Source organism: Salvia miltiorrhiza, chromosome 1, assembly GCF_028751815.1.
Source record: "Salvia miltiorrhiza cultivar Shanhuang (shh) chromosome 1, IMPLAD_Smil_shh, whole genome shotgun sequence".
Taxonomy (NCBI): domain Eukaryota; kingdom Viridiplantae; phylum Streptophyta; class Magnoliopsida; order Lamiales; family Lamiaceae; genus Salvia; species Salvia miltiorrhiza.
In genome coordinates, this window is record NC_080387.1 from 62,625,369 (window position 1) to 62,695,943 (window position 70,575).

Genomic DNA, 70,575 nt, shown 5'->3' on the forward strand with positions numbered 1-70,575 from the left:
TCCCTCTCCCTGGTCTTTGTTCTTCTCTGTAAACTCGGAGCCCTAAACTCGGCGCTGCCGCCTAGTTTCTATAAATTCAGAGTCGGAGCCCTAAGCTCTCCTCTTAATCCGGCGCTGTTTGTGGGATTTGTTTGCGATTTGAGATTTCTTGAAGATTTTTGTGGTTTGCGATTTTTGTGGTCTGGTTTATAGTTTGGGGATGCCGGCGACGATGGTCGCCTATGGAGATGGGTCACCGGAGATGAAGGAGAAATCGCCGGTTGTTGGTGGTGTAGGGCTGGGGCGGCGCATCGATGTTTGGAGAAAGGAGTGACACATTGGTGTTTTGGTGGTGGTTTCCGGAGGCAGATGAAAGGTGGTGGTGGTCGGAATGTGGTGTGCGGTGGTCGGAACAGGAAGGGTCGGCGACGCACAATGCTTCCTTGTGGAGATGCCGGCAGATGGTGGTGGCCGGTGAGCAGGAAGAAGAAATCTTAATTAACTCAATAATTTTGGTGGGCCACACTCAATTTCTTAATCTCCGTGCCGAAAAGAATGTGGCCAACTTTAATGGGACGGAGGGAGTATCATATAATATATGCATCTTATATTTATATATAATATATTAAAATATTATATAACTCTTTGAAGTTGTTTACTATATGCAAACAAATAATTGATCAATTTATACTGCTAGAAAGATAAAAATATATTCGGTCATTCAAATAAATGTGTTGAAATTTTAAAAGGTTACAACTTGTTTTAAATTTATTTTTTTCATATCACGTACCAAGCTAAATTCTTTTTCATATTTTTTTTTAAATGTGTATTACATATAGAATAAAATTACACTAAAATACGGGGAAAAAAACATATGCAAAGAAAAGAAAAAAATAGATAAAAAAAAATAATTCAAAGTGGCCAAAGGAGAAAAGAGATGAATTTTAACTTTCTAGCTCAATTTATTTACAAATTATTCTCTTTTTATATATTGTGGATTTCGTTGTTGGATTAATTAATCATAATTCGAATTTTTTTTATCAATTCAAAAAATAGATCCACTGTCATTACTTTTTATTATGTGGCAATTGTATAATTTAATGCTTAAAATAAAATATAATGTTATGATAGTAACATCATGTTTGATTGATACATTTTGATTTTTTTTCTATAATAAAAATAATTAACATAAAATAATACGAAGACAAAATATGAAAAACCAAAATGTCAAAAAATAAGAAAAATGGCAGATAAAAATAAAAACATTTAAGCACGTCTCTTGAAAAGAAAATATTGTGAGAGAAATAATAAATTATTTAGGGTTAATTACCTATAAATAAATACACCTAAATTTTAGTTTTTAATCAAATCTATTTTTTTGGTCAAAAAATATATAAACTTTTACTTTTTTTTTAATTTGACTTGAGCTCAAGTTCGCTGGCTAATAACTTGATTCTCTAGAGTCCAATGGAAAATCCGAAGGTACCGTTAGAATGTTGATGTTATCTTTCTAATGCTACTTATATTAATTGTTGGGTTTTAATTATTGAAAGTGGTCGAAAAATGACATAAAAGTTGATGTCATGAAACTTTGTATTTTTTCTTTTTTCCGACCACTTTCAGTGATCAAAACCCAACAATATAAAGTCCTCAATGGGACACTACCAAGCGGTGCGAACTCCTGTCTACGAACAGTGAGGTTCAGGGTTCAAACTCCACCGCTCCCCCTCCCCTAAAAAGCAAAAAATAAGAAAACCAACAATATAAATATCATTAAAAAGATAATGTGAAGAATTTTCCAACGGTACCTTCAAATTTGTCATTAAACTCCAAATGATCAATTGGCTAGCGAACTTTTGGGCTTGAGTCAAATTTCAAATAATTAAAAATTCATGTATTTTTTGACAAAAAATTAAATCAAATTACAAACCGAAATTTGAATATAATTCATGTATTTATAGGCAATTAATTCAATTATTTAATATATGGATAAACTTTAAACAATTGAAATGTTTTGCTTTGAGTGCTGTTGTTTATTCTGATATATTTTATGCATCAAGAAATGAAAGTTTATTGATTTAAAAAAAAAAATGGTTGCGGGTTTGTATGATTAAATGATTTCATGGTCGGCAGTTTTATAGCTATCAATTTGAACTTATAAATTTTCCTCTTTCCCAATTATATCTTTCAAATTAAATTTATTTACCAACATTTCCGTTTTAATATATATAAAGACTAGCATTTACATCCCGTGTAATGCATGAAAAATATTTTTATATTTCTATATTAATACTCCCTCCGTCCCAATAATGAAGACACACTTCATTTGGGCACGGAGATTAAGGTGAGGTAGATTAGGGAATAAAGTAGTATGTCCCACTTTATTAGTGTATTTGTTTAAAGAGTTGATTAAGGGTTTTATTTACTTTTATTTTAAGTTTATTCTGTAAATATAAATTTTTTAAGTTAATAAATTTTGAATTATTTAATTAATTCAATTGCAATCCAAATTTAAAGTGAAACTTCATTAATTCCCTGCACTTTCATTTCCACCGCCCATGTCCGCCTCACTTCAAGTTTACTGAAAATGGAATATGGAAAATGGAAAATCCCCTAATATCCACCGCCCATGGTTGCAATTTCATTAATTCCCTGCACTTTCACTTTAATGAAATCGAAAATCCCCCAATTTCTGTGTACCGACATGATCTGAATTTAAGAGAGGGAGTTAATGAAAATCCCTAAATTTCTAATGTTCCAAACGCTCAAGTTTTGAACTTTAGGAGAGCCTCTAAACAGAAGTGTTAAAGATTCATGACTGGGACGATTTTTGGAAATCTAGGGTTGGATAGGAGGGCGGCATTTCCAGAGGATGAGAGAGAAACGAGAGGGAAAGAGAGAGGGGTCGGACAAAGAGAAGGGCGTGGGAGGGTGGCTTCCATTCTGATATAGTAGGCGACGGCGCGACATGCGTTGAATCGCCGGCGAAGGAGGGCAAAGGCAGAATGGAGGAGGCGGTCGGCTGTGATGGAGAAGACGGTTGTTGTTGCGCCGAATAGTGTGGTGCGATGAGGGAGATGAGAGAGGGGTGATCGACGTCATTCGTCGCCGGAGGAGGAGCTGCGATGGCAGAACTCGAAAGAAGGAGAGATCTGTGCTGGTGTGTGAGTCGTGAGATTGAGAGAGAGAGAGAGAGAGAGAGATGAGCGTGAACTAATGAAGAAGAAAGAAAGGAAATAGGTATTTATACCATAATTAAGGTGTGAACTAATTATAAATTGTTAAGCCCTAATTATTTCCTTATTTAGAAGTGTGTCTTTATTATTGGGACAGCCCAATAAGGAAAGTGTGTCTTCATTATTGGGACGGAGGGAGTATAAATCAATACAAACTCAGTTATCATATGTATAAATATAATTATTTTAATAGAATATATTTAAGTTGAATATTGAAAAAATAAAAATTAAAGAAAATTCACAACATTAAAAATAGATATTATAAAAAGATAAAATAATAAATTACAAAATAAAAAATAAAAAAATAGATTTATTAAAAAAAAGATGAGAGTGGAGAGAATTTTTCAAAAATTTAATCCTTAAATATATATAACTTTCACATTTTAAATTAAATATTTATATGAAATATATCAAATTAAAGCTCTTATGATCTTTAATTTGATATACATATTAAATAATTTATAATTAGTCGAATTTTAAAATTTTAGTAAGAAACAAAACAAAAAAAATAAGAAGATAAAGCAAAAATAAAAAATATAGTTTACAAATAAAATCTTCAATTTTATTACAACTACAAAATTATCACTTAATTTTAAAATTGATTTGAAATTGATTTTAAATTTGGAGCTGCGTATTTAATATAGTATAGATTTTTACTATAAGATTCTACTTGTGAGCTTTAACATGGTCACGTCGAGCTACGCTCGGCTCAACTCATAATACAGAAGCCTAACCTAACAACGTATCACAATTGCACAACCATAACGCATTCACTATCACAAATTACAAACGCATATAACGTGTTATGTCAAAATTTATCAACATTAAATATGCTTATGCATTTGCCTACACCTATGTTGAGCATGGTATTTAATTAAAGACCATAGAACTTTAGGTTATATAACTTTCTGGTAAATTATTGCTCATCGCTAAATTGATAAAGAAAAATCCTAGTGAATATTGTTTGAGGTAAAAGAAGGCTATAAATAGGTATCAGATTCTATTTCCTTTTACACACAAATACCAGAGAGGCTCAAAAGCTTCATGCAACAAACTAATGCTCATGCCTAATGCGTGGCTTGAGAATACTGGGAAGAGCAGGTAAGGTGGGAAGCCTACCCGAAATGCTTGACCTTAAAGCACGAACTAACCGCGGTTGGTTGACATTTGGCGTCCTCGACCTTTCACCTCCATCTGTTCGCGCAGCAGCATCTTCAACTTGTGTTTTCTCGGAAAGTTTCATTGCCTTGAGAACGTAGTTATCATCATGTAGCTCAAAAGGAGTGCTGCAATTTGATAGAATCAATTCACAATGTTAGACAGATATTGCTGTAAGTCCATATTGCTTTCGTCTTCATACCATACTCCATCTTAATTAGAGACTTAAGAGTATAAAATGAAGAGCATAATTCATCAGATGATGCGACCTTGTAAAGCAATAGGCGGTTAATGAACAGATGGGACAACCCATGATTTCTCCAACTTCGTTTAACACCAATAGCAGCACATATTAGAAAAAATCTCTTACCTATTATACTCAAAATGCACCAACTGAAAATCTTCTGATATTTCCACCTCCACAGTAGCATGAGGACGAGTCTACATATCAGACATTCGTCAATGAGACTCATGTAATGAATTCCACAAAACACATCTTACCGAAGGTTCAAATCATATACAGATATTTCCAATTTCAAAACAAGCCAACAGAAGAGACCATGCAGAATAATATTTTAATTTGCAGCAGGAAGCAAATAAAGGAAAAAACAGTCCTCTACTTGCACCAAAATAAAAGGCAATCTGAGTCTACCTGCACCAAAATAAAAGGCAACATCACTCGACGATCAGGAACATTTCCTGAGCCATACAGTTTCTCATTGCGATGTATGAGGTTTTCAAGACCAACGTACTGCAGCAAAATACAGGAACATAAGATTTGCAACCGTGGATGATGTATAATGCACATCAGGGAGCAATTTCCTGCCAAACTCAGAAAAGCAGAGAGTATTCTCAAAGATCTCATACTTGTTCCTCCAGCTCCATCAGATATACCCCTTTCTTTTCAACTCTGCTTCTGTGCCCAGCACGTTCAGTCTACAATCCATTATATATTAAGCAAAAGTAATTAGTTGATACACTTGTTAATATTTGACGCACCGACAGGTAGCTTTCGTATGAAGAATAAAACATATCTAACCTTCAGTTCTTCAATATCACTCAAGCTAGTGTGAGGTAGACCCTTCCATTGTATTTCCTTTTTATCTTTAGAAATGATATCCATTGCCATGAGCACGTTTAAAGCATCATATACCCTTCTTCGTATATTTTTCTCGTCATATTGTTGCTGAAATACATTCTTACAGTCAGTAGTTATAGGTTAGATGTAGGGCTTCACAAATATAAGTAGAACATATTAAATGTAGAGCAACTAAAAACCTGGTCTGGAGATCCAAGATTGTTATTGGGACCTGCAAATTCAGCAACAAGTTCATCTGCCACCTGCAAGGGCCAAAACATGTCATAGTTAGATGGTAGTGATCAATGGTCTCAAATTGCAGAAATATATAATTCCATCAATAGGTTTCAAACATATTAACATACAAAGAAATGAAAAAGTAAAAAGCAGTAACTCGAAACGTTTAGTGTATCTCTAATAAATAAACAGATATGCATATAAGTTCTCGAGAATAACCATTCCCAAAATATAGTTCAAGCTTGTATTGCTGGCTTTCGTGGTTGCACCTTAAAGAAACAATTTCCATATTAAAAATTATAGGAGAAACATAAAGAACTAAAGATATGCAGAATTCAGAGAAACGTCAGCCATCTAACCTCATTATACGTAGTTCTGCCTTTACTTTCCAGTTTCTCGCACACTGTCCAGAAGAATAAAAGGTTAGCATTATGTAACTTGTATTAAAAGCTCATTGAGCCAGACAAACTGTGCCAAGTTGCCCATTCACTTTAGAAAGTTAAAGTAACTTCCTGCAGAGTCCAAACCCAGCCCTAATACTAAGAATGTTGCAAGCATAACTTGGTGATGATGCCATAAATTGCTTATTGAGATATACACAAAAAAGTGTCTGCAAACTGTTTTTTAAGGCTTTAATCATAAATGATAGTATATCAGTTTCAACTCCACCTTAGCATGCGAACACTTCAATTTAACAAAGTCTAAAGTGCCACATCTGACACAAATACAACCTGTTAACCAACAAACGAAGGAGCATTTCCTTCGTGTTGCAATTTTTGAAAGACATATTATTAATCATCTCTTGTTCTCATGTCAATGTTTTTTTTTTCAGCTGTAGGAAACCTGTCATTAGTGGCAAACACATTATAAATGCCTATTTGGAGAAGTTGAAAAAGGAAAGAAAATATGTAAAATCCAACTATCTGAAACCTACATAAAAAGAAAGCTTTACTAAAGAAAGTTATCAATCCAATGATTCACAAGATCGTGTTTGTCAGAGCTGTATAGAAGATTATTTTTTGTATTATCTAAATCATTATGACACCCAAAACTTCATACCGAGTCTTACTAGCAAATATGTAATCCAGTGCAATAAACATTTATGTGGTATGACATATCAATGGTTATCAAGCCTGCCCGACAAGAAACCTTTGGTTGCAAAAGCATATGATGATTCTTAGTCATTTAATGGCATTTTAACTAGCTCTGCCTAATTCATTTATAAAGGCATCTCAAAGAGAGGATGTACCGCAAATTGAATGCAATTAGCAGAAGCAACTATCACGAGATAATATGCCTCAGATGAATGTTATGTAACCACAGTAGCCAGGACTTGGAATTTTTACTTGCATAACTGAAATAGAAACTAAGAGCACAAGGGAAGAAGAGAAAGAACCAAACACCTTTCATGCTAAATTGACGGAGGCCTCTACCACTCTTATCACCTGCGACTGCACTCTGACCTCTCTTCTTCTTTCTATTGCTGCAAACATGATAACATTAGATACAAAAGGAGACAAGGCAAGGCATGCATCCTTCAGGAGTTTTGACAGACTCATGTAGGAACAGAAATCAACATACAATTAAAAAATGACTTTAGAGATACCATCTAAAACCCAAATAGAGAACGATGTTTTCATTATCCTGTGCAAGGTGCATCCTACTTACAATAACACATATATCCATAGCTCCCTTTTCCCACAATTTTCGTTTCACTAATTTATGGAGCGTCCTACTCACCATAACACATATATCCATAGCTCCCTTTTCCCGCAATTTTCATTTCACTAGTCTATGGAGTCGCAACCTAAACGAAACAAATTGTATCTACCAAGCAGAAATGAAATCAGGATGACAAAGTATCCGATCATATTAACTTGTTTTCATAATGTAGACCTTCTATTCAGCTACCTTATACTACTTTGCTAGCCAGCAATCTATCATAATCTTTTAGTCATATAATTTTATTCCTACTTATGCCATGTTAATGCGCTCTCCCCTATGAGAACCTGATCTTTAACACTAAAAGCCATTCACAGCATAAAGAAACAAGCAACTGCAGCTAATACAAAAATGAAAATAAAATTAGGCTCACCCAGCATCATCGCCTTGGACATCAAGATTGTTTAACCGACTGAATTTGCTATCAGTGGCCGGAGTTGCCGCGGCAGCCTCAATCACGCTAGCTGGCCCGCTGCCGCTAGTCGACATAGATTGGCCGGAAACAGTTGAGCCCCATGATCGGGTGGCTCCTCCACCTCCAACACCACGACGGCCTCCTTGATGATTATTAGCACTGCTATGATTCACCATTCTCACGAAAAACACAGAGAAATACCTACTCCTGACGGCTGGTGACAAATACGGGAATTCCAACAGAATGAACGCGAGGGTGGGAATTTCAGTGATCCTATTTACAATTCAATTCAAATACAACCAAAACATCGTAAAAGGCTACCAAATATCACGAAATTTGTTAGAGAAATCCAGGAAACAATCCGGCCTACAGACACAACTAGCACATGAACTCCTCACAATAATAAATACGTAAATATAGCGCGGGTCAAAAACCAAACAAAAAGGTAAATCCTTTATATATCATGTTCAGATTCTTTCGCGGTAAATTCCCCAAAAAATTACAGTTCAGAAAGATTTGGAATTTCCTAATTTCATATTTAATGACCTAAATAAATTATAGAAAAAAAAAAGTTTAATACACATCATGGGTACTCACAAAAGTATGAGATCCAGTGTCCCACAATCTTATGTGTGTCATTCTGTCTCATGCTTATATAAATTATTTTAAATATATTTTTTATAAAAGTAAAATTTATTATAATACTATGAATTATATTGAAATTTTATTTCAAAAAATTAATTTTTAAAAAAAGTATGTATCATGACTTTGAATTTATCAACCTATTATTAGCTAATAAAAGTGAAATTAAATGATAAAAAATAATTATATATCCTAAATTGATGGAATAAACCCTAATTAATAATCACAAAATTAAACTAAAGCATATAAAGTTGAAATTGAAGAAAATATACATAAAAAATTAAATAAAATTGAAAGTGGTACACAAAGTCCACTATCTATAAAAAGTAAATTTCGAGTGGAACAGGTTTTATTGAGGCCAAAGATTTTTAATTTTGCAAGTGTATATTATCTCTCCGTTATGGCAGGGCTGAATCTGCCGCAAGTTTCCAATAATTTCTCTACTCAACGTCATAGCCATCTCTCCGTTATGATTTGCATACTATTGTAAAAGGGAGGGAGTTTGCCTATTAAGCTACATTAATTGCAAAATATCCATGTCATATAAAAAAAATAGTTACACAAAATAAACTTAATTACTATTATCCATCCCAAATCAAATGTGAAATGTGATACTAGTATATTTTTTTAAATAAGTGTCCAATGAAACTTTCAAAGTCAAATCTAATGTGACGATATATATATATATTTAAACATCACCCGTTTCCTAAAGTTAGAATATATTGAATTGAAAGTTTGCCACAACCTCATTAAGAAAATCAAGAAAACTCTACTACTAGTACCATCCATTGACATCAATTCTCATACTTTATGACATTCTAGCTTTTATTATCATTATTACTATAATTGTTTTAGTTAGACATTCAAAAATATAATATCATACGAAATAGTCAAACACTCTATTCATTATGCGTGATATCTAGATTAGTATATTATATAATGGAAAGGAGCTGTGTTCCGAAATAATCCTACATATATAATAGCAAAATAAATCTTCCTACATATATAATAGCAAAATAAATCTTATCCTACGTGACATCGTATAATCACTCTATTCTAATTTTCCTCAATTCTTATTCATTCTTATCTATTTATATATTTTTAATCAATTTTTACATTATATCAAAATAAATCTTATCCCACGTGGCATCGTATAATCACTTCATTCTAATTTTCCTCGATTCTCATTCATTCTTATTTATTTATACATTTCTAATCAATTTTTACATTTAAAAATTATTAAATAATCATATAAATTAATAGATAAATTCTATACTATTAAATAATCGTATAAAATTATTAGATAAAATCTGTACTATTAAATAATTGTATAAAACTATTAGATAAATCCAACATATCCATTTAATTATAAATCCTACATATCCAATTGATTATCGAAACCTAGCCAAATTAAAACACATTAGCACTTCGAGGGTCCATTCGTCTGTTTTCAAACGCCTGAAATCCCTCCCAACCTCATACCAACTTTTCTTATATATATAAACTCAATGACACAATCCACCTTTTTTTCACCCGAAAAATAATACTGTAGCAAAATAAATCTTATCCTACGTGGCATCGTATAATCACTTCATTCTAATTTTCCTCAATTCTCATTCATTCTTATCTATTTATATATTTCTAATCATTTTTTACATTATAGCAAAATAAATATTATCCTACGTGGCATCGTATAATCACTTCATTCCAATTTTTCTCAATTCTCATTCATTCTTATTTATTTATACATTTCTAATCAATTTTTACATTTAAAAACTATTAAATAATTATATAAATTTATAGATAAATTCTATACTATTAAATAATCGTATAAAACTATTAGATATAATCTGTGCTATTAAATAATTGTATAAAACTATTAGATAAATCCAACATATCCATTTAATTATAAATCCTACGTACATATCCATTTGATTATCGGAACCCAGCCAAATCAAAACACATTAGCACTTCGATGGTCCATTCATCTGTTTTCAAACGCCTGAAATCCCTCCCAACCTCATACCAACTTTTCTTATATATATAAACTCAATGACCAACAAGAACTCATCATGCTTCACAATCCACTTTTTTTTCACCCGGAAAATTTAACTCAATAAAATGATGGCATCCAGAATAGAAATCCTTATACCCACTTAATTTAGATTGTTCCAAGTGTGACTAAAACTTAAATAAAGTATACCAATAAATTAATCCACGAAAAGCAATCAATTTAAATGCCAATTCATTTTTTAGAAAAGATATTCTTCAACTAAATGTTATAAATAAATAAAATACATGCCTATGCCCAATCTATCTATATATATATAATAGCAAAATAAATTATATCCTACGTGGCGCTGTATAATCACTCTATTTTAATTTTCTTCAATTTTCATTCATTCTTATTTTTTTTCTAAATTACTATTAATCAATTTTCATATCTAAAAAAGATTTATATTTGTATTTTATTTTATTATATAATATTAGTTTAAGTTTATCACATCATACTCACAAATTAATATGTATGTATATATAATACGTTTATATATAGATGTATTTACTTAAATAATTAACTATATATATATATATATGATTGAATATGATTTCAAATTCGACGATGTTATTTAAAGTTTGAGATGAGATTATTCTCATAACTTAATTATACTTTCACAAATTCTAGAGAAAATGATACTCACAAGTAAGTTATAATCTTCAAGCTCCATACAAGATGATATATGCTCAAAATTCAGATGTGATATTTCAAATTCCAAAGAATATGATTTTCAAAATTTTGACGTTCAAATGTCATATGTGGTCTTTAGAGCTTCATATGATTATCTGGTCTTATTAGGTCCATATGAGATGATACTCAGATGACATATGTTTAGTTAAATTAATTCTTATCCGTCAAATTTAAAGAATTTGAACAAACTTAATACTCCCTTCGTCCCCCAAACATCTTCCTAAGAGAGGATGACACGAGTTTTAATAAAAGTTAGTTATGTAGTCCCTCCGTCCCACTACAATAGGCTCACTTCTTTTGGGCACGGAGATTAAAAAAACTCACTTTTTAGTAGGAAAGTGGTAGTAAAGTGATGTGATCCACACCAATTAAGTATAACTTTTTTACCCAAAAAGGAAAATGAGCCTATTGGAGCGGGACATCCCAAAAAGTGAAACTATAAGAGTGATAGTTAGTGAAAGTGGAGAACGAGTCTCACAAAAAGTGAAATTGTAAGAATAATAATTAGTGAAATTGTTTCCAAAAATCTGTTAGGAAGATGTTTTGGGGACGAACCAAAATAGGAAGAAAAAAAAAAGGAAAATGTTTGAGGGACGGAGAGAGTAAATATTATCGATGTACGATTAATAGCAGATGCGACACATATCAATCGTACATCATATCATACTTTAAATTTACATTTTTTTTTCTTCTAAAATCTTCAATCCCACACCAACTTTTTATAAACTTCATCAAATGAATATTTATATAAAAATGTATTTCTATTATCACAATCTACATTTAATTGGCGAAAGTGATTAAAATTGATATTATTTCAAATATTGTATTACTAATTTAATTTGATCATATTAAATTAATTAAAGAAATGATTTATATATAAACTATTTACTATGCTATAGTAATAAAAATAACATAAAATAATTATAAATGATGACATAAAATGATTCGAGTCGAATTTCGACGGGTTTGACACTAGTTTATTTTTAAGAGTATTCGTGGTTGCAGCTTGACATCAAAATTAAATCAAGTTATGAAAATCAAACCAAATTATATTAGTAAATTAAAAATTAATCGAACAAAATCAAATTGTGTAATAGGGTTCAGTGTGTTGTTTATAATTTGTTTCATCGTCATATATATTAAACATTGAAGTCCATGCGCCTGAATCATTATTTTTATAGATTAGTAAAACAAAAAATATATAAATATATAGCTACAACATTCTCTATACTTTAGATGCTATAAAAATGAATGATTATTATTAATAATAAATAATATAAAAACGATTTGATCCTATTGTACGATGTGAATTGCATTGCAAAAAATACCCGTTTTATTTATATCTTGCAAGATATATATATATATATATATATATATATATATATATATATATATATATATAAAAGACTCTAAATATATCATGAAATTATCCAAAACTTTCAACTGCAAACCACATCGTATTAAATGGTAACAAAAAACTTTGAGCGCTTTTGAATGCAAGATTGTTTGTTTCTCCCTCATGGGACTCTCCTATGATATATCTCCAATTCAATTTCCTCTATAAATAGATGTGATCAAATACTATAATTCTCATCAACTCCTAAATAGACAAAGAAACCTTCTATATTTACGATAGAAAATGAAGTCCGCAGCTTTAGTTATCTTCTGCGCCTTAAGCTTTCTCCTCTTCTCCTTCGTTGCAGGGAACGATTCGACTCAAAACGAGATCAAAGGCGAGTTTAATTCAACGAGCTACTGATATTTTATAAACTTTTTTTTTATATTAATGTATTTATTCTAGAAGACACGTGCATGTTAGGGTCACCTGAAACACCTCCAGCCAAAATTCTTCACCTATTATTATTATTATTAGTATTAGTATTATTATTATTATAGCACCTTTCGTAGTTTGAAAAATTCAAGTTTAGCTCCTCAAAATTAATTTGGATGTCCGCCCCTCAATATAGGTGATGAAGCAAATCATGCAGGCGATGAAGCAAATCATGTAGCCGATCAGAAGTATTATGGCGGCTACGGATGGGGTGGGCCCGGCGGAGGAGGCGGATGGGGTGGATGGGGCGGTTATGGCGGCGGTGGCTGGGGCGGAGGTGGTCGTGGTGGTGGATGGGGAGGAGGCGGTCGTGGAGGTGGATGGGGAGGAGGCGGTCGTGGCGGTGGCTGGGGAGGAGGCGGTCGTGGCGGTGGCTGCCGTTGGGGCTGCTGTGGCCGCGGCGGCTACGGCTGCGGGAGGTGCTGCTATACTGCTCAAGAAGCATTAGCCTACATGCAAAATGAAGCCAACCCATAAACTTTTTTTTAAATAATTAATGATAATATCACCGTAATATCCAAGACGTGTACTGTAACTTAAATCAAATAAGCACACGAATAATAAATCTATATATACTGTAACAAATTTGGTTTTGCGGATTCTCCTTTTCTTTTTTCTTGGACTTTTTGTACGAGTGGCAATAATACATATTGTAATAAAAATATTACTTTTTCGATTATTGTTCATGTTTCCTTTTCTTTCTTTCTTTTTTTTTTTATGTTTTTTTCTTGCTCTTGCAAATTTATTGTGCTGCGCATTCACAATTTTATCTTTTTGTTCCAAGTATTTAATGTTACTATATATCACAATATTTGATACTCTTTGTTTGCAAAAACTAGGGTTATATATATATCTTGGATTCTTGGGACATTAAAAATGGATTATAGTTTGCAAATTTCATATCGAGGTACACTCTCATGAATTAAAATACAATTTGCAGTTGTTTTAACTTAATGAGTCACACTTGCATGCGGGCATCCGCATGGGATGCGGCCGGGTCGACCCGCGCCCCAGCCCTGACCCGGATCCGTGCCTTTGACCCGCGCCCATTTGATCTGTCTCCCCAAATTATTACATTTGCTTATAGTAAATGTTACTTTTAATAAGCATAATATATACATGTATTCACACAAATATATACTTCTGTAAATATAAGAATTTATCTTCATTTAATATAAAATATTATATTTTTTAAACCCTAAATCCTATAAACTAAACCATAAACCCTGTAAACAAAACCCTAAAACCTGAACACTAAACCCTAATATGAGTATTTACTTTTAATAAGCATAAGATATACATTTTGTTGCACAAATATATACTTATGGTAACATAAATATTTACCTTCATTCAATATAAAGCATTATACATATCAATAATTACTTTTTCTTACGATAATAATAATTTGATCAAATAATAATATTATTATTTATGTTTATTAAAAGTAATCATTTATATATATAATAAAAAGTAATAATTGATATGGAGAAATGTAATGTTTCAAAAATATTATATTTATTGTAATTATTGTTGTCTAAAAAGTAATTATTGTTATAAAGATTACTTTTCTTCACATCAATAATTACTTTTATTTACAAAGATTATTACTTAAGTAACTAACTAAAAGTAAACATTCGTATGAATAAAAATAAACATTGTTGTGAAGAAATGTAATGTTTCAAACCTAAACACTGAATGTATACTTTTTATTTTATCTAAGATACACATTTACATGCTTAAATGTATACTTATGTGAACATAAGTATTAACCATCATTCAATATTGTTTAAACCTAAACATTGAATACTAAACCCTAGTCATATTCAATAATAAACCCTAGTCATTCAATAATAAATCCAAATGACAATATTTACTTTAATTTTATCTAAGATATACATTTTCATGCTTAAATGTATACTTATATGAATATAAGTATTAATCATCATTCAATATTTTGTAAACACTGAATACTAAACCCTAAATAGGGATTACTAAACCCTAAATAGGGAATACTAAACCCTAAACACTGAATACTAAACCCTAACCATTCAATAACAAACCCAAATGACAATATTTACTTTTATTTTATCTAAGATATATATTTTAATGCATAAATGTATACTTATGTGAATATTAGTATTAACTATCATTCAATATTTTTTAAACCTAAACACGGAATACTAAACCCTAAATAGGGAATACTAAACTCTAAACCTTGAATACTAAACCCTAGTCATATTCAATAATAAACCCTAGCCATTCAATAATAAATTCAAATGGCAATATTTACTTTAATTTTATCTAAGATATACATTTCCATGCTTAAATGTATACTTATGTGAATATAAGTATTAACCATCATTTAATATTTTGTAAACTCTAAACACTGAATACTACACCCTAAATAGGGAATACTAAACCCTAAAAGTACTATTACTTTTGCTTACACAAATAATTATTTGATCAAATAACTAAAAGTACAAATTCTCATAAATAAAAGTAACAATTATCGTGAACAAATGTAATTATTTAGAAACATTACATTTAGTTATTTTATCAAATAATTATTATTATAATAAAAAATAATTATTGACATGAAGAAATGTAACGTTTTTGAAGAAATGTAATATTTTAAAATATTACATTTTTCACAAAAATATATAAAAAAATACAAAAGAAAAACAAACGAAAAATAAAGAAAATACCGAAAGGATAAAAAAACCAAAATATATTAAAAAATGCAAAAGAAAAACAGTAAAATTTAAAAAATAATGCAATAGAAAAAAAATATTGTAAAAAAAAGAATATATATATATAAAGATAAAAAATAAAGAAAACAGAAAAATGAAAAAAAATGTAAAAAAAGAAAAAGAAAATTACAATAGAAAAACAGTAAAATTAAAAAAATTACAATTGAAAAACAGTAAAATTAAAAAAAAATACAATCGAAAAACAGTTAAAAAAAGAAAATATATAAATAATGAAAAAATAAAATAAAAATAATAAGAAAAAGAAAACAGGAATAATGAAAAAAAAACGTATAAAAAAAAACAAAACCACAAAAATAAAATCCAAAAAGTGTTAAAAAAGGAAAAAAAAAAATTGAAAAAATAGGGGGCATGGGTTTCGAACTTGAGACCTCAAATGAAGTGAGGTATGGAGTATAACCACTGCATCACCTTGTTATTATGCTTATTTCCTCTTACACATTTAGATAAAATTAAAGTAAATATTGCCATTTGAATTTATTATTGAATGGCTCACTACTACAAATACATACACATACATAACACTTCATACATAACGGTTTTTTAGAAAACCGTTATGTGAGCGCATTTTTTGAAAAGATAACGGTTTTGACAAAAAACCGTTATCTATGTACTGTTGTCCATGGAAATAGATAACGGTTTTAGTGAATCCGTTATGTATGAGCGTTATCTATTAGTTGCATACATAACGGTATTATCGAACCGTTAAGACAACTGTTATCTATTAGCTTTTTTTATAACGGTTGTTTTAACCGTTATATGAGCAACTAGTTCTTGAGGACTTAGTGCTAGAATACATAGTATGATAGATTTCGTTTTAGCTATAAGATAGTTGGTACTTTTATTTTGAATCGAATATGCAATAATGATGTATACTTGATACTTGGTTCATTGGATGGTAATGTATGAATATTTTGGATGATATATAAAATTGTTATTGTTGATTTTATCATTTTGTTGTTTTAAAGTTATTTATTTATTTTTGAGATAAATAATCTAAAATTGAGAAAAAATATTAAATATACTACTTATAGTTGGAATACATAACACTATAAAAAATACAAAAAAACTGTTATGTATTTCTATCAAAGATAACGGTTAAAACCGTTATAAAAAGTACAAAAAACTGTTAACTATGATTAAAAAAATAAAAAAAATTCTAATACATAACGGTAAAATCTTAATACATAACGGTGAAAAACCGTTATGTATAACTATTATAGATAACGGTATGTACCGTTACGTATGAGCATCGTACCGTTATCTATACTATTATACATAACGGTAAAAAAACCGTTATGTATGACTGTATCATAGATATCACCACTATACTTATCGGTTTTTTGGGGTCATAGATAACGGATTTTATCCGTTATCTATGAGCGTTTTTGAGGGTTTATTATTGAATATGACTAGGGTTTAGTATTCAAGGTTTAGAGTTTAGTATTCCCTATTTAGGGTTTAGTATTCCGTGTTTAGGTTTAAAAAATATTGAATGATAGTTAATACTAATATTCACATAAGTATACATTTATGCATTAAAATATATATCTTAGATAAAATAAAAGTAAATATTGTCATTTGGGTTTGTTATTGAATGATTAGGGTTTAGTATTCAGTGTTTAGGGTTTAGTATTCCCTATTTAGGGTTTGGTATTCAGTGTTTACAAAATATTGAATGATGATTAATACTTATATTCACATAAGTATACATTTAAGCATGAAAATGTATATCTTAGATAAAATTAAAGTAAATATTGTCATTTGGATTTATTATTGAATGACTAGGGTTATTATTGAATATGACTAGGGTTTAGTATTCAAAGTTTAGAGTTTAGTATTCCTTAGGGTTTAGTATTCAATGTTTAGGTTTAAACAATATTAAATGATGGTTAATACTTATGTTCACATAAGTATACATTTAAGCATGTAAATGTATATCTTAGATAAAATAAAAAGTATACATTCAGTGTTTAGGTTTGAAACATTACATTTCTTCACAACAATGTTTATTTTTATTCATACGAATGTTTACTTTTAGTTAGTTACTTAAGTAATAATCTTTGTAAATAAAAGTAATTATTGATGTGAAGAAAAGTAATCTTTATAACAATAATTACTTTTTAGACAACAATAATTACAATAAATATAATATTTTTGAAACATTACATTTCTCCATATCAATTATTACTTTTTATTATATATATAAATGATTACTTTTAATAAACATAAATAATAATATTATTATTTGATCAAATTATTATTATCGTAAGAAAAGTAATTATTGATATGTATAATGCTTTATATTGAATGAAGGTAAATATTTATATTACCATAAGTATATATTTGTGCAACAAAATGTATATCTTATGCTTATTAAAAGTAAATACTCATATTAGGGTTTAGTGTTCAGGTTTTAGGGTTTTGTTTACAGGGTTTATGGTTTAGTTTATAGGATTTAGGGTTTAAAAAATATAATATTTTATATTAAATGAAGATAAATTCTTATATTTACAGAAGTATATATTTGTGTGAATACATGTATATATTATGCTTATTAAAAGTAACATTTACTATAAGCAAATGTAATAATTTGGGGAGACAGATCAAATGGGCGCGGGTCAAAGGCACGGATCCGGGTCAGGGCTGGGGTGCGGGTCGACCCGGCCGCATCCCATGCGGATGCCCGCATGCAAGTGTGACTCTATAATGATTATGCCATTGTGGCTAACAAGATGGGAGCCCAATAACTCAATAACAATTTAACATATTGTGTCATATGCTATCAAATTACTCATTTTCCCTCATGGTTTTCGAAAATAATACTCCAATTAACTAGAGTTTTTACTGAAATTATAACTTCCATCCATGCGATGCACGATGAAATCGAAATTAAGTGACATTTTAAATAAATAAATAACAATATTAAACATAATACAAATAAATGTAAAATATGATTTAAAAATAAAATATCAATTACTCAATAAAATTTCAAATGTAAAAACGTAATTTTCAACTATGTATAAAGTATAATGATAATTATAGGTATTAAATAATTTTAAATTATTTGATAATGAAAATTAATATACACATTATTATTATAGAGTTTTTCACATAATAATAATAGATAAATAAATATTTTTATACACCAATATAGATAAAGAAAAAGTTATAAAATTTCAACAAAGAAAAAGAAAATAAAATATTTTAAAATTTTATAACCTATTTGTTTTAAATTATATAGGCTTATTTTCATTAATTTTAATTTACTTCAATTTTAATTTATCATTAAATAAAAATTTATTTATATATTTTTATTTTTAGTGATTTTTCTTATGTAAATTTCAATCAGTGTACATATATGGGACGGAATGCCGAATGAGTATTAGTTTTCATATTTTCACTATTTTCAATACACGAGGAAACGTTATACTTAAAGTTTATTTGGGTGGTCCCTCAAAAAAAAAAGTTTATTAGAGTAAAATATAAAGAAATCCTAGGTGACCAAGTTCTCTATGAACCTTCTCTCATATATCCTCAGTAGTTCAAGTTAAGGGGTGAAGGCAAAATGCGTGCCGTCATCCACCCTTCCTTCCTTATCCACTACCACTACCCCTCTGCCGCCTCCGCCTTGCTCCGTTCTCTCCGCTATCGGCTGCCTCTCGCCGCTCCATTATTTCTCAAAGTTAAAGCTCTGTCTACTTCCGCCTCTTACGCTGAACTGGACAATGCCCGGACCGGTCGATCCGCATCGCTCGCTTCGCCTCCGGCCTCTTCCGACTTCACGCAGAAAATCGACGTTAATCCGCCCAAGGGAACTCGAGATTTCCCTCCTGAAGAAATGCGTCTCCGCAGTTGGCTGTTTCAGAATTTCAGGGAGGTAATTTGCTCAAATTTTGAAAACTGAGTTGTTTGGCTTACCCTATGTTTGGAGAAATTAATACTTTAGTTTCGAATAACATATTGATTATGTGATTTCTCCGTTCTGTGATAGTTGAGGCTTTGTAGTCATTGTATCAATAAATGTAGTCTCAAAGGTGCAATGTTCGTTGGTTGTTTTAGGTATCGCAATTATTCGGTTTTGAAGAGGTTGATTTTCCCGTTCTCGAGTCCGAGGCACTGTTTGTGAGGAAAGCTGGGGAGGAAATCAAGGACCAGGTTCGTCTCGTTTTTGGTTTGATGATTTATTCACACATATACCATTTGCTTTTCCGTATTAGCTCGGTGAAGTCAATCGACTCAATTGGAATTTCATTTTAATGTCGAATTAAAAGGAATTAAAGGGTGATAAGATCATGTAAGAGTCATGTGCTGATGGCTCTTACCTGGAGTGGTTTAAAGTTCTTCTGAGATTATTTGTTAGAATCACATCTCCAAAATGCAATATAGAGAATTCTTTCACCAGGTTACTTACAGTGTTTTCTTATTGTATGGATGAAGCTTTACTGCTTTGAGGATAGGGGAAACCGAAGAGTAGCATTAAGGCCAGAACTCACTCCTTCTCTGGCAAGGCTAGTGCTACAGAAAGGGTGAGTTCTTATCTTTCACTATATTCAGTAATTTATGGACCTCTCTAATTCCAGAAATTTTCTCCACACATACTTAGACTGTGTGCTCAAGATATTTATTTGTTATGATAATTCTTGTATCCAGGAACAGATGCCAGATTTTGATCTCCATGTTTTTTTCTATCCAGAAAATCTGTATCCCTTCCGCTAAAATGGTTTGCCATTGGACAGTGTTGGCGATATGAGCGAATGACCAGGGGACGCCGTCGTGAGCATTACCAGTGGAACATGGATATTATTGGTGTACCTAATGTTACAGTAAGTTTTCTAATATTTGTGTGTTCCTCTTAGCTTTTGTGGTTACCGCTTTTCTTTGAGTAGATCCACATTTAGGCTTACATATAACCTAGGACCATGTAAGAGTGCAGATTTCTTGCTATAAGTGAGTTATCAATCTTTTCACGAACAGTACAAATTTTCATTTAGTTTTCTAAAAGAACAAATATAAATTTCATTGAATCAGTTTCTACCTTAAGAGGTTTTTTCGGGTCATTTTTTCTGATTTAGACTGTTGACCTTGAAGGACTATTTGTCAAGCAAACTTGAATTGAGCTTCAGTCTTTAAATCTTCATGATCAAATGATCAATACTTGTACTTGACTTATTTGGTAGCATATCAATTTTGTTTTACAGTCTCATCCAATTCCAAATCAACTCTATAATATGATTGAGAAATATCTTTACTTCCTAAACCTTTTGTATCGATTATGGTAGCTGCTCACAAACTTTTATAATTCTTCATTGGATGCTTTGATAGAAGAACAAAGAGGAAGAGCTAGTAATAGTAGCCATTTTGTAATAAATATGTATATACACACAGATCGCCGTCCAGACTCCAGTGTTTTACATGTCAATTGTTGTCTCTGTGTTTATCTTGTTCCTGAATGATCCATTCACTGTCAGGCTGAAGCAGAGCTGATTTCTTCCATTGTTACATTTTTCAAACGCATTGGAATTACAGCATCAGATGTTGGGTTTAAAGTTTCCAGTCGGAAGGTATGAAGGTAGATGCTTTCTCATTTAGATATGTATTCCAAGTCCAATATATTGGAAATTGAAATGTATATGATTCTTTTTTTCCTTTTCCTTTCTGCTTTTGGTTGGGTTGGGAGAGTATTAAATTGAGGATTGATAAATTTAAAATATTGAAACTAAACAAAAGCAAGAGTCTCTGATTTATTTGAAACTAAAATCACTTGTTTGCTATCAAGGATGAAGATTTTCCAGCTAACTTTTAGTTTAAAGTTTGTGATTCAGAGATTAAGTTAAAAACCTTTCTTCCCAGAGTGGAGGTTATGTATATCATTACCAATTGATGTTTTGTGCAATTAATTTTTCTCATATTGACGATTTGCCTTAAATAATTGTTATTCTGGCATTTTGCAGGTTTTGCAAGAAGTGCTCAGGCGCTACACAGTACCAGAGAGCTTATTTAGCAGGGTTTGTGTAACAATAGACAAGGTCAGTTGATAATGAAATGTTCATGGATATGCACAAGCATTTAATAAATTTCCATAACACTTGGTTGTTTAATACTATATTCTCATGCTAAGTTTAATATTATATCTCTGATATGTCTTGTTACTTGCTTCTTTCGTTGTTAATTCATTCTATACAGTTGGAGAAGATTCCCATGGATGATATCAAGAATGAGCTGAGGGCTGCCGAGTTATCAGAGCAGGCGGTTGAAGAGCTACTACAAATTCTTGCAGTGAAATCTTTGGAAGAATTGGAAGGTAGTATGTCAGACATGATAATGTGAAGATTTTTATCGCATTTGCTTCATAGAAATTTTGAGGTTGATGTTTGATCATCCCATTCTGAGGCTGCTAAGAAAAGAGAAAAGGGAGGGGCTAACTATATTATTGAATTAGAAGATAATGTTCTAGCTGGAATTTAGGTATACCAGTGCAATTATAGTTTATTTCTTCAGTATCTTGATATCAAGTTTGGGACCGACAACCAAAACAAACCTGTTAAGACTGAGTCATTGATGTTCTTTTGTGCTATTTATAAAAAAGTGCAAACTTAGTCTTCTTGTTTGTTTATACATCATTACAGAGAAACTAGGCTCTTCAGTTGAGGCCCTTGCTGAGTTAAAGCAACTATTCTCGCTTGCTGAAAAGTATGGTTATTCTGAGTGGATCCAGTTTGATGCATCCATCGTCCGTGGCCTAGCCTACTACACTGGAATCGTTTTTGAGGTATATATAGATTAGGGTAAATCTGTCAAAACAAATCTTTATATGTTTTAATGGTTGACTTAATTTCCATAAATAGCTTGAAATTGTCAAAATAAAGACACCCTCAACCTAGTAATCTCATCTAAGGCTATATATTTTAGTATATAAAGTAGAGATAATCTAATCTAGCAACTCTAGAGTAAGATCTGAAACAAGTGTACTGCCAGTGAAAACAATATCTTAGCATTCTTTAACATATCAAACTACCATCTTATCCTTGTCTAAGTATGTTTCTCTACTCATTAGCATGAGTTCTCTTAGGTAAGATGGAAGTTGCTACCCTAAACAATATACCTCATACTGGTAGGAAGCATATTTCTGATGCTTTATCACTGGAGCCTGGAGGGTCTATAAAAACTACTAGAAACCAGAGCTGAAGCATAGAGGACTCTGCTCGATAGTTAGTGGCTGGAGCGAGCAAGGTTGTTAAAAACAGAGGCATACCTGAGGCGTTTTGTCTCTAAAAGGCAAGGCGTAAGCCTCGAGGCGGTCCGAGGCGTAAGCCTCGGACTTAAAACAAATAAAAATTCCAAAACATTATAAAATCGAAATAAAGCAAACTAAACAATAGATAATTAACCAAACATTAACATAATAACTTAGAAATCATAAAGCATCGCAATCAAGTCATAAAATGTTCAAATTCAAGCATCATAGTCGTCTTAATTCTTAAGTCTTAAGCTTAACCCCACTTAAAGTCCTAAATACTTAAGTATCATAGTGATCTACTCATCATTGCCATCATCCGCGCCGGAGGAGGGTGGCGGCAGAGGGTGCTGAGTGAGGAGTGAAGAGAAGAAGAGAGCAGAGAGGAACAGAGAACGGCGCTGGAGTTTTTAAATTTTTTGCTTTCTATTTTTCAGTTTTAAGTAAAATTAAGGTTAGGTTTTTTCAATTCTAACATCAATTAGGGTTGGGCTTTTCTTTAATTGATATGGGCTTAGCAAAAAATAAAAAACTTTAACCTAGAAAAGCCCAAAACATACTTAATTTGGCCACAGATACAGAGGCGCGCCTTTCACCAGTTGAGGCATAAGGCGCGCCCTGGGCGTGCGCCTCACAATCAAAAGGCTTAAGCCTCAGTTTATGCATGTAAGGCTTAAGCCTTGAGGCGCTTTGTCCACGCCTCAGGCCGAGGCGCGCCTCACCGACGCCTTTTACAACACTGGGAGCGAGTGCGGAAGTATGTACCATGATGGCATGACTGTTCTAACTTCTTGAACCATGAATAAGTTCTAGTTTTGTATGATTGGCATATGGTGAATGTATCAGTTTCTTAAGATAATGGCAATATAATATTGTCCACTCACCCTCTCTTTCCTTCCTTTGCACCCCTCTCCCTCTGCTGCACATGAATGATGCACAGGGACCACAGCTATCTGTTTGTATATATTGGACCTGTTGTCATAAAATTATGCAGGATCTATATTATAGTTTCTAGTGAGTCTAGACTTATTTTGGTTTTTATCAATAGAATGGTTCTCTTCTTACAGGGATTTGATCGAGAAGGAAAGCTGAGAGCTATTTGTGGCGGTGGGAGATATGACAGGTTACTCTCCACTTTTGGAGGTGAAGATGTCCCAGCTTGTGGGTTTGGATTTGGCGATGCAGTTATTATAGAAGTGAGTACAATTTAGGAATTTAGGGTAAATATCATTTTAAACCTCAAACTATTTTCGCACTATCAATTATATCCTGAACTATCGAAAATGATTTTTTAAACCTTGAACTATCAATTTTGTATCAATTTTTTAAACCATTTTCGATAGTGCAAAAATAGTTTGGGGTTTAAAGTGATATTTACCCTACAATTTATTCCATCCCCCCTTGCACATTAGAATTTTTTGTCGTCAGCATTTCAACTACCACTATACAATCTAAAACATCTTTCTTGATTTTGTGGTCCCCACCCAACTTCATATTCCTTGCAGCTGCTAAAAGAGAGGGGACTTCTTCCAGAACTTAGTCCCAAGGTACAGAATGTCGTCTGCTCGTTGGGTCAGGATCTGCAGGGCGCAGCTTCTCTAGTTGCTGCTAGACTCAGGGAAAAGGGCCAAACTGTCGACTTGGTTTTGGAGAACAAGCCACTTAAATGGTATGTGCTTTGTCGATCCAAGTGTCTGATAAAAATCTAAGAAAATATCTTGGCATGCTTGTATGCACCAGAAGCCGTTAATACAGATATCCTATGTTGTTGAAATCTTCATTCTTGGCTCTACTATTACAGGGCGTTTAAAAGGGCAGCAAGAGTTAATGCCCAGAGACTGATAATAGTGGGAAGTTCAGAGTGGGAAAAAGGTATGGTTGGTGTCAAAATTCTTTCATCTGGAGAACAGTATGAGATCAAAGTTGATGAACTAGAATGACACTTAACAGATTCCTATATATTTTCTAGAAATATGTTTCACTTTATTACTACTAATTTTTATTTTCTTTTTTACTTAAAGTGGCCTTCCTGCACAATATTTCCCCATTACTTTTTTCATAAATTTTCAATATCCATGAATCTGCTGAAATACCCACAGATTGTATCATAAATTTTCAAATATATGAATGTTGGTTCCTGTATTTTTGTATTCTACATCAGCACTGCTGAAATATGTCTCTCTCTCTCTCTCTCTCTCTCTCTCTCTCTCTCTCTATATATATATATATATATATATAGGTGTTGGTTCAATGAAGAATGGCTAAATGTGATGAAGAATAAAGAAGATATCTTGGCCCTCCATATCACTTAATCGTGTGGTCCATTTTCATCAATAAATTCGGCTGAATATAATTCATAAAAGGTCAAACTGGTAATTTGCTTTTTAATGTTATACGTTTCAGCCATAATTAGCGATAATCGTTTATATGATTAAAGATGCAGTTAGATTTTTTCTCTCTTATTGAAAATTAACGTTTCCTAATTCTACTCGATAACCTTACGGTGAAGTTCACTCACAATTCAAAGAACCAACACCAACTACTATCATCTGCTGAATGTGATGGAATCTAGTGTGGACTTTGAAGGTATTGAATCACAATGTATTTTTACACCTACTACGTTGGATAGTTCATTAATTCAATGAATATCTCCAAATAATGCTATATAACCTACAGTCTGTATTATTAACGATGAGAAGGTTTTCCAGCAAACGTATGCATATGTTCAATACGTTATCATGTGTGAGTTCAACGAACTTGTAGCATGTTCAATGGATTCATTTCAACATGAGTTATATGTTCAACTTATTGATCAATGTTGAACATCATTCGTGTAATGCTCAACGTATTTTGTTCGACCAGTTGCGATTGGTAGTATATACGACAAATTCCCAAAGAAGTTCGACAAATTCCCAAAGAAGTTCAAGCGAACGCGTTGAAATGTTCAATAAAATAGGTCCCAATTAAGGGCTTCGTTTCATTTAACGTAATGTTGCATATGTTCGTTAAATTTACATAAAAGTTCAAGAGAATGAGTTCATATATTCATAATGAGTTCATAACGAGTTCATATGTTCAACAGCATATGTTCAAGAGAATGAGTTCATATGTTCGTTAAATTTACAGAAGCACGCCAGCAATCAATTAAAGCAATTTCGTCGAACCTGTAGTTTGCAGTTTTGGGTTATTCATCGTGATAACCGTGGACAGCAATCGGAGGGTGATAAAAATTTGGTAAGCCAATAGCCGATGAACTGGTAGTGTGAATAATCCGCAGGGATCGACATCCTTATTGATCTTCAAGGGAATCGAGTAAAATCAGGGATTCGATGAACTTTCCTAAATTACGATATAATGAAGTTTACAATCCTATCCTTTGCCATTATAAATCTTACATTTCCGCCTTCATTCCATAAATCAAATTGAATATAATGGTGAGATGATACCCGTCAGATTTGATTCAAGGAATGGCCAAGATCTCTTCTTCTTTCTTTGTCTAAGGGGCTTTTCTTTATTGAGTGCAACCCTATATATATATATATATATATATATATATATATATATATATATATAATTGACTACATAAATAAAAAATTTGCTTGAATCTGAAATTGATCAAGCCCCAAAACAGACACATCCTAACTAGGTCAGTGTGAATTTAAACTGAAATATCAAATCTGCGTTCACACAGTTTGTATGCAATGGCAAAGCAAGTAACACACATCAACGCAGCAAGCTTAAAACCTAATATGCATGAACAAGAAACTCAGAATTTACATGGTTGGGATTGTCACCAAAGTGAAGATTTACAACGAGTAGAAGAAGAAAATCCTAACAGCACTGCAATGACTCTCTTGTCTCTCGCTCCTGATCATTAGGAAGCAACGGCGAAGATCAGCTCCTGAAAAGCATAACTAACAAACTCCCCCAGAACTTGCACTTGAGTCCTCAAAGAAAACGCAAATCTTGTTTGCAGTAGTGATTTCTTGGCTTCAGTCGTGGTTGGTATGAGTATGATGATAATAGAGCAGTACCACCACAAGTTGGTGAGAAGAATTGCTTGAATTGTGGGATTCCAGTTTGTATTCTTGTTTTCTCTTTGTTTCCATAATATACGAGGGGTGTTTTGTAGCCAATGATATTTCCACTTTTGCCCCTGATATTGAGTTGCCTTCCAAAATCCCTTGTTCCATTTTATACTTGGATGAGTCTTGGACTTTCCAATTTTCTTAATCCGGGTAAAGAAGAACATCCTCCCATCTCCATCATCTTTACCCAAACCTATACATTAATATTTGCAAATAAGAAATAAATAAAAATCCTCATTCAAAAACTATTCAGATTTGAGCCCCTCTTCAAACTAATCAATAATATTGAAACTAATCGTGTGTGTTAATCAAAACACACGTCACGTGCTTATGAAAAAATGCATGTAATTTTTGACGATAACCAATGGGTAGCTGAAAGTTGTTCGTAGACATCTGCATAAGCGATGGGCCCTCCCGGGTGGGAACACGGATGCACCACCACTTCAGCCGGAACTTCATTCCCGGAATAAGGCCGCCATTCGACGGCGCCACCGGAGATGATGAGTGCGCGGGCGAAGAAAGCGGACGACGCATAATAGAAAATATGATGAGGGCGACTGAGGATCAGGAGAAGGAGGCTCCATAATTAGGTGAGTAGTATATCAGTATTGCAGGTACGTAATTAATGAGGCACTGTATATGAATATGATTGAGCAGTATATACAAATTGAATAGGAATAGGACATGAGGATTTAAGATTCTTGTTTTGCTAATATATCTCTATTAAGTATTAACCAACAAACCATAATATTAACTACTCATGGTGCGTTTATTTTAATGGATAAATTTATCATTGAAAAATGATGAATAATATTACCATTTTTGGAGGGATAATATTATCCATCCCTGAAGTGAAAATAAGGAAGAAGACATTTAAAGACATAAATTTTGGTTATCTCTCATTTTCTAATTATATATCAAAGTAAACACATCCTCAATTATTAAAGTTTTTAAAAATTATATATATCCTAATTATGAAAAAAAACAAACGAACCTAATAATCAATTAACAAGCAAATTAATTTGACCACAAGAAACAAGATAGATAATATTTTTTAATTATACATTCTGGTTCGATATAATTATTTTTAATTAATAATTATAGAAATATATTAAGTTGAAAAAATAATAGTAGTGCAAAAATTTGACCCCCAAGAAACTAATAGATATTTTTTATGCATACTGTACATCGTAAATATAGATTTTTTTATAATATTTTTACCCATTAACACTTAACAGTAAACATATACTTAAAAGACCGGATATGTTTCACTACGAATCAGTTGGATTCTAAAAATAGTTCAAATTTTAATCTCGTGTAAATTTTAATTTACTCTATAATTATAAATATTTTAAATAAGCCACTTACGAATATTGATCTCAATTGAAACTACGCTTTTCTTTAATTGACATATTAGTTTTTGACGAGACACGTCAATCTCAATTTACCAAAATTTTGGATTGAGTTATAAAATAAATAATGAAAATAAATACATATTATATTTATAATAATTGAAAGTTAGGTTTAAAATAAAGAGCTAGTCTCTTGTGAGCCCCCTACCATGCGGGTCGGGTCAACCCGCGTTCGCCCCATTTTATTCCACTGAATTACTATATGTAAGTAATACTTTTACTAACAACAAATGATACTTTTATTAATAATAAATAAAGTTACACAACTTATGATATAAAAAATGGCATTTTTCTTAAATTCAAATGATATTTTACAAATAATGATATTTTACAAAAATCAATGATAACTTGTATAAAAATAAATGATACTCGCTCCATCACATTGATAATAACACACTTTATTTGAACACAAGAATTAAAGAGGAGGTGAGTGTAAAAAATTGATCAGCACGAGAATTAAGGAGGGTTAGAGACCCTAACTATTTTTATTTTTAAACTAGGTCATTATCAGTGTTACAATATGACTGTGAAGAAAAGCCATGCAAAGGAGCTCAACAGCAAATATGAAGAGTTGGAGGAGTCAAGAGCTATTAAAGGAATTCTGTTAAAACAGAATGTCCAGCTCATTCAAGCTCAACCGTTGGATCATTTTCGTTACTCAGCAATGGTTAGATCTTAGGTTTGAATCTGGATTTTGCTTCTTAGATTTTCTTTGTATTTGCAGCTAGCTAGAGAGTTAGAGTTTTCTTATTATTTTTCTGTCAAATGTGAGTGAAACGTGAGAGCTTCTACTGTGATTTTAGAGCTTATTGTAGCTGCTGTGATTGTTGTACTCGTATTTCTCTCGTTTTGATAGTGAATAAAACACCAAGAATTGACCTTCACGTGGATGTAGATCAAATTGATCAAACCACGTTAAATCTCCGAGTTCTTATTGTTTTCTTTGGGTTCTTGTTGTCGAGCTTTGTGGATTGAAGCATTTGTGATTTCTTCACAATCAGTGGAATGGACGAAAATGAAAAGTAGACTATTATTAATGAGCCGAAAAGAGTACCGTACAAATAAGTGCATTATCAAATGAAAGAAGATGTTACATATTAGAAATAAAATAAAAAAATTAGGACGGAGTGTTAACGTCCGTTAAGTAGCTGGATGAATTTGCATATTAATCGAGACCCTAAGGTGTTAAATGCGATAAACGCTGCCACAAGGTTATTTTTCTCCCAACAGGTATAACCTTAGAGTTTGTATTTGGTATTTAACCATTTTTTAAATTGCTATCTAACTTCTGTTCTTCATAAAAATTGAGAAGAAGTTGATTGAAGAAGAAGATTTATGCAGAAAAAGAAGTCGAAAAATAAAAAAGCAGAGACGAAAAAGAAGAGGAGAGGCGCATGTTGAAGATGAAGAAATTAGGTCTGGGTCTTGCCTCTTATAATTAAAATATTTTATCTATTTGTTTGTTTGTTTGTAACGACTAATGGGCTTTGTTAATGTTTGAGCTCTAGTTTTGTTCGGGTAGTTCTATTCATAGCCCACATTTTACTCCTTACAGCCCCTCTTTTAAAACATTAATTACAATTAATTAAGAATTTACTATTCTACCCTATATTTTATAGCCCCCAAATTTTATTAAATTTTAAATTAATTATCACTTCAATTTCATAACCCCCATTTCATATTGAAGAAATTTCATAGCCTCCATTGCCCCATTTATCCGTTCATAGCCCCATAAAAGAAATCACAATTCATCAAAGATTTCCTTTTAGTCTCAACATTTGTGTCATTGCTCTGTTTCTTCATCACAGAAGAAGTGAGATTCTTGGGCACACCCTTTTCCGCAATTCCCTTTTAACCATTTGCAGAGATGTTCTTGGCTCCAGAGGCAGATTCCGACGATGAATTCGGCATTATGGGGCAGTGAGGAATTCTGAGAATCTGGCGAGGAAGAGTTTGGGAAGAAATAGCCGTAAATTAAAGATTACAGGTCGTAATATCTTGTCCCTTTCTCTTGTTGCAGTTAGTCTCGAACAGATGATAGACGCATTTGTCTACTCTGCATTCTAAGACGCATCCACATCGCTACTATGGATTTCCAATCATTGTTACATTTCACCGACGTCGACCTCTGCCCACCGCGACGCCGACAGCCGCACGGAAACGCCGGAGAACTCAGATCGCGTTTTGAAATCGCGTCTGCCACCGAGCCTCCTCACCTTCCGCACTCCCGTCGCCTCTTCTTCGGCCACCGACTCACACCGCCTCCGCCCTGGGAAAATCGCCGCCGGTCGATGCGAAACGAGAAGGAGGCGCAATGAAAAACACTGCCCATCTCCCCGTTAGATCGCGTCTCCTACCGGGAGGTCCGCCATCCGCCTTCACACCGTTCTTCCACACGATGAACGGTCGTCGAGCAGGCAGCAATCGCCGGAGGAACCGCCGCCCTCGACGCCAACGTGTGGAGCTTCAATGCTCGACATATTCGGCGTCCAGAAACCGCGATTCCAGTGCTAGGCGGAGGCCCTGTGCGCACCAGGCGCGGCGCTCCTCGCCGGCCTCCTTCGGTAGCTTCTTCCCGACCCTGGGCTTTTTCTCCGCCGGAGATTTCTCGGCGGCGGGTTTCTTCTCGGCGAGCTTCTTCTCTCCTTTGGCTGCCATTGTTGTGTTACTTGCTTGCGTAGAGAGGGTATAATTCTAATTATTGGGGGTTATGGAGTAGAGGATAAATTAGTAAAATTTTAATTATTTTTAAATATTAATTTAAATAGGTGACTACCAAGAGTAAAATTTGGGCTACGAATAGAATCACCCGTTTTGTTCATTAAATTTTGGGTGGAAAAAAGAGAGACAAATTTGGGCTCTATTCTAATTTTGTTAATTGGGAATTTAATTTTTAATAAAAAAATGAATTAAACTTTAATTACATGATATTAAGAAGTATAAAACAATAATAATTAAAATAATATTAATAAATATAAATAGCACATGATATAAAAACAATGTAATTGCAATTTTTGCTTATTTAATATAGTAATAAATTTAATATCTTTTTATTTAATAATAATAATTAAATATGAATTTAATAATAATATTAAGGAGTACTTATTTTCATATGAATTTAATAATTGAAAAGTTTTGGGTGAATGTATAATTTGAAAGAAATATAAAAGTATAATTGAAGAAATAAAAAAAATAGATAAAAAGAAAATATTTAAAGAACATTCTTTTTGAGATTGAGTTTAGTATAGATAGTTGGAGTAAAATTAATGTTCGAAGTGACATATATTATAAAATAAGTTTGAATTTGGTGTAAAATACGGTAGAGGGTCAAAAATCAGAATTTGAGATAAGTAATCATGATATTAAAATTTGATCTATTTTTTTAATAATAATAATATTTTTTGAAGAATATGCTCACACGGGCCGACATATGTAAGATTCCTTCACACGTGCGAAGCTTTTATAAAAGTGCAAACGCGAGAGGAAATGGCAATAGCGGAAAAAAAGAAAGAAGGAAGAAGATTCAGCTTCCTCAATCGTTACCCCGCCAATACTCCTCCGCGACCACCGGAATATTCCATCTCCGGCCGAAGGTACTGCAAATGACTCTACTGTTATTCATCAGAAGATTTTCATTTTTTCTGCGATTTTTGTTATAATTCGAGTTCACGAATGGATTGGTTTAGTACAAACCTTTTTCTGTTCGGAGAAGATTTTGGATGAGTTAGTCTCTGTTGATCGTATTTATTCTGAATTTTCAGCTCCAGTGTAGAGTCGGAGTTATAAAATGATGATTTCTGCTACCTTTTCTGTTTCGAAAATGTATCTGTGTTGCGAAGTTGATGATTTTTTGTTAAATTGAACATGTTTATTGAAATTCTGAAGATTGAAGTTCTACACTAGTTCGATGACGAGGTTCTTTGATACTTTTTACCATAGTTAGGTTTCTTTCAGTGATTGTGTAATTGTGACAAAAGAGATATATGTTGTCGATGCTTTGTGCCAGCTCATCATGATATGATAGTAACCGTTGATTTGAGATTCAGCATATGATCTATTTCTTGCCGTATTTAGAGGTGGTGATCATAGAAAACAGTTATTGACGAAGACTCCTGTGTGAGAGTGTCATATTTTATGCATCTGTTTCGCGCCCTAAGAGTTATGTTAGGTTTGTTAAGGTCTTTTCTACGTTTTTTGACAACCAAAATTAGATGGTGTGAAGTAACTGCTAATTTCGAAGAAGTTCTTACTTCTTATTTATTTCTGTTAGATGGAGATTTGAATTCATCACTAAAGTTTAACTTTGAAGTCTCTTATTTCTTCTCTCTAAACTCTCCATCCATTTGAGCTAGGTGCTAGATTGGTCTTGTTGGTATGCCGTACCTGGTACGTGAGCACTTATTTATTGGCAACATTGGTGATGCTGCGGATGTTCTCCAGAATGGGAGTACTGAAATCACACATGTACTGTCAGTTCTAAGTTCAGAATCCATTTCTTTCTTCTCGGAGTGGCGTAGTGGGATCTCAATTCCATGCAAGGAGATCCGGAAGGTCTATGCTGGGGACTCGGGATCTGAGGATGTTCCACATGACATGTCAAAGACTTCATTATCACCAGATAAGCTGCTTTATTCACTGGAGTATGCTGGTAAGGAGTTGAAGATTGTGAGGATGGCTGTACCTTTGAGGGATATGGAAAGTGAAAATTTGCTGGACCATTTGGATGTGTGTTTGGATTTTATTGAAGATAGTAGGAAAGAAGGTTCAGTTCTGGTCCACTGCTTTGCAGGTGTATCAAGGAGGTATAGAATATAATTTGATTATGTCTTGTCTCTACTTTTAATACTTAGTTGGATGGTCCGATCTATGCTTTTAAAATAATAATATTAGTACTGACTTACTTGCCTTGCTCTAATGGTTGCCTGTATTTTATAATTCTAAGCATGACTACAGTGTTAAAGCTAATACCACTTCAGTAAATTATGATTCTGATGAGACTGAAGTACCAAGAATGGTGGCTAAAAGCTTACAAGATTCAAAAGATAATAGAGAACTGGCAAATGGGGCTTTGATCAAATACCTATTAAAGTTGTTGCAAAAGTTGTTGGGTATTTTTTTAACCTCATTCTACTCTTCCATTATGACTTCACCAGATCAGTTTCATTTTTCTCAGCTGTTTGCGTTGTCTCATGTAAGTTGAAGAAGGTTCCAATATTTACCACCTTCCAAGTTTTTCAAGAACTCTATGAGCTAGATTAGCAAACAGATGGGACATGCCTAGCATAATTCTTTTCACCTCTCACATAATGAGTCTGTTTATATATAGTTGAACATTTATATGTTGACGCACCAAATATTTATACAACATATGTTTTGCCGCCAAAGTTTCATGGTGTTTAAGTCCAACTTTCAATTGAGTTATGCTTGTACCTAGTGTTGGCTTTATTTCCATCTTATTAATCTACTAATTATCATTCAAAATATGATTTAGAGAAGGCATTCATTGCAATTGATTTTATTCTCTGCCTTGTCAAGCCTTAAGGGTTTACACCCTTCTTTGCCTGTATTCATTGCAGTGCAGCAATAATTACAGCATACCTGATGAAATGTGAACAGCTATCACTAGAAGGTTTGGAGCTGTCCTTCTGTTGTTTAAGTGCATGCACGTGCCATTTTACCAAAGATATTTTTGGGTTCTCTGAAATGAGCATTTCTGTGCTGTTACTATCAACTTTTCATCTTCTTTTATTTTTGTTTCTATTTTATGTATTAAACTCTTTTGGGTTGTTCTTGTGATTATTAGATGCTATTGAATCCTTGAAGCAGAGCTGTGAATCTGTGTGCCCGAATGATGGTTTCTTGGAGCAGGTAATGTAAATGCAATTTTATATATTCACCTTTTCACTTTTTCACCTACACACAAAACACTACTTTCTTAATTTCCGTGCCCCAAAAAATGGTCTCAACATAGCCGGGACAGAGGGAGTAGTTCATAATTATTATCTTTTTAGTTTGTGGACGATAATCTCCTGTCACTAATGTTGCAGCTGAAAATGTTTGAACAAATGGGTTTTAAAGTTGATCATGCAAGCTCCATATACAAGCGCTTCCGGTTGAAAGTGTTAGGTGCATATTTTTTTCCCTGAATTGATCTGTTGTATTCTTTTCGATTTTATTGTTTCAGATAATCATTGTTTGATTTCTGTCATTTATGATATCATAATTCTTGATTGCTTAATCAAACAAAGTATGAAATGTTCTAGGAAAATTATGTCGTAATTGTACTAATGTAGTAGCCTAGTCCCTAAAATTGGTTTTAGAGGTTAGTGGGTCGTTGCAATACTTATTCAAATTGGTCTCTTCAACTATGAAACAATTTTTTATTTTGTGTCTTATGTGTTAGAAGTTAATTTATAAGAAGATACAGCACTTCTTTTGTATCATAAAATTAGTTGCATGAGTATCTTATGTATATTGTGATGTCATTCCACACTTCTCTATACTCTTAAGTCGAGAAGATTCTTGTAAATTTAGCTCGACAATTTCTAAGCACAATTATTAAGTTATTTTCTTCTTCGACTCCGGTAAATTGGATAATGGTTAGTTCAATTTTTGTAATTCATGTTAGTTAGGTTTGTGCTGCATCTGATGAGGTGCACTAAATACTATTTATGCTGTAATCTCTTTTACACCATTTCCATTCCCTGATGCTTGGGTCCTTCTTTACGGAATAACAGGCGATTCCTATAATCGTGGGGAAAAAATAGATGGTTTGAAGTTTGGTGCAGATCCTGGATCGCCAGCTGAAACTGTTTCCTCGAATGCTGAAGCATCACCTGGTAAACAGGCCCCTCTTACTCGTACATACCGATGCAAAAAATGCCGAAGAATCATTGCAGTGCAGGAGAATGTTTTGGATCATGTTCCAGGAGAGGGTGAATCATGCTTTGATTGGCATAAAAGGAGAGGTGGAAATCCTTTCAGTAGACCTGGTGACGAGGAGTGTTCTTCTATCTTTGTTGAGCCTCTGCGCTGGATGAAAACAGGTAGCATGACCTAAGATATTTGAGTATCTCAAACAGCTTCTTTAGTTGATTTTCTTTTATTTCATCTTTTTATCAGCGACTAACACATGGGATATTGTTGAAAATGATGATTTTCTGATTGGTCCTACTATTTATTTCCAGTGGAAGAAGGCGGTCTTGAGGGCAAGCTGACGTGCACCCACTGTGAAGCCCGACTAGGTTACTTCAACTGGTCGGGGATTCAGTGCAGTTGCGGGAGTTGGATCACACCGGCCTTCCAGCTTCACAAAAGCCGAGTGGATATCAGTAGTATCTAGATTTGAACTGCTACTGCTCCATTCGCTGCAGCTGTGGCCTGCATTCTACGTGCTTTGGGTTTGCCTCAAACTATGATCTCATTTAGTCTACTCATCATACAAGAGTATATATAATTATTTCAATGGCGGATGTCTTCAAATCCATCTCTGTTTTTACCTGAATTCGAGTTGCACGTAAATGCTACAGGTATAATAATTGTGAATTTGCCCGGTTTACTCTGGCATTGAGTTTGATTGATGAAGTAAATATCGTCTTTTCTACTTTATGATGAATGTCATGCCATTTCCATTTTTGGCTATGTGCGAGAAGAAAGAAAAGAATTGGGTTTCTAGTCAATCAGATTTAAAAGTTGTAGCAGTTTAAGTTGGGAACCTACTGTACTGCTGAGAGGCAAACTGTACACATGGTCATGTTTACAGCTATTGAATATCCTTCTTAGTTAGACAAGTGAAGTAGTGAAAAATATAAAGGTGATAAGAATCTCCTGCCGGGAAATCGGCAAAATAGTGTAGAAACACATAGTTGATGCTACTGCGCCCCTCACCCTTGAATTGGATGCATGTACTGTTTTTCGACACCATAGCTTAATGCCCCTGTGACTCGAGGAGGATGTTGGTGGCAGCATTAATGTCGTTTCTGGCACGTACGAGAGCTTGCCTCGCTGAGTTCCTGTCAAAGCCCATCGAAACCAGTGTGGAAATGGAGTCCTCTGGCGGTTCCATCGCGGTCGGAGCTGGATAGTTTCCCTGGTGCCAAAGGGAAACAAAGAGAGTATCAAAGAAGAGCAACAAATCACCTCTTATGAATAAATTTCTAATCAAAAGAAGGCCACACATGTAACATGGTTAAGAGAGTTGGTTGGATCCATCTTGACTTGAGACTCTTGAAGAAGGAAATACACGATAGAATTACCTCCATCTGGCGACCAGGATAGGAGGTTGGTGCACTTCCTAAAACATTCCTAGACGATCCGGTGGCTGATGTACTACTACTCCCCATCGATGGCAATGACAATCTTGAGAAGAACGAAGCAATAGCTTCAGGAAACTGAAACGGAGAATACAGGCTTAGTGTAAATCACAAAAGCAACAAAATCTGCACTTATAAATAAAGATCCACAAATGGGATTCTCAAGAAATCGGGAGAGCCTTTGTCAGGGGAGATGAAATCGTAAAGTAGAGACGAGAAGATGAGATTCAACCTTCATCCTGCGTATGCGGAGAACATTCAGGCGATACAGGGACCCTGCTAAAATACCACAAATCCCTGGAAGCATGGATCTTTTCCATGACGATAAAAATAGCTGCAACATGGAAATAGGGCACATAAAATAAATAAAATGCATATAGTAGACAAGGCTATGCCTCACGTTTAGTACCATGAGAAAAAGCAGAGTAATAGTAAAACACAATACGGGTGAATTACCTGAAGACCGGCTAGATATATAAAAGTCTTGTCAGAGAAGTTGAGGTTAAACACACGAAACCGCGTTGAAACAGGAATGTCGAAATAAAATGGTACAAATGAAGAAAATATAAGGCCATAGGGTCCAGATGTGAGTATATTCAAGGAGGGATCTGCCAGAAAAATAAAGCCAAATTATTACCACTAGGATTAAACATGTGTGTTAATAAGAATGTGAAATATACTTCCAACTGATGTCTGTCCCCTCCATACCTTTAAGTACTGAATTCAATTTGATATTTAGAGAGAAGGGTGGAGGGGAATTTGGAAATCAAAGAAGAGTTGTAGAATCCTTGATTTAAGGAAATACAATGAACAGGTTATACTTTAACTATGGAACTATTATTAATAGATAAAAGCAGGAAACAATTAATCCAAGGAAGTAGGCAACTGCAGACAGTAAATGCTACAAATTCGTCCACCAAATCTCCAATAATTACTAGGGAAAGCCATAAAGCCATGGTGCAATGAAGTTAATAAGTTGAGTTTTCCAGATTCGGTATTGTTCCCACAAAAACATGTTCATCTAAGAATTAGGGCATTAGGTTGAAACCAAGTGAAACACCCGTGTGGTAGCAGAAAGGATAGATGACTTCAGTGATGAGATGCTGAAACACTAGGCAGTTTTCAAGCTGGTTTCAAATGAATAATGACACATCTAAATTTGCATTCACAAGTAATTTGATGAAGTCATGAAGGTACCCTCAAAGAGCGTGTCACTGCTCAATGCATCATCTATCACGATTTGGGCTGCAGTTTTCTCATATTGAATGCACATGTAGCTTAAAATTCTAATTCAACACAAGGACATATGTGGAGCAGGGGCATAACAATACAGAGATATTGGGTAAAAGGAGAGTAAGAAAATGTTGCACCTTTAAGTAGTAATAGCGCGAGGACTTCAAGCAGTATCGAGACGGCGATAGAGAATATGATAAAAACCTGCAGAAAAAAGATTATCATAACCACCAACCAAATTAAGTAATCACCGGAAAACAGGCTCTAGGATTTAATCACTTGATTAAAACAATTTCGCTCCAAGTTATTTTCTGATTACTTCAACTTCACGCCACCAAAGTAAAAGAAGTCATCTAAAGCCACCCAAAAAAACTGGAAATTCAGAGAGACTCTTCATAGGGATATAGTTATATTCTCGTCAAGATTGAAGAAGCTTCATTATCTGACATGCAAATATTGATTGCAGATCAAAATGTCAATCAAGCAAACATTATACATCTTCTTTTCAACTATTGCATGGCATCTGACAGCAGATGCAGGAAATGATCAGGTTAGAGTAACAATTGTACATTAACAAACGTGGCAGCTACAGATTTGCAGTTGGAACTTTATAAGAAACAGAAAAGTAAGAATTTGAGCTTGAAGAAGAGCTTACAGTGTATTTATTAGAACCAATCTGCCTCTCAAATACACGGAAGTAGTACAGAAGATAAATTCCAAAAACAAGTTCTGGTGTAGATGAAAATCCGAAAACTGAAACTATGAGCTTCCATATTTGAAGTTTCCTGAAAATGTCCTGTTACGTATAAGAACCAAGTTAATGATGCTACTAAGTAATGTGTAACAAACTTACAAAAGTATTGCACAAAGGACATGAGCATGTCAGTGATACTACTGTGCAATGTGTAAAGTTCTTTGCCGGTGGGGGTGTAATCAAATTGAGCTGAGCCAAGCAAACTACATCTAAACTTCTTAATATCCTCATCATACTTTCAAGTTTCCAGATCCTATCTGAGCTTGTCCATTTGAGCTTTACCAGCTTCAACAGACTCGAACTCAAATGAGCACAAGTAGTTTGATCTTCTCAAATACATTTAACGTAATACTCGATCTTCCTATAAACACTTTCAGTATTTTGTGCAGCACAACCATTCTTAAACACGTTTTACCTAATAATCGATCTTCCTATAACCACTGGAAGAGTAAGCCCCACCAATTCGAGCTCATTATGTAAGTATGTTTATTCCAAGCCCCATTCAAAAGGAAATTAAAAGCTTCAAAGCTTTGCACAAAAGCAACCAAAATTGGAAAACTCATTTACACTTGGGATGTAAATACTTCAAGAAAGCAATGAATGCATGTAAGCCAACCTCCCACTTCATCCAAGCAAAAAGGAAAATTCCCAAATGGCAATCACATTAAATTTTAATCAATTCCGCAAATTATACAGCTCAAACTACATCAGACAAAATATGAAGCCAGCATCCACAAACGGCATGAAACCCGACTGAAAGAAACAAATTACACAAATGAAATGAAAAACAAATAAATTGGGCAATAAATTTCCAAAAAAAACCAAACTTAAAATTCAGAAATACTCATTAAAAGGAAAATAAGAAGAGAACCTGATAAGACCAAGCGAGGTTTCTAGAACGACCTTGGATCCCAAAAATGATTGTAAAAAGAGCACTCGCAATCACTATCGTCCTTGTCACCGGCGCATTATCTGCCAACAGATAAATATTATTGGCAAAAATTCAATTTCCAATAGCTTAATGGAATCAATCTTTAAAACCCAAAAAACAACAAAATGCGCAGAAAAACGTACTAAAACCAGATGGGCCGCCGTTCATTTTTTTCTGGCGAACCAACGACCTCGCTGAATACTTGAATCGATATCTTCTACGGTTGTATGTATATGTGTGTGTATTTCTCGGATTTCTCCCAGATAATTTTCTCTCTCTCTAAATCTTTCTGTTTTCTGCTTCTCTCCGAGTCGTCGTCATCGACTAAAATTATCTGGGCCAGTAAACGGGCTCGGGCTGACCCGATCTTTCTTTGGGCCGGTTATCTTTGCTCCTTTTTATATTTAAATTATTTTTTATTTTTTATTTTAAACATTAGCTTTTCCCAGAAGTTCTCCTTCATGTTGTTTCCCTTTCCTTTTGAGATTAATAATTCCAATTAATTTTTTAGTTGGGATGTAAAATCCCGTTTTGTATTAATTCAGATAATACAAAAAATAGGTATAATTAATTATTTCATACCATAGCCTAGTACTTGTAATAATGTTGCAGGGTTTACACTAACGAGGCACTCTCCTGTGCAACCGTTTGCACCGTGCAATTGGTTTTCGAATGACACTACTTCAACATACAAATGACACTTAAAGATCTTCAAGTGTCATTTGTATGTTGAAGTAGTGTCATTTCCCGAATAAAGTAGTGTCATTCTGATAATCAGTTGCACAAGAATATTTGTGTAAACTAATATGGCTAGAACCTTTTCATTTGTCAAATTGGAATAAGTTTAACCACGAGTTTTTTTGTTTAATTCGAACTATTAACCTTTTTCGTTGTTAGCGATTAGGTCGCCGTATTAGAATACTTACTGAGGTAGCATTAGCATATAAAGGAGCTCAAAATTATGGTTTCTTTTTTTACAACAAATTATTCCAGATATTTTGGAATATCAAATTAAGTAATATAGAACAAAAAAAATCGTGAAGGGACATTTTAAGTTTATATAATATTCTAGACGCTCATACATAGAATTCTCGTTTATTTGGATGTTCATCAATTGGTATAAAGGGGTCAGTTTATAGATTTAGAATAAATAAAAAATATATGAAAAAGAATTAGTAAAAGGAATATTTAATCATGGAGTATATGATTTTCAATTATAAAAATAGCCTAAAACTTATTCCTTTAGCCGAAGAAAATTGCACCGTAGATGACCCCCCAACTTATGGATCATAGAAAATAGATAGAAAGAGAACTTAACACTCCCAGCAGATCACCTAAATGCATCACTAACTTTAAATTTAGGCTAAAACAATTGAAAATGAGATAAAAAATGCATCCAGCAGATCCCCTAAACTGGATGGGGCCCACAAAAAATTTTACACCTACCTAAATTCAATCTTAAATTTACACCCACCCTAAATTTATTTTAAGCTTATAATTAGTAAGGCCCACACATAATTATTGCTTTTATGTAGAAAATAGGAGATCTGGTGTATGCATTTATAAAATCGAAATCCTAAAATTAAATAGGGAAGCTTTAAGGAGGAATATAAAAGCATAATTTTGGGATTTCTGTCGTGAGTGCTCTTAGTCATAATAAAATCAAGTTTGACGTTGTCGGTTTTTTTTAGCTTGAATTGATGTTGTGTTTAAAATAAGACATCGGGTGATTCTATAATTCTATTCATACCCCCATTTTACTTTTTACCGTCATTTATCTAAAATAATAATTAAAAAACATTATTTTATTATATACTCCCTCCGTCCATAAAATGAGTACTCATTTCAGGACGGCAGGAATTTTAAGAAATGTATTGAGTGTGGTGTGAGTGGAATAAGAAGTCCCACTTTTTTTTAGTATTAATTAAAGAATTATGTGGGGTACACTTACCAAAAATAAAATGAGTACTCATTTTGTGGACAGACTAAAAAAAATATGAGTATTCATTTCGTGGATGGATGGATATAGCCCCAATTAAAAAGAGTGAATGTATAAGTCACCACTCTCTTAGAGCATCCGCAATGGGGTTCCTTGATAGCCTACTTGATAGTGGTTGTGTTATTGAGTAGGTAGTGCTGCATTGGGGTTCCTTGATAGCCTACTTGATTTTTTTAGTTTTTAAAGAGGAGAGAGAAATTTTTAAAGAGGAGAAGATAATTAAAAAAAAAAAAAAAAATCACTCGAGCATACTCGAAAACTCGAGTAGCTCCTCCCTGCAACGCCTACTCGAGTGCAATACTCGAGTTCGAGTAAGGCATCGAGGATGCCGTTGCCAATGCTCTTAAGGATGATGAATTTCAAACTCTCTCTTCCAGTAATTTTTTTTTCGATTTCCTGGATATATATGTTTCTTTGAAGTTTCCTAATTTTTGTTATACTTTGTTAAGTGGTTAGTGAGAAAATTGCGATGATTATATCCGGCTCGTCAAAGTTGCCATAAGTTTTTCAGTATAGTTGGGATCTATTTAGTTTGAGACCGTTCCTGGAGAATAAGATATAAATCATCTTGCTTCTAATTTCTTATTCAATGTTTTTGCGTCTTGGTTTCAGAGAGAAGAGGTTTGGAGTGGAAACATAATGAAATGCTGCAGAAGATGCTCACAACTCAATAGCACACCATTCAACACTCCTCAAAAGATGATATCACTACGCTCAAAGACTTGTGGTTCGAAAGAAATTGAAATGATAAATTAATTATAATGACTTTAATTTCAAGATTATAAAATATAGGATAAAAATAGTAAATTTTTAATTAATTATTATTAATATTTAAAAAATGAAATGTGGCAACGAATGAATCGACATCAAGTTGACCCAAAATTCTACGAAAAAGGAAAAATTATTGCAGTAGGCCCAATAATGTCAGCCTAACTTACTAATACTATGATCTAGTGGCAAAGTCACCATAATAATTTTGGGAATTCTAATATCTGTGGCAATACATATGATAGTAATAGCCCAATTTGATAAAATGGCTAATATGTGAAACTCAGCCTTTTTTTGTTCACTAATCACTATAGTCTTAAAAACTAATAAAACAAAATTATGAGTTAACATCATTTTATAACCAACACCAATCCGACTATTTATAACTAGAACCCCTCTTTTTAAATTTTGATTTGATGTTCCTTTTCCTAAAATAATTGAATATCTGAAACTTAAGTAAAAGGGCATAGACTATTATTTTATGAAAAGTATGTTCAGTTTCACCCTTTTTCTTTATGATATCAAGGTTTTGGTCAGACAACCCAATCTTAGTTTTATTACAATCAAATAGTAGTACATTTATTTTCAGTTTAAGAATATCAAAATATTTCAAAACAATTCATCCCATATCACAATGTTTAATTTCACCAAATAAATCAAGAAAAATGGCCCATAAAACAACCACTCTTCCAATGTAGAAACGCCTGCAGCTATGTTTGATGAAAAACAAAAAGGGGGAAATTTTTAAAAGGTGAAAAAAAAAAAAAAAAAAATCCCACAAACACTACAATAGGCTTCTGCATGAAGATGCACAAAAAAAAAGATAAAGCCTAATCTCATCATCCACCACTTCCTATCTACAAATTTGAGAAGGGGGCTCAAAATTACATCTAAAAATGAAGTAAAATTTGTAGCAACTATTCCAATGTGCAGTTTGGCCATAGCTGCTTCCATTTCTGAATTTCTTGTTCCTTGCTAAGTTTTCTAATGCCACCATAAAATCCATCCACCTCATTCCCAATCTCTCTATGACTCTTCCTATTCATCTCCGCCTTCCTCCACCGCGACGCCGCCGCATATTGCTTGAACTCCAACACTATCGTATCTGCAGTGCACACACCACCCCACATACGAGTATGAGTTTTCTAACCACTTTTCACATAAAGTAGTTAGGAAATACAACCCCACAACATATTTAGACGCATTTATTAGCTCAGCTCAACATATATATGGAGCACTCAAATGCATGTCAACTAAGGGACCACTATGCTGAATTGTGAATTTCTCAACCTTACCAAAATCAAATATAGAGGATTGGGATCCAATAAGAAATGAGAATAATGAATATGCTAGCTAGTATAAATTCATGAATAAACGGCTTATAATGTATGAATAACAGTAATTCAGTTAATTAGATACTTTATTAATGGTTTTTCGTGCATTACAAAAAAAAATATTCATAGATTTTATTGATTTATACATATCGATTCTCATTTTCACGAAAGACTAGATCATTTATTTATAGTACTCCCTCCGTCCGCCAAAAGTAGACCACTTTTACTATATTGGGCGTCCGCAAAGAGTAGACCACTTACCTTTTATGGAAATGGTCCCACCACCCACTTTAATCTTTTATCCTTACAAACACTCTTTATTTACAAAAAAACCAACCCAAATTTAATCTCAACCACACATCTCATAAAGTGGTGGGACCCTTTCTCCACTACATCAAAATCATCACCAATTTTATTAAATTCCAGTGCCCAACCAAAGTGGTCTACTTTTGGCGGACGGAGGGAGTACTAATTAGTGTTGTAAAGTTGAAGTAAAATATAGGTCGATTCATTATAAACAATGCATATAATTAAACAAAACAAAATAAGAGGATTCGATGGAGTTAAGTTGCTCACCGCTGAGGTGACAGCGACAGCTCAATTCATTGCCACTGCAGGAATCCAGATGTGCAACCACTCCGTACCACCAACCTGTGTTGGGAGAGGGAAAAAATTTAATTTTTCATTAATGAATACAGTTGGGGAAAGATCCAACTCTGTTAGCCTTCATTGAAAATCTTCTTATTGACTCTTGATGTCTTCTTGGTCATGAGGCCATTCTCTCTCACACACACACACACAATTAAAGTGAGAAAGAAAACACACCATATGGGAAGTCTTTGTTTTTCCTCCACTGAATCTCAATGTGATCATTAGGTTTGAGATCATCTAAGCAGGAGGAAATGTGAAGAACATTGGCGGGAGTGTCTACACTTGGTGCCCTAATTCTTTTCCACTCAATGCCTTCCTCAATCATAGACCTACCTTGAGCTTTATATCTGCAATCATCAAATCTTGACACTCAAAACCAAATGTACCCAAAAAAAATAAGATTGAGCAAGATTTGAAGCCCAATGTCGATCCATACCTAGCAACAAAATTGTCTGTGGTTGAACCATAGCTTAATTGTGCATCATAACATGAAAGCATAAATCCCACATGCCCATTCTGCACATCAAAAAAATTACAAAATCAGAAAAATGTTTACATCAAGAAAATTCCATACATAAGTAAAAAAAAAAAAAGGAAAATTTACCAATTTACCTCTCTGTTGAAAACCTGAGCTGGAAACCAGAATTTTCCACTTTCAAGAGCGAGATAGCAAGACATGAGTGAGTTATACGGTAAAGAAGTATTTTTTTTCTCCTTCATCTCTAATTTGCACCTGAAAAGGGTTGAGAAGGGCAAGAATTTGCTTCTTTTTTCAGTGAAATGCAAGAATTGAAGAGAAGGAATCTGAGATTGCCATTCTCTGTAAGCAGCATGACCAATGGCTTCACCCCATTTCCGTTTCAAGAGCTTCTGCCACAGATGATCACTTGTGCATTTGTCTCTCAAAGAGAAGCAAACTCCAGCCATGCTGCACAGCTCAGCAGGGGACAGTTTCTCAAGAATGCAGTCCAATACCAAATCAGGGAGATCAAGTAGAGAGATGCAACTTTCTTGTTTCTTCTCATCCTCCTCAAGAATCACATATTTAGGGCTCAACATTTTCTTGAGTGATGGAGCTTGAAATACTTTGATGAGAGCCTTTCTTTTCTTGGCCAGCAGCAAAAGAATTTCCCTAAAAATCAAGGGGAATCTCCACACTCTGGATTCCATTTTGGGAGTTGGAGTTGGCTTGAGAAATGACTGAGAAAGTAGTACAAAAGATACACAAGAAACCAGGAAAAACAGCATTGTCAAACAAGAGATGCTTCGATGAAAAAGCTTAAGAGAAAATGTGGAGATCTAAAAGGTTATTTGCAGCTGCATTTATGCATGAAAAAGCAAGAAACAAATGGGCACATATATATATATAACTTGGGATTTGAACAAAGATGTTCTAATCTAATCACCTGAAAGTTAAGTATCTTTATAGTTTACACTTGCAAGAAAATGGCGGAGAAGCCAAGATTAAATAAATCAATTTAATGTTTAAGAAAAGGGGCTCTGTCTATAGACAGCACAACCGACAATTTTTTATTGTTGGGAGTTACAACTCCCAAAACGATGCAGCTTTGAAACACCTCTCACCAATTTATGTGGCATCCATCTATGTGCATTGAATTCTCACATCTGTAAGAAACAAAGCTATTTTCTTGCTTTATTAAAGAATGCAAAAATGGGCTGTGGGGTTGCAAGAAATTGTTTATTCTTAAATATTTTATAAAATATTTTTAAATAGAGGAATAAAATCTAGGGGAATTGAGCCGTTTACTTTGCTAAGGTGTGGAGTATTACCAAAAGTCTAGGCCAAATCTATTGCCAAAACCTTTGGTGAAAACAAAGTGAAACGTCTTTGTTTAAATCAAAAGACAAACTAGGAACACAAACAAGGCATCGACATCTTTTTTGCTTTAATCTGGATTGTCAAGACTTCACTTTCACTAAAAGAATAGTTTTCCTTTTAAAGGAGGGCGTGGTGAAAAGGGTTTCTCTTTATTTTATCAAGAAAACTGTCAAAATTAGAACTTTTTTGTATAAAAAAAAGGATCAATCATTGATTTTATCCCGATCTTTAGTAATTTTATTCATTTTATTAAAAAATATTAAAATTTATCAATTATATCTATACCTCAACTTTAGTTAATTGTGTTATTTTTTTTTTCTGACTTCTAAAATTTATCAGTTCTATGGTTGAACGTGACATGATGTGCTAGAAGACGAGTTAATTTCTCATATTAATTGTATATGAGGATATTAATATTTCATATTTTTAATCTTTTAGAAACACTTATCTCAAAAATGATTGATAAAATTGATACTAATTTGAAAGATTGTGATAGAATTAACAATTTATAATGATTGGAATATAATCGATATAATTATTAAAAAAAATTATAAATTCTAAAGATTGAAATAAAATCATCAAAATCGGAATAAATTAGATTATTAACCCTAAAAATCAAATCTTGCTCTAGATGAGTGATGGTTTCTTGCAGAAAAGCAAAAGACTATTAGTACCACAAATTGGTGGGTGCACAGCTCACCTATTTATGGCCACATGGCAATGAAAAACTCTCTGATATTTCATTTTCTTTTTTGGGCCTAACATGGAACTGAAAGAGCAGCCTTTTTTCTAAATATACGGTTAGAATTTAAACTCGATTAGAGATGTAGGCCAACTTTACTCCACCTAATTTTTCTACTTATTTTTATCCCAAAAGAGATTATTTAAGACATGTACTGTATTAAACAAATAGTCGTCCTAAAAAGGCTATTTGGTTTTTTTAAAGATAATATTCGATTACATTGAACTAAATAGGCATATGATCCATTCAAATACACCAAAGCGATGGTTTTCTGGTAATCTAACCGTTGAATCGGAATCCTCGTAGAAGACGAAGTTGGTTCATCAATAAATTAATTGACTGTAATAACTTTTTTAATCAAACCATTACATATGAGCATGATATCGAATCAGTCTATTTAATCACTAATAAATGTTGCCTATCTAACCCGCATATGTGCAACCTCCTTACGAAAAGAGGCATTTAATCTTATCTTTGAGGTGTATTTTTTTTTTTTTTTTTAAGGTTTGGAAATAGTTAAATAGTTATATAAAGTATTTCATCATGTACTTCGTTACTGATAAATGGCACTTTACCAATGGTTTAACTCTATCGTATAGTAATTGATTTAGGTAATGTGGAAGAGATGCTTTGACTTTTTTTCCTAAAGATTAGAAAGCAAAATTTACATTCCAAGAAAGAGCAGAGGAAATGAAACCGACTTCAAGAACTGGAAACTTGAAGAAGTAAAATAACTAATCAATCAAGAATTTAACGTTGTAATTCTTTCCCCTTTTTGACTTGCCAATGGAACATTAGTACTCCAGTTTATTTTTGAAATAATGTTTTTTTATATATACGAATTACTCCCTTCGTCTCACCTATCTTAAAATACTTTTTTTATCTTGAACATTGTTTGATAAAAATTTTATCCTTTATTTACCTTTTCACCTTTTCACCTTTTCACTTACACACAAAATTAGGAAGGCCAATTTACCCGCGGGTAATGGATACCCGTGAAAACCCGAACCTATTAGGGTGGATTTGAGATGCATTTGATATCTACGAATAGTTTCGTGGTTGCAATTCACTATCTATTTAGTTCGTGGGTATGAGTTTGGATACTTACTATCCATACTCGCGAAACCCGTTTACCCGCGAAAATATCCGCGAAAATACCCGCCGATTACCCGTGAAATACCCGTTAATTACCCGATAAATTTGTTATAAATTTATAATTAAATTTTATTTCGCGGGTATTCAATGTATACGGATAGTGGGTGACGGGTATTCAATGTATACGGATAGTGGGTGACGGGTATTCGACGGATAGCGGGTGACGAATACCCGAGGGGTAGTGGGTTTGTGGATACCCGACGGATAGCGGGTATCCGCGGGTGGCGGGTTTGGATACCATTTGATATTCATGGATAGTTTCGTGGTTAAAAACCACTATCCATTTAGTTCGTGGATATAGGTATGGCTAGTCACTATCCGTACGTGACTATTCGTACCCGTCGTACCCGATTGCCATCCCTACACAAAACACTACTTTTTTTAATTCTCGTGCCAAAAACAAGGTCTTGAGATAGCCGGGACAGAGGAAGTAGATAAAATAAAGTTTATTTTAAAATACTTGTACTATAAATATCTATAGTAAATTCATCATCAATTTGCTGAATAAATTTGTAGGTTGATAATTAATAAGGTCGATCGAAGAATTTTAACATGCATTGATGGATATCGATTCTAGCAACGTCAATGATGTATTGTTATTGAAGAAGGGTAGTGATTTTCAGACACCAAGGTGTCTAGACACCTTGGTTTTAACCGGTTTTTATATGGATTTTTGATTGAACCGATTTTTTGTTAATTTATGGTTTTACTAAAATATCCTTTCCTTATATTTCTCAATTACTTTTAATCTTATCTTATTTTTTGTTTGTATTTTCGTTTCTTCCATAATGTTTGCCGTTTTTTTGCCTTTTTTTTTTCGAAAATTATATATATTTTTTGAATTATTTTTTTTTCGAATTTTTTTATTTTTCTTTTAAAATATCCTTTCTTAAATTCCTCAACTACTTTTAATCTTATCCTATTTATCTTGTATTTTAGGGGGGTGTATTCGCTGTGGATTTTCACAGACTTTAAAAAGTCCGTGGAATTTAAATTCCATGGAATTCACATAGATTCCAGACGACTTTCAAAGAATTCGTGGTTGGATTTCACCCCGATTTTCATTGATTTTCGAAGAATTTAGGAAATAATTCTGGAATTGAAATCCATGATGCCAACGCCCGCTGAGTCCCAGCACCGCTGGAAACCCAGCGAGCGCTGGGTTCCAGCAACCGCTGGAAATAAGTGCTATATAAGGCCCAGCGGGCGCTGGTGTATTGTTACATGTTTTTTACTATATTTTGTACAGACGTAGGCTTTTCACACACAAAACTTAACAAGATATAATAATAAAATAAAATAAATAATAAAATCACCAACTAGCATACGAAATTGTCTAACTAATTCACTATAATGGAGTATATACAAACACTGATAGACACATATATGCACATATAATCGCGGCTCTACTCCCAAGAGTGCATGGCTGCCCATAAGTTATGGGCCATAACCATATATAGCAAAAGCGAGTTCCAATGTACATAAGTCTCAAATCCAGCGTCCGCTGGACTCTCCCAACGGTGGCTGAGTTCCAGCGGTCGCTGGCTTCTTGGCCGCGGCCGCTGGAACTCAACGCTCGCTCAAAATTCCATGGATTTCAATTCTCGTGGTTCTTGGCCGGATTTCGTCGTGTGTATTTTTTGGATGAAATCCATGAAAGTCATTCCGGATTTGAAGTCAATGGAATAACGAATACACCTAGATTTGTATGGATTTTAAAAAGTCTGAAACGAATACACCCAGATTTATATGGACTTTTAAAAGTCTTGAACGAATACATCCAGATTTCTGCAGACTTTTAAAAGTCTGAAACGAATACACCCAGACTTTTAAAATCCATAGAAATCTATTAAACTCCACAACGAATACACCCCCCCTTAGTTTTTTTTCCCCTATTTTTCGGTTTATTCGAAAATTGTTTTTTTTTTCTGAAAAGTGAAAATTTTATTGATTTTTTTCGAATTGTTATTTTTTTTTCTGAGATTTTATTATTTTTTTCCGACGAATTTATGAATTGTTGTAAACATAATCCTATAGTAATTATTTTTGCATATATTATTTTTTTATTGTTCCGAATTTTTTTTTTCGAAAATATTTTTTTTTTAATTTATCTCATTTGTTTTTCGAATTTTATTTTATTTTTTTCAAAAATTTATGAATTGACTATGTTTTCTTTTAAATTTGTTCGATTATTGAGGGTTCTATTTTCAGCCAATTTTTTTTTTCCGAAAATTGTATTAATTTTTTTGATTTATTTTCATTAGAATATCCTTTCCAAAATTATCTCATCCGTTTTTTAGTATTATATTCGATTTTAATTGTTTCTGTTATTTTTTTCTTCTGTAATTTTATTTTATTTTTTTGAAAATTGTATTTTTTTTTTGATTTGTTTCCTTTAATATGGGGATTCTCCTAAAAACCAATTAGATTTGCTTCCACACATATTATATGTTCCAAAAATGAATTATTTATATTTTTCGATTATATTTTATTCATTTTTTTACATTTATTTTAGGATTCTCTTAAAAATAATTGTAGATTGTTTTCATACGTATTATTTTTCTTGAAAATTCTATTATTTATTTTTTTCGAAAATGATGATTTTTTAATTTTTCCTCCACTAATAATTAAGTACGATTAATACTTGTAAATAATGAAGGAATTATTTTTTTTACTTTAATTTTAAATTATACAGTTTACATATTCTTCTGTGCAATACACACTTTTTGCCATTCAATTAAGCAACTACATAATTTGATTATGCAACTCGTAGAAATTATGAACAACAATTGAAAGAATAATAATTAACACTGCAAAAGAACTTCCTCAAAATCAAATCAACATTTAAATCGTTTAATAAAAAATCGCAAAATAAATCAATGAAATTAATCAACTAAAACTGAGAATAAAACTAAATTAATAAATAACTTCAGTGTTCATCGTGTATAAATACCTGCTACAACTATCTTCAATAATAATTGATATTAAGAGTATACGATATTAAGAGTATGGAAGAATAAAGAAGACTTGGAAAAAGAATGAGAGAAAATTAAGAACATAAAATAAAAGATTAAAAACGAAAAAATGAAACACACGACTAACTAATCATCTAGGTTTAATTAAGTAAATAGTAAAAGACAAATATAACCTTTGACTAATTAAAAACTAAAAAAATCGCTATCTAAAACAATTATATCCATGTTGGGCGCATATTTTTCCAACTTAATCCTATCCACTAGATCTTCAATTTTAAATAAAGTATATGTTAAATAGACTTGCGAGCGAAATACAATCGTATTATTCATTTTATTTTATTTTATTTATACCAAATTCACTAATTAATTTCAATATAATGCAAAATGCCATCGTATAATACATTCTTTCTCGTTCAAGTATATGTTAAATAGTGACGCGACCGAAATCCAATCGTATGAATCATTTCACTTTATTTTATTTATGACTATATTATATTCACTAATTTAATTTAAATTAATTAACAACTCATAATTTTATAACAAATAGTTATATCGACTTCCAACCTCTGGAGCTGGCCAAAGTCTGGGATGCACCGACGCCGCATAAAGTAAAGGTGATTGCTTGGAGATGCCTGAGGAATAGACTGGCAACATGCGATAATTTGCTTAGAATAAACATTCAGATCGGAATCGAGGAGAGATGGTGCAACGCTTGTGTGTCGTGTGAGGAGACGGCGGAACACCTATTTTTACATTGTCCGAAAGCAGAGGCGGTTTGGAACCAGATACAACAATGGCTCAACATCAAAACGGCAAGGGAAGAAAAGCAGGAGATTGCTTTTAGCGCTGTGGGTGGACACTATTTGGTGGCTATGGAAAAGCATAAACGAAAGCCGATTTTAGAGTAAGGTTTGGGATATTGATAGAATGGTTGTGCAAATTAAGGGGAGTCTTTGGAGTTTGAATGAGGTTTTCAAAACTGTTGAGTTGGGGATTCCTTTTACTTCTTGGTGCTCTAAGGGTTTCAAACTTGATTTGTTGTTTTAACTGGCATCTCTGGTGCCATGTTTTTCCCTCTTCAATGAATTTATACTTTTACTGAACAAAAAAAAAGTTATATCGACTTCGTTACATACACTATAGCAGTTCATTGTCTTATTGGCATATCGTGTTTAATTATTTACAATAATTAAATTGAATTTCCCTCAAGTATATGTTAAATAGTTTTATATGTTAATTTTATTTTCAAATTCACTAATTAATTTCAAATAATTTATTAACTTTATTTCATTGAGTACAATTATTTCGACTTCGTTAATAACGCAATGATGGTTCGATTAGTTATTATCATATCAATTACAATACTTTATTATAATATATTCAAACAAAGTATATGTTACATACTTTTACAAGCAAAATCCAATTGTTTGATTCACTATTTTTAATTTTCTTATCATTACTTACATTGTAGTAGTTCATTTTATAATTATTATATCACGTTTAATAAAGTATATGTTATTTATTCTTTCGAACAATGCCCCTTCGTATGATTCAGTTTATTATTATTTCTAACGGTTTACTAATGTGGTTGCCACTACCGGACAAGGTGGCAAAGTATTACTCACATATTATTGAGGTCTCAGGTTCAAATCCCCAAGCACCTTTTTCTTGTTATTTATATTTTTTTATAAACATTCGAAAAAATTATATAAATGAAAACGATTTTTTTTAAAAATATTCGAAATAAAAATTTAAATGAAACACCTTTTTCTTGATATTTTAGTTCTTTGTTTTTTAAATCATTTTTTTTAAATATTCGAAAAAATTATATAAATGAAAACGATTTTTTTTTAAATATTCGAAAAAAAATTTAAATGAAACACCTTTCTTGTCATTTTGGTTCTTTGTTTTTTAAATCATTTTCGAAATGTTTTTTTTAAATATTCGAAAAATATATATAAATGAAAACAAATCTAGGATTATTTTAGAAGAATACCTAAATTAATGGAAACAAATCAAATTAACATAAAATTTGAAAATTAAATTAAATGTGGAAATAAATCTACTATTATTTTAGGGGAATCCCTAAATTAGAGGACTCAAATCTGTATTAAAATTCGAAAAATAAATTATCTATGTAAACAAATTTAGGATTATTTTAGGAGAATCCCTAAATTATTGGAGAATCAAATATGAGATTATTATTTGGAGAAATTTAAATCTCTAAATTATTGGAATCAAATATAAGATTATTTTAGGATAATCGTGGAAATAAATAAAAATAACATAATTTTCGAAAAATAATAAAAATAAATATTAATTTCGAAACAAAAATCCAAATAATAAATAATAAAAATTTGAAACGAATAGAAATTAATTTCGAAAAACAAAATTAATTTCGAAAACTAAATAATAAAATCTTGAAACAAATAAATAAAAAAAATCTGCAATTAAAACTCATATAAATTCCAATTATTATATGATTTATAAATTTTTTGAAAATAAATTAGTGGAATCAAATCTAAGATTATTTTAGGATAATCTCTAAATTGGTGGAAATAAATAAAAATAACATAATTTTCGAAAAATAATAAAAATAAATATTAATTTCGAAAAAAAATCAAAATAATAAATAATAAAAATTTGAAACGAATAAATATTAATTTCGAAAAACAAAATTAATTTCGAAAACTAAATAATAAAATCTTGAAACAAATAAAAAAAATCTGCAATTAAAACTCATATAAATTCCAATTATTATATGATTTATAATTTTTTTGAAAATAAATAACCTTGTGAGGGACAAACCCCAACCAGCAATTAAAGTTGGAAAACAATTAACTGCAAAAAACGAAAAAGCTGCAAAAAAACGGGAAACATTATGGAAGAAATGAAAATACAAACAAAAAATAAGATAGGATTAAAAGTAATTGAGAAATATAAGGAAAGGATATTTTAGTAAAATCATAAATTAACAAAAAATCGGTTCAATCAAAAATTCATATAAAAATCGGTTAAAACCAAGGTGTCTAGACACCTTGGTGTCTGAAAATCATTATTGATTGAAGAAATATGGGAGTCTTAATTTCTTACAAAATACGTTACATGTGAATTTTCTAGTACATCTCCCCTTTCAGTAATGAAATCATTTTTCATTTGCAAATGTAGTGTCATTTGGGAAAAAGAACAATTTGGATAAGTATACCATCCGGGATTTGTTTTGGTGATTCAACTGATAGGATTGAGTCACGACATCTCCACTTAATAATAATTGAGTTCTTCGAATAATAAGAATCACAATCCTCTATTTCTCATTCAAAAAAAGGCATTTGGTATTACTAATTAAATTCTAGCATATCTAAGAAAAATGTCGCCCTTTGTTCCAAACATATCATCATGATTGATGAGTCCTAAATTTCACCAAATTTATTATATACACTACAAATCCTAAACATACCCTAGAAATTAACGTGAACCACCCTATTTTTCTCCTTTTTTCTTTTCTTTGACATGCTCTAATTAATGTTGTTTATAATGGCTCTCACCTTTCTACTTGCATGTGGACAGACCCTTTTCCCCCCCACCTCAATTCGTAGCTCGAATGATAGTGGTACCAATAATATCAATTCTTATTCAATAATTATTAAAGAAAATAAAGAAGTACTACATACACAACATAAATACATCAACAGTGGGGATGATCTGATAGGTGACCTGATAGAGGGGGGACCACATTGGGTCAAGGAGGCTGCAGTGGGATGATATGATAGCTGACCTGATCTTTTTAGTTTTGATTTTTGTATTTTTCATTTAATTTTAATTACACATTTAAATAACTCAATTTACTTCAAATTTAAATTGCATTAATTTTAAAATCCTAAAAATTACATAAAACTTAAAGAGAATTTTTTGAAGAAGTGAATGAGAGGTATTTATAGAAGGGAAATTATAATAATAAAAAAAATGAAGAAAAACGGATTGGGGAGAGAGAATCGAGAGAGAGAGAGCAGTTGATTTCATTTTTTTTTTTTATTATTAAAATTAGGTGCGTGCACCGCATACACCTCAAATTTTGCCTATCGAGACTCACTCGAGTCACAGGACGCTGCAGTGGGTGACCCGATAGAGTGGGTGACTCGAGACCCCCTATCGGGGCACCACTGCGGATGCTCTAATTGTTTTTGCCTGGTATGGTCCAATGAACTTTAGGTGTTCAAAATCAAGGTATCAAGTCGAATCCACTAATTCGAGCCTCTACATAGTGCTGTTTGTGAGTGTGTGGTTTATTAAGCAACAAACAATAAATATTTTATTGATGGAGAAACGAATATTCATATCCATGGCATTAGCAATCTGTGAGAAAATCATTGCATCACTAGTGATGGTGGCCATAAAAATTGGGAATGAATATATGGAATCCACCATCAAATGGAGGGCCAGAGTTTATGCTTCTATGCTGGTGAGTTAAGTGGATCAATAATGATTCATCAATTCATGCAGATCATCTATTTTAAAACGATGTTCCACCAATCATTGAAATAGAAGTTAAAAGCATCATTTGGAGTTGAGGGTCTTGTTCGCTACGAATTGCTACAAATTCAAGAATGAAAAGAAAAAATTGATTAATTGCCACTACATACACGAAGTTTGACCCCAATTTTAATTTTGCACATCAACTTAGAAACATGAAAGTAATACGTGTATGTTTGACCCCAATTTTAATTTTGCACGTCAACTTAGAAACATGAATGGAATACATAAACTCATTTTCTGATTTTGAACATAAAATCAAATTACCCCAAATCGATGCTAACTTGGTAAAATAAAAAATGGCGTGGCAATTATTTTTTATTTTCTACTTGGGAACGATTTTCTACTTTCTAGAGCAAAAAATTGTGCCAAACTTGACCAAATGATCGATTGAAACCAAAAAAAATATTTGAACAAGCAAGCTAATCCACTAATAAAAGATGCATCAAATACTCGAACAACATTACTTGCAATTAATCCGAGAACCATAGAATGTCTAGAAGCCTTACCACCAGTCACGTTCAAAGACCAGATTACCGCAAGGCCGGCTTCCGTAGTCTTACAAAATAGTTTCACGATTGCCAGAAATACATTCATACAAGCATGCGAGTACCTAGAGCAAGCTTTTAAAGGCCGAGTCCTACAGTCCGACCATCTCTTCGACGCAGTCCAGCTGTATATTGTTTCTCGAGTTCCATCTGAAGTTTCTCTCGCTGCTTTTCCACGTCGGGGTTGTCTGCCTGGTTCTCCACCTTCGCGTCTGCCTTCACGCCCTACAATTGGCCACCAATGCAACCTCAGACTCTAAAAGGGCGTTAGTATGTGGATGAATTCTTATTGGAACACAAACCAATGATTCAAGTATTATATGGTTCCATGTGACAGTAAAGGAAAAGGAGGTAAGGAAATTACCATGAGTTTGTTGAATTTTTCTTGTCGTTCACGGTCACCAAACATTGGAGTATCCCAACGGTGAGCAGTAGACTATATGGAGCATTGTGTCAACCATACAGAAAGAAGACAGGAGATGGCAAATTGCAAAGCACAAGTGAGAATGAAGTGATAGTATAGAAAGAAAAGGCATATGATATTGTAGATATATAGAGTTTGTCCCAACATGCAAACAGGTAAAAGAGGTAAGTCAGAGTTCTTAAGGCATTGGAAATAATAAGTGACATTATTTATATATTTGGTTGGAACTAACAGAAATCAGTGGCTTGTTATTTATGAACTAAGAGATCATGTAAGTAGAGAGATTATTTTAAATACCTCTTCAGTAGCAGTGCTCTTTTTGTTGCCCCACAAAAGCTTCTTCTTTTGATCGGTTGACATGTATCCAGTTCCAACTAAATTTTTATTAACTGTGTTCATCCAGAAACAGAATGGAAGCCACGGAGTTCAACTCAGATAACAGTAAAAGGTAAAAAGTCCATGCTAGTGCATGACTAGTATTGCAATTTCAACAGTAGAACATAACCACCTCACAACACATGACAAAAACCAAAACAATTTATAACAAAAAAGATGTTCACAAAAATTTAATGAACATATTAGGCAAGGACATGCTCCACAAAATAAAGATGCATTTCCTATAAAACAAATTCTCTGCATGTCAACGGATATGTTCATTGGGTTGACAATTATGTGGTATCGAATGGAAACTATGTCATAACAATCAAACTGAGAAATTAACGCACCTAATTCAGCAGCTTTCATTGCAGCAATTCTTGCAGCATCAATATCAGAATCTGTCACACAAGGCTCAGAAGTGCCTGTTGAGTAGTTCCACAAGATATAAGACTTTGCAAAATGAATAATAAGATAGAAAGAAGCTAGAGGATACAATGAAACAAACCATCAGTCCCAGGACTTGTGCTGCCCAAAGCAAAAATTTTGGGCTTCTTAGAATCTTGACCTTTGATGGACATATCATCAGAACGCTCCTTTGGTTCTCTATTGGCTTGCTCCTTATATGTACCACGATCATCATCTCTTCTCTTTTCATCGCTAGCATGCCTCTCAGAGTCAAGTTCCTTGCTATCTCTCCAAGCAGCTTCTTTCACACGAGGCCCAGAACTATCCCTTCGAGCAAAAGATTCATTTCGGAGGCCCCTTGATTCTTCATAAGCTGGTGAACGATCACTTTTGCGATCCACAGAACTTTTCTTATTGTCCGTCTTTCCATAATGGTCAGCTTTCCCCTCTCTGTTCCTATCTCGGTCCCTTTCCTCAGCAGCAGCATGCCTCCTACCAGATCCAGTTCTGTCATATGAGCTCTTATCCTTATTTCTACTCCCTAAACCATCAGATTTTCCATGAGAGTATGTGTCTGCCTCATTTACAAAATCTCTAGATTTGTAGTCTTTCTCCGACCTGGAGTAATCCAAGTTATTGTTTTCTCGTGAATCCCGTGAACGATATGATGACTTAGGATAACCTCTATCATAGTCATCCACATGCCTATCACGTCTGCTACGATCATCATGCCTATAGTGACTCCTAGATGACTGCCGATCAGAGTATTTATATGGCTCATCGCTACGGCCAGACTGATTCCTATCATCATCCCTTTTTCGTTTATCATCAGCAACTCTAGCAGTTTCCTTCCTTGATGGGACTGGACTTAAGCTGCGCCCATTGCGTGGACTCCCTGAATACAAGCAAAAGATGCTATAGGAGTAAAAGAATAGTTAATTACAAACAAAATACCAAATATCGAGAACAACTTAAGGCTCACATAATATGTCATAAACAGTACATGTAGAATTCCTCTAATTTCAATTCTCTTCACAGCAAGAATAGAAAGTAATGCTACCTGATTACACATGTTCCGAATAATGCATCTTAAGAGTATCAATTTTACTAAATGTGGAATTGGCCAAAATCACCTATCTTAGTAATGGCATGCATGAATAACCTTTGGATCAAACCAAGGCATTAACAAAGTAAATTAATAAAAACTTCATGCAATCATCTCCTTGAGCACATATTCTAAGAAAAATCAAATATGAAGAACCAAATGGATACTCGTAGTAGACAAGTCACTAGGAACCCGAAAACCAAATTGCACACAAACATGGACCCTGACCACAATCATATCATTAGTAGTTCATAGTGGAACAATTATTAAATACAGTAGAAATAAAACATAAATGCTTTTTTCGAAAAAAATTGTTTCTTGTGATGATTTTAAATCGTATGGAGAGACTGACCATCAGAAGACGATGATCCGCCAACAGGTGATCTGCGCCTGTACTTCCTATTAGCAGCATCATTCGAAGGTTTCCGGAATTCCGCTTTGGAGTCCAAACTTTCTCGCGCATTTGAATCCATACTGCCTTACATCCAACAACCCACAAAAAATTTGCAAGACGTCAAATGAAATCGCGCAGTGCGTTAGAAAATGAAGAAAAAACTGAAATAGAAAACAGTTCAAATCATAAACACGTAGGAAACAACGATTCGCATGTAATATAAATCCAAAACATAGATACTCAATAAATTAAACGCAAATTCCAAAACAAACTCTGCTTTGTCAAAGCTGTTTTCTTACAATTTCTACTCTGAATTCGGATATTGAATAGCTGCAAATCTGTTGCTTTGCGCTAGGGTTCCCTTTTATTTGTGTCGAGTGCTTTTGAAATAAGCTAAAAAGGAATCAGACAGCGTTCAAAGATAAATGCAAAAAAGCGGAAGATATTTTCGGTTATAGTAATTGGTTTTTAATGAGCTCGCTGTTGGGCCTCTAAAAAAATGAGATCGTGAGTTGGACTTTGGCCCACAAATTTTTCACTATTTTTATCTCTAACTTTTTATAAAATTTAATAATTTTCTAAACATAATTGAACATAATTTATGAAGTAATATTTAATATTTAAATTTAAGTTCATGAAAAAATATTTAATATGGTATAAAAATCATCAAAAATAAATTTAAAACAAATAAGTTATGAAAATTTTAAAATATTTTATTTTCTCTCTCTTGGTTAAAAATTTACAATTTTTTTTTTATGTTTGTGTATGAAAATTTTTATTTGTTTATTTATTATCACGTGTAATACTCTATAATAATAATAATGTGTAGTGTTAATTTTCATTATTAAAATTATTTAATAATTATAATTATCATAGCACTTAATTTGTACAAATTTAAAAATTTTCGTTTTTAAATTCGAGATTTTATTGAGTAATTGATGTGAATTATTTTATTTTAGTTTTAACACATATTTTACATTTATTTAAATAATAGTAATTCAGTATAGCTCCACGGCTCTGTTTTAATAAGTATAGTCCCCACATAAAATAAATTATTATGAATTTACTAATTTATAGCCTCTAAATTAAATACCCTGCAACACACACTATCAACATATGAAATTATTTGTAGATCCTCGTTCAAGATCCAGTGCATCTTTCGGCTTCAACTTCTCTATATTCATCACAAATGGAGGTAACTCAGCCACCTCCACCTCCACCTCCACCTCCGGATACGTGCTTCTTATCAGATTCGCCTTCTCTGCAATCTATTCCAAAAATCAAAATCAACGAAAAAGCATAATCGTGTGTGTGACACAAATCATATGGAATAGGCTGGCACGTTCCAACTAGGGTAAACCATGGAATCAATGACTTGGAAAAAAGATGAAGAAAAAGCAAATTTTTGATATTTCTTTACACATTTTGTAGATCATCAATGAAACATTAACCATTCCAAAACAAACAAAAGTATACTCAATCAGAGGGCCTAAAATATTTAATTCTTAAGATCTGAGTATTGTTTTTCGATGATCCGTTGGCAACAAAAGATAGGAACATTAATTGTTTTAGCCTACAGTGCATTCATCAAGAACGTGTGCTTTCGAGTAAATTTCCCAAAATTAAATTTGTTTTTCGCATATTGATAGTGAGTGTTGTTGGAAATATGATTTTTACCATATCTGGAAATCAATATTTCATTAAATATTTATTGTTTAATTGAAATAATTATTAGATGTTAATCTACGTCTTAAGTAGATGAACGTGGTATACTTGAAGTCTCAAAATCGATTTTCGGTGAGTGAGAATGCCAAAATTTGGATGTTATGAAGGAAAATAACACAAGTGTTATTTCTCTCTAGTATAAGAATGGTTAAGCTCATGAAGCTAATAACTTGTGGGTTTGCTAGTGGGTTTGGATGAATGCCTTGGCCTCGCGCACACACACACGTACCTAGGGATGACAATTTACTCGCGGGTAACGGATATCCGCAACGACTACCCGATCCTAATAGGTGCGGGTTTGAGAAACATTTGATATCCACGGATAATTTCGCGGTTACAATTCACTATCTATTTAGTTCGTGGGTATGGATTTGGATACTTACTATCCATACCCGCGAAACACATTTATCTGCGAAAAATATCCGCGACATACCCGTGAAATACCCTTAAAATATGGGCTTTGAATATACATATCAGATATGGGCTTTGTTGGATTTTAAATTTTAGTTGACGAATTTGGATATTAACTTTGGATTTAAACTTTGTTATTTGTGAATTTGAACATCGATGCAAGATGTGGATTTGAACTATATTATTTGTGGTGATTTTTTGTGTGTGTGTTAAATTTGTTATTAATCTATATTTAAATTCTGTTTCGCGGGTATACGGTGAATAGCGGGTGACAGGAATCTGACGGCTAATGGATGGTGGATATCCGACGGGTAGCGGGTTGACGGATACCCGACGGGTAGCGAGTATCTGCGGGTGACGGGTTTGGATAACATTTGATATCCACGGATAATTTCGTGGTTAAAATTCACTATTCATTTAGTTTGCGGGTATGAATATGGATAGTCACTATCCATGCCCGTCATACCCGATTTCCATCCCTACGCGTACCGCCGCCGCCAATGACTTGGATATTGGCAATTGGTGTTTTGGGTGGTGTTTGGATCCAAACTATATTCTTTTTAGACAAAATACTTTTGGAATTTTGGGCTATACTATATTTCTTTTTGTAACATCAAAATTCAAATGTTGAATATGTAACAGTTGCCGCCAAAGACTTGGATCTTGGCAATTGGTGTTTTGGGTGGTGTTTGGGTTCAAACTATATTCTTTTTGGACAAAATATTTTTGGGATTTTGGGCTATACTATATTCTTTTTGTAACATTAGAATTCAAATGTTGAATGTGTAACAGCTCATTGATTGTCTTTATTCTCTTAATCTTTTTGGACAAAATACTTTTGGGATTTTGGGCTATACTATATTTTTTTTGTAACATCAAAATTCAAATGTTGAATGTGTAACAGCCCCTTGGCTGTCTTTATTCTCTTAAGGGAGAATTATTTCCCCTCATGCTTATAAATAGAAGAGTCTAAGAAACATAGCATTACAGAAAATCTGCACATTCATACACTACATACTAGCTCAAATTCTCGATCCTTGCTTAGTTCGCCGGAGTTCGGCGGACTTGTGGTGTTGATGAGTAAAATCTGCATCAACGTTCTGTAATTAACATGAGTGAAATCTTTCTTTTATATTATTATTATTGACACAATTATTATTATTATTATTATTTCACATATTTTGTGCAGCGCTGACTTAACAGGGCTGACCTTATCAATCAGGAATTATCTTGGCAGCTCAACGACTCAGCTCCAAGCTCAAGACTCATGTAATAAGGGCTTAGGTCCACTTATTTAAATTAATGGGTATTAGGAGTCGAATGGGCCCCCAAGTGCCCTAGGTTTACTCTTATGGCAATAAATAGGACATTTTTTTAATTAGTTTAAGGGATTCTCAATTCACTTCTCCACACATGTAAAATGTAAACTCTCCAATTATAGTGAAAAAACTCAAAAACTCACACGTGGATGTAGATCTAACAATCGAACCACGTAAATGCTCGAGTCATTTATCGTTTTATGGAGTGTGTTATTTTTTGTTTCATCTGGTGCTACATCCGTTGAGACGATGCCGTTTTACCTTTGGGGAGAATTGCCAACACCGAAGAGAACTACCGGGGCGATATTCTTCTTGCGGGAAGAGTTCTACTCGACTCGGCATGCTACTAGTCCGTATGTTTCTTGTGATTCCGTTTTGATCTCGTTGTTATTACTGATTCCTCTATTTTCTTAGTACAGTTTTCGTACTTTGTAAATCTTTCTATTGTAAAAGTTTTCGATCGTGTACCTGGCTCTTACAAGTGTTGTATGATATTTAATTTTTGGATTATGAGTATAAGATATGTGAGTTAAGGTCTATAGATTATAGGGTAAATTAGTAAGCGTTTAATTGTGGTGCTCAGAAGCCGATGATCTCGTACCCACATAATGCACCATACTCGACAGACCGAGCAACACGTCGTAGGTCGACAACCCGAAAGCTCCTAGAGGCGAACGCGATGCGACACACGACGCGCACGATTTGACCCACCCCGCACCGCACGCCCACGTGGAGCAACAACACAAGGTGGGAACCGAGCAAACGTAATCGACACAATGCCCTTGCAATATGTATTCAACATAGGAAAACCGACATCGACCGAGCAAGCGCTCGTGCAAAAAATTGAAGAGACGTGGAGAAGATGTCGTCGGTGCTTGAGCAGAAATCCAACATGCCATACTATGTATTTTAATTAAAGCATTGCATATCATTGCCGACAATGTTATATCCATATTTTAGTTATCGCAATATATAACTTAATTAACTAAAACCATACTATATTCTATCTGATTTTTTAACAGATTTTCTACTCAATGTATTATCTTTAATTACCTCAATATACACTTTTTCGAACCAATAGGTCGGGGTTCGAGTCACTAAAGGAAAAAATGGGGAACCATTAATGATCCTCTTTTGAAAAAAAATACACTTTTTTGAAGGTGTCATCGAATCGAGTTTAATATTATAATTTTATATTTGTATTTTAATAGTAATTAATTTAAATATTTGTATTCGAATTTCAATCATCTATACTATATTAAAACAGCAGTTTTCAATTAGAAATTGATTTCAAATTGATTTGAATGGTAATTTTGTAAATATTGAAAAAATAAATGGCTAATTGAAAATTCATGTATATTTATAAGAACATGGTTTTGACCATTTCTCAAATTTTAGTTCCAAAAGACGTGGGTCATTTTAATCCGGAAATTATGCTTAAAAAAACAGCAAATCATGTGCATAATTCCATTTCTCATGCAAATGATGCAATTATATCTAAAAGTGTTTCGAGTTTTTTTATTCAACTACAACAATATGTTAATACATGTAGTTTCACTTATATCTACCACAAATATTTTTTTTCCTTATCTTTACCCTCTAACAAAGCTTATTTTTCCTCAATCTTTTTTATAGTTTTTTAATCTCTTCATTTTTTATTTCTTTTTTTCATTTTTGTTTTCTTTTTCCAAAAATAGTTTATCTTTAATATGATAAAATATTTAATATGTAATATCAATTTAAAAATCATGATACATGCTTTAGTTTGATATGTACTCCTTCCGTCCTTTAAAAGTGTATAAATATCACTTTTGGTAGCACATATTTTAATAAATATTACGTGAGTTTGTTGTATGAAAAAATTAAATCTGACCTCAATATATATATATATATATATATATATATATATATTATAGAAATATAGTTCTAACAATAACTTTTTCCATAAATTTATCTTTTCTTATTCTTTTCTAAAAATTGTCAAATTTAATTTATGAAAAAATATTTAGTATTCATCTTAACTTAAAAACCATGTTAAGATCTTTAATTTGGTATAACAATTATAAATACATAAATTTTAGAATGAATATTCATCTACAAAATTATATTAATTTTAAAAGTATAATTTGTATTAATTTTAATATAAATTTTTAGATGAATACTTAGTTATATATCTAACAATAGAATTTCTTATATGATTTAAATTTATGTAATTTGTGGTAATGTTTATGTACGAATAATATATTTATTTATATAGACATATCTGATATTTATATAGATTAAAAATGAAACTTTAAATATGGTTTACATTTATTTAGTTTTAATTTTTCAAATTCTTCACTACATGTTAAATTTTAATATAAAACTGAAATAATTATATGATATAATAACTATTTTACTTTTAGTTACATGCAAAATTTACTGACTATTGTAATATGCAACAATTGATTTGTACATAAAAAAATCTTAAATTGAGTTACGGTTATCGTAATTCTATTTTTTTCATTATAATGTAATTATTATTTTACAGTACTTATTAAATTTAATATTATACTCATTGAGTTGATAATATCGTTATTATAGACTACTTCGATTAAAATAATATAGTTAACAAAAATTATTTTTTGTTGTCAATTAAACTAATTATAAAATATTTAATATGTATATCAAATTAAAGATCACGATAAGAGATTTAATTTGATATATTTTATGTAATTATCCGATTTAAAATGTAAAAGATATATTTATTGAAAGATTAGAATTAAAAAAATTCTCTCTCATCTCTCATCTTTTTTTGAATAAATTTATTTTTCCAAAAATTTTATTTTCGTTTTAAATATTTTTTTGCTTTTTCGTCATATCAATTTTTATTATTGTGAAGTATTCTTTATTTTGTTATTTTTTTAATATTAAGCTCAAATATATTTAGTTAAAATTAATTTTATTATATTTATAAATATGATAATTGAATTGGTATCAATTGTATATAAATATAAAAATATAAAAACGTTTCCCGTGCATCGCACGGGGTGCAAATACTAGTTAGATATAAAATACTAATAGTGAATCGAGCATCTGTTCAAAAAAATTTATATATATATATATATATATATAGTGAATCTTATTAGCTTATAAAACCTTGTGGTTGAAGAAGCTTTAAAATTTTAGTCTTAAAAATTGTAAATTTCACTTTTTAAACCGAAAATATCTCATTATGATTTATGTACATATACGATATGTTTCTTTACATTTTTTTTTAAATATCAATTTTTACATAGTGTCGTAATTCTTCTATATAAAAAATATGTTACCTCTGCAAAGCTGCACGCGAATATACATAAATTTTTTTATTTAAAGTTAAATTGCAATGACAATGATTATTTTTGTGATAAATGAAAATAATAAATAAGTCAATATAAGTTTATAAATAAAGTATTTGTAATGCATAAATAACATGATTAAATTTTCGTTATTTTCAGGATTCGAATCCGGATTTGAATGGCTATCCATGCATTATAAGATGTTTATTCCAATATTTATATTTGCTTATTCGTTATTTTCATTTTACACGATCAATTTAAATGTTCGACGTTTCAAATTCATTTTCATTTATGATCATATTTTGTCATTTTAACTGGATCTTTACTCTATCTATATAAATATTTAATTGTAATGCATATGAATATTTTTTTTTTGAGAAAAGAATATTTATGAATATTAAATCGAATATCATAATTTTCTATATGTATTAATGTATGAATAATATTTGAATAAAAAATATGTTTATTTATATATAAGTCATAAAATTTCGAATTTAGATAAAAAAAAATTAAAATCGAATTTAAAAATATCAAATTAAATAAAAAACGGGGGGCGGGGGGCGGGGGGGAACATCTAATAAAATGATATTACGGGAAAATAAAGGGACCAATAAGAAAATATACCCTAAGACTTCCAGGCTCGATATAAACCAGCCACGCGAATAGGGTTTATATTAGGGTTTTAGGAAACTCGAGCTATTTCACTGTCATTCACTACTTCACTTCTATCAAGATCAGAGATTTTGGAAATACATAATGTGGGCAATTCGTAGGGCCTCCAATCAGTTCGGGTAATTCGTTTTTCTTAATGTCTCTCGATCACCGCCATTGTTTGTCTGAATCCATTTTCGCGTTTTGGATAAATGTCTGTGTCTGAATCCCTTTTACGTAATTTGGGTAATTTTCATTTTGAATTGATATTTGCTGTTAGGGTTTAGGGTGCTTGCATCTGTAAATGTATGAGCGTGCCTTTGATTATTTAAAAGGTTGGATATGGCGAAATTTGATTTTCATTCAATATTTTTTCTGAAGTGTAGGAAGGTAGGTTTATTAGTAACAGATTAATGAGTCGTAGAGTATTTGTATTACTTTCTTGAACACGAAGGTGGTTTCAACCATAGCTATGTTACATAGACCATATCCATGGGTTGTAAAAGAAGAAGGAAAAAAAAAAGCTAGTTCATTTCAAAGTTGAATCTCGTTTTCTTTTTGGTGCATTACTTCTTGTTTTCTTTTTGGTGCATTACTTAGTGATTTTGGATTTTTACTTGGTTTCTGGAACATGATTTACTTTTTACTAGCTTTCTTCACACTCATTCGGCATGGCCTCCATTTATTACATGATACTTTGTTTGGGTTCCAGGAACAAAGGATTACCCTCAAGGTCTGGTCGGATTTTCCGTGGGAAAACAGAGCTTGCAGGATGTTGTTCAGAGACTTCTACTGCTGCAATAATTGCACCTCGAGAAACAATATTTGATGGGTTGCTGTCTTGTACGAGGTTTTATAGCAAGTCATCTGGTTTCCCAAAGTCAAACAAGGGAGTTCGCACTTTTTCGTCCCAGGTTGATGCTAAGAGCAATGGAGAGGACTTGGAGGATGGATTTTCAGAGCTTGAAACTCCGCACGACACAGTTGAAGAAGCTGCTTCTGGAGATGAGAGTGATGGTGGTCTGGGCTCTGGATCAGAGCTGTCTGAGGATGAAGGCAATGCTGATGGTGAGCTGAACGAATTGGAAACACCTGGTCCCGAAACTGATGTGAAAAAAAAATTAACCACAGCTAAAGCTTCATCGCCAATGTGTAAGGCTATCCTAGCTGATCCAGCCTTACCAGTAAGCAAGGTTTTGGATAAATGGATTGAAGATGGTAATGAAGTAACCCAATCAGAGGCACTTCTAGCCATGGATACTCTTCGTAGACGGAGATTATATGTGAAGGCCTTGCAGGTAATTTTATTAGTATAGGTTCCCTGTCATAGTCTCAATGATATTAGTCTCTGTTTCTTGCTGCTACTATAACCTTGTTTCCTGATTGGATGGACATTTTTTTCTTTAAAGAATTAATGATATTATAATGAAATGAAAATAACTCACAAAGAAGATTCAAAGATCAAGGGTGTTCACAAGCCGAAGCTCAGGAGGCCAAGCCTCATTAAAGCTTTCGTGAATTTTCTAAATCTTCAGTGCTCTTGGGTTTTAGGTCTGCATTTATAGAGCTGTCACTTTTGTTAAACATTATCACTATACTTTATTTGGCTTTCAGAATCTTGGTTAAAACACAACATCTATGTTGGATTTTCTCTCTGCTCAGAAGTTGGTGGGTCAATTAGATATTTAGGAAAATGAGCTTGAAATTGAGCTTTTACATTTTGTTTCTGCATAAATATATTAAATTTCATATTTAGTGTTGCCATCAAATCATTATGATGTTTTCACATATTATATTTTTACATTTTGCAGCTGTCGGAGTGGTTGGAATCAAACAAACATGCTGAATTCACTGATGCAAATCATGTTTCTCGAGTGGATCTAATTGCCAAAGTACAGGGCTTCTTTAAGGCAGAAAACTACGTTAAAAACCTTCCCGTGTCTCTCAGAACTGAAACTGTTTACCGCACTCTGTTGGCCAATGCTGTGTCTGCCGCCAACGTGAGGAAAGCTGAGGAATTGTTCAACAAAATCAAAGGTTTAGGACATCCTATTTCGAGTTTCTCTTTCAACCAGCTGCTGCTTCTGTACAAGAGAATTGATAGGAAGAAAATTGCTGATGTGCTTCTGCTGATGGAGAAGGAAAATATTAAACCATCTGTTTTCACTTACCAGATATTGGTCGATGTGAAAGGGCAGTCCAACGATATTACTGGGATGGAACAAATAGTTGAGACAATGGTGGCTGAAGGGCTGAAACCCAGCTCCCAAATTCAGACATCCATGGCACGGTACTATGCTTATGCGGGGTTAAAAGATAAAGCCGAGGCTTTGTTGAAAGAGATTGAAGGGGATGGTCTGGAAAAGAATCGCTGGTCTTGTCGTTTATTGATGCCTATCTATGCTACCCTCGGAAAGGCCGATGAGGTTGAGAGGGTCTGGAAATTCTGTGAATCCGAGCCACGGTTCGAAGACTGCCTAGCTGCAATCGAAGCTTGGGGGCAGCTCAAGAAGATAGAAAAAGCTGAGGAAGCCTTTGACAGACTGGTGCAGAAGGTCAAGAAGCCCTCTACAAAGCAATACAACGCTCTGCTAAAGGTCTATTCGAATCACAAGATGCTGACGAAGGGGAAGGAGCTTGTGAACCAAATGGCCATCAGCGGATGCCATCTGGGGCCGCAGACGTGGGATGCCCTCGTGAAGCTCTATATCGGGGCTGGAGAGGTCGAGAAAGCTGACTCCATACTCGAGAAGGCCATAAAGAAGAAGATGGGGAAACCCATGTTCTCTTCCTACCTTGCCATCATGGATAAGTATGCAGAGAGAGGAGATGTGCACAATGCGGAGAAGATCTTCGAGATGATGAAGAACAGCGGCTATGAGTCGCGTATCCGTCAGTACCAGTCGCTTCTCAATGCCTATGTGAAGGCGAAGAAGCCGGCGTACGGGTTCAGGGACAGGATGAAGGCAGATAATGTCTTCCCGAGCAAAGCGTTGAATGCTGAGTTGCGGAAAATCGACTTGTTCGGGAAGTCTCCGGTGGATGATCTGTTTGACTGATTAGGATGGCTTTTTGGTGCTTTCTTGGATCATTGCTAGTTTGTTGGATGAATCTGAAAGTGCTGTTGCTGCTGCTGAATTTTCATTGTTATTTAGATCAGTATTTATGTTCTGGATTTTGGAACTGTAGTTATCTCTGGTTTCCTCTCATATTATCTTTGTTCGTGCTTATCAAATATTAGCTCTTTTGGGAAGAGTATGTAATAACGCAGGAAAGTTGGTAGGTATAATATAATGATATACCGTCAGTACTAAAATTGGCTCGTTTTTAGTTTTAAGTTGTCCCATTAAAATTGGCTTATTTCCATAAAAAATGGATTGATATACACTCGTACTAAAATTGGCTCCTTTTTAGTTTTAAGTTGTCCCATTAAAATAGGCTTATTTCAATAAAATATATTTTCTTTTTTCCACTAAAAATAGTTTGTATTTTATTTTGGACCGTTTCATTATAAGTGACTTGTTTTCGTAAATAAAAAATTGACCTTTAAAAAAATATAGGTCTTACTAATTTTAATCAATTTGGATATTCTTCTTAATTTTCTTGCCAAAAAGTTTGGAGCCATTTATATTGGGATGGAGGGAGTAATATTTAACTCTTCAAAAGTTGTGGACCCTACGATTTTTATTCAATTTACATATTTTCCTAATTTTTGTGTCTAAAAGAATTTAGTCAATTTTAGTGGAAATGAGGGAATATAATTATTCGTAAAAATAATATACTCCCTCCATCCCAATAAAAGTGGTCACATTTCCATTTTAGTTTGTCCTTTAAGCCTAATTAATTCGTTTAATTAAAATTTCTAATTAAATTTAACCTCCCTAAATAAACACACAAACACATCCTGACAACAGCCGAAAACCCCATGGCCGCCGCCCAGCAACACCGGCCGTCGCCTAACGCCCCTCTGGATTGGGTGTTTGGATAATGAGCGATGGAATTGAAGGAATGGGGCTGACTTCCCCCTCAAAAATTCGGCAACAACCGCCACCCCAAGGCCGCCACCGTTTCCTTTTTCTTTTCTCCCTATACTCACGGATCTGAGGGAGAATAAGTAAAAAA

General features: G+C 33.0%; 7 protein-coding genes across 15 annotated transcripts; 3 read left to right on the forward strand and 4 right to left on the reverse strand.

The window, feature by feature from the left end:
- Positions 1–4,084: 4,084 nt before the first annotated feature.
- LOC131002803 (transcription factor-like protein DPB) lies at positions 4,085–8,368 on the reverse strand. 2 transcript variants are annotated; one of them, XM_057929273.1, is made up of 9 exons: positions 7,784–8,368; positions 7,092–7,171; positions 6,048–6,091; positions 5,652–5,714; positions 5,413–5,559; positions 5,241–5,309; positions 5,026–5,124; positions 4,744–4,814; positions 4,085–4,501 (listed from the first exon to the last, which is right to left on the reverse strand). In XM_057929273.1, exons 1-9 carry the CDS (start codon positions 7,999–8,001, stop codon positions 4,270–4,272), a joined length of 1,023 nt encoding a protein of 340 aa, XP_057785256.1. In that variant the 5' UTR covers positions 8,002–8,368; the 3' UTR covers positions 4,085–4,269. The 2 variants fall into 2 exon arrangements, with proteins under 2 accessions (XP_057785256.1, XP_057785254.1); XM_057929271.1 differs by having other exon boundaries at positions 5,413–5,571; positions 7,784–8,261.
- A 10,947-nt stretch (positions 8,369–19,315) lies between these two features.
- LOC131002812 (histidine--tRNA ligase, chloroplastic/mitochondrial) lies at positions 19,316–25,191 on the forward strand. Of its 2 annotated transcripts, XM_057929281.1 has the most exons (11): positions 19,316–19,692; positions 19,875–19,970; positions 20,253–20,341; positions 20,509–20,638; positions 21,284–21,376; positions 21,767–21,841; positions 21,999–22,116; positions 22,442–22,584; positions 24,117–24,245; positions 24,555–24,718; positions 24,851–25,191. In XM_057929281.1, exons 1-11 carry the CDS (start codon positions 19,381–19,383, stop codon positions 24,987–24,989), a joined length of 1,488 nt encoding a protein of 495 aa, XP_057785264.1. In that variant the 5' UTR covers positions 19,316–19,380; the 3' UTR covers positions 24,990–25,191. The 2 variants fall into 2 exon arrangements, with proteins under 2 accessions (XP_057785264.1, XP_057785271.1); XM_057929288.1 differs by lacking the exon at positions 20,253–20,341 and having other exon boundaries at positions 19,318–19,692; positions 20,552–20,638.
- A 6,819-nt stretch (positions 25,192–32,010) lies between these two features.
- LOC131002826 (uncharacterized) lies at positions 32,011–36,157 on the forward strand. The gene is made up of 7 exons (XM_057929293.1): positions 32,011–32,142; positions 32,902–33,351; positions 34,126–34,178; positions 34,353–34,417; positions 34,597–34,675; positions 35,287–35,595; positions 35,737–36,157. Exons 2-7 carry the CDS (start codon positions 32,924–32,926, stop codon positions 35,889–35,891), a joined length of 1,089 nt encoding a protein of 362 aa, XP_057785276.1. The 5' UTR covers positions 32,011–32,142; positions 32,902–32,923; the 3' UTR covers positions 35,892–36,157.
- A 47-nt stretch (positions 36,158–36,204) lies between these two features.
- LOC131002836 (rhomboid-like protein 20) lies at positions 36,205–40,144 on the reverse strand. The gene is made up of 8 exons (XM_057929305.1): positions 39,923–40,144; positions 39,720–39,820; positions 38,750–38,890; positions 38,232–38,298; positions 37,318–37,469; positions 37,094–37,195; positions 36,805–36,939; positions 36,205–36,638 (listed from the first exon to the last, which is right to left on the reverse strand). The coding sequence occupies exons 1-8, from the start codon at positions 39,945–39,947 to the stop codon at positions 36,477–36,479; spliced, it is 885 nt and encodes a 294-aa protein (XP_057785288.1). The 5' UTR covers positions 39,948–40,144; the 3' UTR covers positions 36,205–36,476.
- Positions 40,145–43,153: 3,009 nt separating this feature from the next.
- On the reverse strand, positions 43,154–46,488 carry LOC131002843 (F-box protein At2g32560-like). 4 transcript variants are annotated; one of them, XM_057929342.1, is made up of 6 exons: positions 46,116–46,309; positions 45,144–45,731; positions 44,968–45,047; positions 44,706–44,878; positions 44,350–44,531; positions 43,154–44,073 (listed from the first exon to the last, which is right to left on the reverse strand). In XM_057929342.1, exons 1-5 carry the CDS (start codon positions 46,128–46,130, stop codon positions 44,392–44,394), a joined length of 996 nt encoding a protein of 331 aa, XP_057785325.1. In that variant the 5' UTR covers positions 46,131–46,309; the 3' UTR covers positions 43,154–44,073; positions 44,350–44,391. The 4 variants fall into 4 exon arrangements, with proteins under 4 accessions (XP_057785325.1, XP_057785309.1, XP_057785300.1 ...); XM_057929326.1 differs by having other exon boundaries at positions 43,154–43,651; positions 44,457–44,531; positions 46,116–46,237; XM_057929317.1 differs by having other exon boundaries at positions 43,154–43,651; positions 44,457–44,531; positions 45,144–46,488.
- Positions 46,489–56,073: 9,585 nt separating this feature from the next.
- On the reverse strand, positions 56,074–59,497 carry LOC131002866 (uncharacterized). Of its 4 annotated transcripts, none has more exons than XM_057929363.1 (7): positions 59,327–59,497; positions 58,986–59,107; positions 57,629–58,423; positions 57,471–57,545; positions 57,043–57,134; positions 56,686–56,757; positions 56,074–56,577 (listed from the first exon to the last, which is right to left on the reverse strand). In XM_057929363.1, the coding sequence occupies exons 2-7, from the start codon at positions 59,104–59,106 to the stop codon at positions 56,092–56,094; spliced, it is 1,641 nt and encodes a 546-aa protein (XP_057785346.1). In that variant the 5' UTR covers position 59,107; positions 59,327–59,497; the 3' UTR covers positions 56,074–56,091. The 4 variants fall into 4 exon arrangements, with proteins under 4 accessions (XP_057785346.1, XP_057785338.1, XP_057785353.1 ...); XM_057929355.1 differs by having other exon boundaries at positions 58,986–59,111; positions 59,327–59,469; XM_057929370.1 differs by having other exon boundaries at positions 56,224–56,546; positions 58,986–59,111; positions 59,327–59,471.
- Positions 59,498–66,416: 6,919 nt separating this feature from the next.
- Positions 66,417–69,769, forward strand: LOC131002890 (pentatricopeptide repeat-containing protein At1g80270, mitochondrial-like). The gene is made up of 3 exons (XM_057929387.1): positions 66,417–66,593; positions 67,166–67,751; positions 68,265–69,769. The coding sequence occupies exons 1-3, from the start codon at positions 66,559–66,561 to the stop codon at positions 69,510–69,512; spliced, it is 1,869 nt and encodes a 622-aa protein (XP_057785370.1). The 5' UTR covers positions 66,417–66,558; the 3' UTR covers positions 69,513–69,769.
- Positions 69,770–70,575: the final 806 nt, after the last annotated feature.

Excerpts from the sequence above, each read along its gene's own strand:
- LOC131002803 (XM_057929271.1), bottom strand. The coding sequence starts at position 8,001 with ATGGTGAATCATAGCAGTGCTAATAATCATCAAGGAGGCCGTCGTGGT. Across the intron at positions 5,572-5,651 it reads ATCTTGGATCTCCAGACCAG|AATGTATTTCAGCAACAATA; the intron begins GTTTTTAGTTGC and ends ACTGACTGTAAG. Across the intron at positions 4,815-5,025 it reads TGCCTTTTATTTTGGTGCAG|ACTCGTCCTCATGCTACTGT; the intron begins GTAGACTCAGAT and ends TCTGATATGTAG.
- LOC131002812 (XM_057929281.1), top strand. The coding sequence starts at position 19,381 with ATGCGTGCCGTCATCCACCCTTCCTTCCTTATCCACTACCACTACCCC. Across the intron at positions 19,971-20,252 it reads GGGAGGAAATCAAGGACCAG|CTTTACTGCTTTGAGGATAG; the intron begins GTTCGTCTCGTT and ends GTATGGATGAAG. Across the intron at positions 24,719-24,850 it reads GAGAACAAGCCACTTAAATG|GGCGTTTAAAAGGGCAGCAA; the intron begins GTATGTGCTTTG and ends CTACTATTACAG.
- LOC131002826 (XM_057929293.1), top strand. The coding sequence starts at position 32,924 with ATGCCGTACCTGGTACGTGAGCACTTATTTATTGGCAACATTGGTGAT. Across the intron at positions 34,418-34,596 it reads ATGATGGTTTCTTGGAGCAG|CTGAAAATGTTTGAACAAAT; the intron begins GTAATGTAAATG and ends CTAATGTTGCAG. Across the intron at positions 34,676-35,286 it reads CTTCCGGTTGAAAGTGTTAG|GCGATTCCTATAATCGTGGG; the intron begins GTGCATATTTTT and ends ACGGAATAACAG.
- LOC131002836 (XM_057929305.1), bottom strand. The coding sequence starts at position 39,947 with ATGAACGGCGGCCCATCTGGTTTTA. Across the intron at positions 38,891-39,719 it reads ACCTCGCTTGGTCTTATCAG|GACATTTTCAGGAAACTTCA; the intron begins GTTCTCTTCTTA and ends TATACGTAACAG. Across the intron at positions 37,470-38,231 it reads CGCGCTATTACTACTTAAAG|ATCCCTCCTTGAATATACTC; the intron begins GTGCAACATTTT and ends TTTTTCTGGCAG.
- LOC131002843 (XM_057929317.1), bottom strand. The coding sequence starts at position 45,779 with ATGCTGTTTTTCCTGGTTTCTTGTGTATCTTTTGTACTACTTTCTCAG. Across the intron at positions 45,048-45,143 it reads CTCAGGTTTTCAACAGAGAG|AATGGGCATGTGGGATTTAT; the intron begins GTAAATTGGTAA and ends TTTGATGTGCAG. Across the intron at positions 44,879-44,967 it reads ACAGACAATTTTGTTGCTAG|ATATAAAGCTCAAGGTAGGT; the intron begins GTATGGATCGAC and ends TGATGATTGCAG.
- LOC131002866 (XM_057929363.1), bottom strand. The coding sequence starts at position 59,106 with ATGGATTCAAATGCGCGAGAAAGTTTGGACTCCAAAGCGGAATTCCGG. Across the intron at positions 58,424-58,985 it reads CGGATCATCGTCTTCTGATG|GGAGTCCACGCAATGGGCGC; the intron begins GTCAGTCTCTCC and ends GCTTGTATTCAG. Across the intron at positions 56,758-57,042 it reads AGAGCACTGCTACTGAAGAG|TCTACTGCTCACCGTTGGGA; the intron begins GTATTTAAAATA and ends TGCTCCATATAG.
- LOC131002890 (XM_057929387.1), top strand. The coding sequence starts at position 66,559 with ATGTGGGCAATTCGTAGGGCCTCCAATCAGTTCGG. Across the intron at positions 66,594-67,165 it reads AGGGCCTCCAATCAGTTCGG|GAACAAAGGATTACCCTCAA; the intron begins GTAATTCGTTTT and ends TTTGGGTTCCAG. Across the intron at positions 67,752-68,264 it reads TATATGTGAAGGCCTTGCAG|CTGTCGGAGTGGTTGGAATC; the intron begins GTAATTTTATTA and ends TACATTTTGCAG.